We start from the raw sequence: 60,667 nt of genomic DNA, 5'->3' as shown, positions 1-60,667 counted from the left end.
CATTCTCCTCTCTCTTTTTTTACTAGATACAAGAGCACATGCAAGCACGGGCCCAATATATGTTACTTCATTTATCTCATTTTATGTGGCACAGATAGACTTAGGAGAATCAATCAAATTTTTATATAATTTTTAAATATTTTAAATTATTAATTATTATGATGTACAGTATTTTTTACGCAATTTACAAATAATGTTATTTCCGCTATCCCAATTCATGTGGCAAGGATGAATTTTGAGTCAACCATATTTTTAATATATTTTTTAAAAAAAAATTAATTATTAATTATTGTGATTTATAATACTATTTTTTCCATATTGTTTAAATACATAACATACTAAAAAAAAATAACAAAAATAAATTGGAAATAAAGAAAGTACTAACTATGAATAGAGGAAGTTGAAGTAGAAAGGCAAATGGGTCAATTCACTGAATGACCCTAAGTTGCTCACATTCTCTTCTATAACCCCCATATGATTCAATTTATGTGACACATGTGACCTTTCGAGAGTTAACCAAAATATTAGTATTTTTTAAAAAATATTTTAAGTTGTTAATTATTGTGATTTATAATATTACTTTTTTTCATAATTTTTCAATATATAATATATTTTAAAAAAAATAAGACAAATAAATTAAATTAAAAAAATAATAAATATAAATTAAAAAAAATTGAAGCAAAAGATCAAACCGATCAATTGACCAGCTGACCCAAAACTGTTGAATTCTCTTCTATATATAAGAGTAAATAAGAGAAAATCTTGCTTTTTCATCATTTAATAATGCATAACATAGTAAAAAAAATTAAAACGGATAAAACATAAATATAAATAAAGAAAATCCAAATAAAAGGACAAATCGATCAATCAATCGACTGACTCTATACTACTGAATTCTCTTCTATATAATAATAATAATAATAATAATAATAATAATAATAATAATAATAATAATAATAATATATGTGTGAGTAAATAAGAGGAAATCTTACTCTCTTTTTTCATAATTTAGTAATACATAACATAATTTTAAATAAATAAATAAATTGAAACAAATTAAATACTAAATAGAGAAAATTCAAATAGAAAGGCAAATCACTCAATTGAGTGACTGACCCTAAGCGGTTGAATTCCCATCTATATACAAGATATAAGAGTAAAGTAAATCAAAATATATAGACATAAGAGGAAATTTTACTTTTTTCATAATTTAGTAATACATAACCTAATTCAAAAAAATTGAAATGGACAAAACTCGAGATATAAATAAAAATTCAAATAGAAAGGAAAATCGGTCAAATTGACCGGTTGATCCTAAACTGCTGGATTCCTTATTATAAGAGGAAATCTTACTTTTTTTCATAATTTAGTAATACATAACATTAAACAAAATTAATAGAGAAAATTCATATAATACGATAAATCAGTCAATTGACTGACTGATCCTAAGTACTTGGATGTTATATTCCATATTTTTGCTTCTTGGACTATTCGTGAGCTAACGGATATAAATTCAAAGACTTTTAATTTTGAATTTTAAAATGACTTGATTTGTTGTAAATGACTAGTTATATGGATAATTTATGTGAAGTAAAAGATATCTCAAGAAGTACCCTTGATCCAAATCAAAATAGAAGCCATCAAATATTTTTTTTCTTAAAGTCACGTTTCGGGTAAGCTAACTTCGGGAGGCCATAACCCCTTTATAATTTGGTAATTTGGAAAAACCCTAAAAATGAAAGTTGTAGAAAATTAAAATATATTTCCAACCATAGGTCGTGGGTCTGGAGGTGACATCGGAATAAGGAGATATGCATGTTTTAAGACAGAGGAGTCAAGCTGGATAGTAGATTCGGCCCAACCCGATTCTAACTCGGGTCAGGCCCAATAACCACATCCTTAAGGGATTTGTTTAAGTTTCTATCTCCATCCTCAAATAAGAAAACATTCATAAATTTCCAGAGAGACAGAGGAAGTTCTTGAGAGAAAATCCCAATCCGACCAAAATTTGAGTTTCGAAATCCGAAGCTCATGAAGAGAAAATTATTGTACGTCGCGTTGGCTTCAATTTGAGCTAGATATCAGCCAATAAGGAGAAGATTCAATTTGTTTGCTGCACACTTGAGGTAATATTAAAGTCCCTTTTTCATTGTTAACAAGTTTAGTTAGAGTTTTCACGGATTAGAACGGAGAAAATAGCGTTATAAACTAGTTTGATGATTTGTTGAGATTTATGGGTCAAAGGGTTGTTTTAGGTAGCTTAAATTGATGGAATTAGCTTATTAATGATGTATAATAATGGTTGATATTATTTTGATGTTTTTGATGAGTTGTTGTTCTTGAATTTGGAGGAAAAAGGTGTATGAAGATTGTGAGTGTTCAAATCCGTTTTTGAGATTGTGTAGCTGGTAGTAATTCTGGAATATCTCATTGTGTAGATCTTTGATTTTAGATATTAAACATGTTTTGGAAAGCTAATACACGTACCTACAACTCTTATGTTTATGTTGTAGTCTATATCTGCTGTTTTTATGTCGAAAAAAGGGGATGAATCATGAGACAAATTCTGTCCAGATTCTGGATTGAAAAAATCCCTCATGTATAGTTGTTAGTGTTTTGATGATATCTTTTTGTACAAAATGAGTTTTGAATTGATTTCTTTTGGGTTGAAAATTTAAGACATAGCTCTAAAAGTTTCATGAGGTCATTAAGTCCAGTTTTACTGTTTTCAATTTCAAAATGTGGACACAACTTGAGGTACTCGGTTTTCTGAACTTATTGTTTTGGATAACATAATTCGGGTGGCAACATTCTAGGCTTATTGTCAATAATAAATTTTGTTTTATGTCAATATTTTGGATTGTTGATATTACTTGATGATTATATGGCTGATTTGAAAGTGGGAAAAGTGAGAGGTATAGGGGAGGTGCTGTCCAATTTTTTTTAGAAATAACCTAGTAACGGTAGAATACATTTTATTCATGTCCATAGCTTAACCATAGTGCTTAACGTTTTAATTTAGGTTGAGAAAATATTGGGCAACATATTCGTATAAACGCTAAAGGTATGTAAAGCTAATCTTTCTTTCTTTTGGCATGATCTTATGAAATAAATGGACGACGAATGTATAAAATTCCAACGAAGCTCTTATTCTTAGATATACTAGGACGACGAATGTTCTTAATTTTCAGAATTTATATCGTTATGTATTGACTTATATGTATGATTCCAGCCATCCAAGTTGGTATAAGTCGTATTTTAGTATAAATCATACTTATATATAATTCATAGTTGGAATAATTTATAATGTCAATCGGAGGTTACTTGAAATGAATATTGTCTTGATTTTCAAATGATTGTTCATTTGAATTATTCTATTGATTCTCAAATGATGATTTAAATGCATATGGTTACTCACTACTCTACTCGTGCATGCCTTAATGTATCTTTCATCGAGTTTCGGGCCGGGTATGTATTCGTGCACAGTTTTACTGCATAATTCATCGAGTTCCTCACTAGAGGGCCGGATACGGTATATATGTATATGATGCTATGACATGAGGCCATGATGGGCTGAATATGATATGTATGTATACGACAGATTCACCGAGTCCCTAAAGGGCCGGATATGATATATGATATAAGCATGCATGACTTTATTTCATAAGGTACAGGTACAGTGACTTCTTGAGTATCATACTTGTCTCGGGAAATCTCTACTTTAGTTATGATGTTTCTTATTGTATTTTATGCTTATATACTCAGTACATATGTCGTACTGACCCCCTTTCTTCGGGGGGTTGCGTTTTATGCCCGCAGGTATAGATACTCATTTTGGAGAGCCGCCAGCTTAGGATTCTACTCAACGGGTTTGAAGTGCTTCATTGTCTCGGAGCCTGAACTTTTGGTACTAATCCTTATAATGTATATATTTGTGTATTTAGGGGTACGACGGGGCCCTGTCCCGTCATATATGCTATTGTTAATCCTCTTAGAGGTCCGTAGACACATGAGTGGGTTGTGTATAGATGTTGTCCGGTGTACTAGTATGGATTATGTTTTTGGACGTTTACATTCGGAGTGAAAGCCTTGTCGACTTACGTATTATGTTATCGTATTTTTGACAATTAAGACTCCCCACGAGATAGTTGATTTTGGTATATATATAAGTGACAATTTGAGACGATGTGCTGCCCGTATAAATTATATATCATGTTTAATTGTTGATTGACTATAGATAATAAGTGTGTATACGAGTGTCCAATTCGGACACTAGTCATGGCCCACGGGGTTAGATCGTGACATTGGATTCCCTTGCATATATAATAGTAATTTTTAAAATAGGATTCTTTTAAAATATATTTATTATTTGTTAATATTTACCTTAACTTTCTGTTAATTATATTGCATCAAACTCGTAAAAAAAGGAAAAAAATTAAATCAAATAAAACTCTCAATATAAATAGGAAAAATTCAAATAATACGACAAATCAGTCAATTGACTGACTGATCCTAAGTTGTTGGATTTCCTTCCATATACAAGAGTAATTTTTTAAATATGATTCTTTTAAAATATATTTATGACTTGCCAATATTTACCTTAACTTTCTGTTAATTATATTGCATCAATTAAAAAAATTACAAGTTCAGTGAATTTACATAGATATTGCTGTCTGATTTGAATCCTTTTTATAGACTTCTATCATGATCCATTTAAAATTCTAATAAAACCATAGTGTGATGTGATGCGCCAACATTTCAAAAAATTACTAGACTTACAGAGGCTAATTAGTATTTATTTATTTATTTGCTTGCCAAAAAAATTTGAGAAAAAATTCACTTTGGGGTCTTCTTTATGTGTACCATGACCCAATAATTGAGAATATATATATATATATATGATTGATCCATTTTTTCACGAGAGAAAATAAGAGAAAAGGTGGGGATGAGTAGAGAAATATACATTACCTTTTTCTTTTTTTTAATACATTACCTATTTGTAATCGTCCATCAAATTAATTTAATTACAAATCATACAACCATGTTAAAAAAAAGGAACTTTCAAAATAACAAAGAATTTGAAACATAATTAGGCTCTTAACCACAGTTTGACTTATAACGTTTCATAGCTATAGACTATAGCTCCAACTATTATGTCAATTTCCATTTATATATATCACTGCATTATATAAATTGACATTTCCCATTTGTATCTGAATACATTATACAAATTAGACTTTCAAAAAGATTGCATGTACAAATACAAATTTATTTTAGAGATTTATATATGAGACCCTAAATTCGCTTTATATACAAATACAAACCTTAGAGATTTGTATATGAGCCTCCGAATTTGTAAAATAGTAAGTTTCATTAAACTATAGTCGCAATACATAATTATGTGAAACTATAACTATACTAAATAATACAATAATAATGATTGTCAATTCGCGTAAACTTTCCTTAAAAAAATTACTATAATTATTTCTTTACAAAATTTTGTTACCCTAATAATTAAATTTACTACTCCTAATCCTTCTAGGAATTAAAGAATGCTATTAATTAAATTTCCAAATTCTTATTGAATTATGTCAAATCTTCACCTCCTTTTCCTACTGAATTTAGGAATACTCTTTATTTCATGCTTCTATAAATAGACCACCGAATATTTGTCCTCTCATTCCATGCATACAATACAATACAATGGCTTCTTCTTCTTCTTCTTCTCTTCCTTCGGAAATAATATACGAAATACTAACTCGAACATCTTTGAAAACACTGGACACATGCAAGGTCGTTAATAAAGAATGTCATGATATGATTTTCGAATCGAATTTCATGCCACAATTCTGTGGAAGGAGCCAAAATATATCAGGATATTTTGTCCAGACTCTCTTAAATAACAAGCATGTCACGGAATTTGTATCAATGGATGAGTGTTCGGGGAATAGTAAAGCCCCGTTCCATCTTCCTATTGATGATAGTATAGTAATGCCTCGATTCAACGATGATTTTGACATGAAGATTGTGGCCTCCACAAAACAAGGGATACTATGTTGTGTTAGAAGAATCAGAAACAGCTACAGATATTTTATTTGTAAGCCTAGTACTAAGCAATGGAAGAAATTACCAAATCCTAGAGTACGTTATTCTACTGTCAAAGTTGCCTTGATTGTGTTGAGCTCAAATCCTCTGCACTTCAAGATCATAAGGTTGTCTTCACCTCGGACTATGTATCATCATTATAGAAACTTAGGGCAAGACTACTATCGCCGTGAAATTTTTGATTCAAAAGCTTGGAAATGGAAACAAGAAAAAGATTTATTGGTCCCTGAATTATTGCGCTTTGACATGTTTGCTCCAACAGTTAACACTAGTGGTTTGGTTTATTTCAAACTAAGGGATGATCTAGTAATGGCTCTAAACTATAATGGGGAAGAGGCTTTCCCAAGATTCGCGCTTCCAAATGAAGCTTTAGATTATGAAGATTATCGATATAACCAACTTGTGGAGTATAATGGGAAGCTAGGGTTTACCTGTTTGTCACCGCGAGGGATGGGGATTTGGGTTTTCGAGAATGAGAATCATGTTTGGGAGTTGAAACAGGAAGTAGACATTGAAACTATATTGGGGGTGACAAATTTTCCAACTCCTGTTGGGATTTATAATGCAGGCATTGCTTTGATGATGGATTACTATCAAGTTTTCTTTTACAAGCTGCAAGATAAGAGCTTTAACAAGGTGAAACTGGATAAATGTCGTGCTGTTCAAGAAATTTTCCCATTTCGATCAGATTTAGAGCCAGTTGATCTGAGTATGCAACGAATCAACAACATTGTTTCATCAAACAAACACCTCTATCGTCTTTTTTGGATTTTCTTATTTAGCTTTTGTTTTCATTCTTCTTTTTGGTATTTTGTCCTCTCATGAGTGAGATAATTTTAGTTGTTATGTTTTCATCACTATTTTCTTTGTCTTTATACCTGAAATTGCTGCACTTGAACCGAGGGTTTTTTCGAAAACAGCCTCTCTACCTCCACGAGGTAGTGGTAAGATCTGTGTACACTCTACCCTCCTCAGACCCACTTGTAGGATATAACTAGGTATGTTGTTATTGTTGTTGATGAGTGAGATAATTATTGTTTTGATCTGCAGATTCAGTCCAAATGTATATTGTCTTATTTTTGATGATGGTAATATTTTCCAGTTACTAACTTTTTGTTGGATTCCTATTTTATTTGCTATTGCTTTTCTTAGTGCACTTTTTTTTTAAGGTCACATATTTCAACCTTTTTCAACAAAATATTTTACTTTTGGAAGAAAAACAGAACAAGAAGAAGATTAACTCGAACCAAGTGGAATAAGAGTCCAGTAACATCTCCTGCAACTCGTAAGAAATGCTAAAAGGCGTTAATGCATGTCATTCAAAAATAAAAGAAGAGATGTTATGTATGGATAAAATGTCAAATATACATTCTGAGAGGAAGGGTTAACTATAATTTATTAGAATGCAAGCTTAGAAAGAATTTGTTTCAAACAAGTGAACTAGTGTTCTCTGTCTTTCATCTAATATTCTAACCGGATGTTATCCGTTGTACTAAAAGCAAATTGGCTAGAAAATAAATCAGTATCTGATGCATCTCCTTCCATGTAAAAACCTGGTTGTTTAACCTGAGGAAGCGTACCTTCAGTATTTAACATTAGAACCACGGAAGACATACTTGGGCGATCATCTGGACGTTGTTGGACACATAATAGACCAACGCAGATTGATTGTACCACTTCTTGAGGTGTAGAACTAGAATCACCTACGCATTCATCATCAAGTAGTTCTATTGACCTTCTTTGTTGAGTTCCCATGCCTGTAGATTTTACAAGCTTATTAGTATCACTAGCCTTACAAGATACTTGTTAGTTGCTAACACCAATGGATAAATACAATAAAATACGTAAAAATCTTACATGTCCGATTAGACTAAGGTTAAAGTTTGAAGGAGAGAATCTTCTGTTGCATTTTCCACTCACAATATCCAGTACTAAGATACAAAAAGCTAAACACATCTGATTTTACTGAGTATATCCCGTATAATTTCGTATTCTGGTGCGAGGTACCCGCTGCAGAAAGTATACACAAAAAAAAATATAGTTACCAATGCTGGAAAACATACCTTGACTATAAACGGTACATTTATAGATTCTTACTATGTTTCGATACCTCGGTTTGTCATGGCTTCATTCTCATCCTCTTCATAACATCTTGCTATACTGAAGTCTAAAATCTTTGCATTCATATCATTGTCTAGCAAGATGTTATTAGCTTTCAGATCTCTATGAATTATCCGCAGTTGAGAATCTTGATGCAGATATACAAGTCTCCGAGCAATCCATTGATAATTTGAAATCGCTCAGGCCAATCTAATATCCTGCTTTGTCTACCACCTGCCAATTTTTGTTGGTTCATTAAACTAAAGATAAAAAGTAGTATTAAAACATCAAACTATATCAGTCCATTCCCTAATTGAAAGAAAAGACCAATTAGGGCTACCATGTGCATATTATTAAGCTCTAATACACCTGAGCTCTTAGTTCCCTCCTTACATGTTTTTTTCTTACTTGATGGGGGATTCGAAACTGGGAGAAGATAATTCAGTTTACACAATATTGGTATGGGAATTTGTTGCCAAAATAAATGAATCAAGACTTTCATTTGGCAAGTACTCATGGATCAACATTTTTTCTTCTCCTTCAATGCAGCATCCAAGAATCTTCACAAGATTTCTATGCTGAAGTTTGGCAATATATACCACTTTGTTTTTGAACTCATCTTCTCCTTGGGTGAATGTTTTAGACAGACGCTTGACAGCTATTTCTCGTCCTTGTTCAAGTATTCCCTAAACATCAATATCTGCAAGTTAAATATTTTAAATATCTTACAACAATATACCTAATGTAATCCCACAAGTAGGGTCTGAGGGGGGGGGGAGGGGATGTGTACACAGCCTTACCCCTACCTTATAAACAGGACCAAACCCCCCTCTCCAATCTTTCTGTTAACTGAAAAGTTATTGGTAGCCATTTTTATGGTAGATAAGTCAAACAGTGGTATCTCAAATTCTTCAGTGCAACTACCACTTTTGTAATCCATCTTGATACTTCCGTTGTATCTCGATTTTCCTGCTAAAAGGAAATTGAGTGAATTTTGTTTAAGCAGCAAAGACAGTTCTTCACTTCGATTTGAATTGTTGGAGGAGGAAGCACCACTACTAAAGTTTGATATGATAATAAATAATGAAAATAAATTGGACAAGAGAATTTATGTGGAAACCCCAGATAGAGGGAAAAAACCATGGGGTAGAAGGATTTTACTATGATAATATGAGAGTATACTGCTTTCAAATACAAGGAGAAAACAACAATTAACACTTCTCTCTTATAAAAGGAACAACTCACTAAAGAGGACACTCAAGACTACAATATTTATCTTAGTGTATAACTCTCTTTATGTTCTTACTCTTTTGGATTGTTGTATAACTCTCTTTATGTTCTTACTCTTTTGGATTGTACTTTTGTAGGATGATCTAAATGAGGACAAGAGGCCCTCTATTTATAGAAAACTAGAAACGCGTAAAATCCGCGTGTTGCACCTCCCTTTTTGACTACGCGTTTTGTTCCCTTTTTTACTACGCGTTCAAAACACGTTTTGTAGTATTTGACTATCTTGCATGAATTTCACTTCCTCCGATGTTGCTCGGACTCTTCAAAAATGTCGCAAGGCGCATGTCATATCCTTCAAAAGAAGTACATTTTTGAAGGATCTTACACAGGTGCGAAAACATTATTGGAAAGTCCGAGGAACATAGACTTCCTCTATTTTGCTCAATGATCAGGCAAAGAGTGATCTATTCAGCTTACCGTTCTTTTTAAGCGTTAAAGCCTTCTTCCTTCTTCTGTAGCGTATCAGCAATATGCTAAGGATTACCAGAGCTAAACCAACTGATAATGGCAGGATCCAGTATAGTGCTCTTTCTTTTGTTCCATCTGATTTCTCCAGACTATCTGCAAGGTCCATTCCAACAAAATAATCAATAAATTTGAATCTGTTTCTACCTGTCAATCACTTGGAGGAGAGTTATAATGATTCTGCTAGACTTTGAAGTACAGTACATCATTTTTAATTTGTTGACATTTAGTATATGTTCTGCAAACATTTGAGGTACTGCAAGTCATTTTTTCAGTGCTCAATGAGTTTTTCCAACTAAGTTCCTCTTTAATTTCATCTTAGAATTTTAGCTGACTGATGCAACATACACCAGCTTGTTGTAGAGAAACTAAGTAGCAATGAATTAGTTACAAGAAAGTGTTTAGGTCGTAACTACTCATTATGCGTATGGATTTAGCTTTTTTCAACACCTCACTCTAGAAGTAGTAGCCTTTTATTCAACTAAAGTTTTAGTTCCTTGCTATACATACATACCGCAGGCAAGAGTTTGAAACTTTGTTCTAGTACTAGATACTTACAAGTATAGGCACAATTGAAATTTAAGTCTATATGTCTTCTTTATCTCAAGTGCCAGCAACCATAAATTTAGGTTCTTATTTTCAAGTAACAAATCACAAATCGTTGTTAACTGTGTCTCAGGAACAAACATACCTAATTCAGAGGCAGCTATTCTTATATAGATATCTTGTCCCTCTTTTGATAGCTGTCAAATGTCAAGCAGATCCTTGAACCACAATAAGCATCCACTTCCTCCATTGTGTATGTCAATATTTGAATAAGCCATACAAGAGCAATTTTTTGAGTAGATATCCATGCATTCTTCTAGTGTCATAGTCACATTGGACCAGGAATTCCGTGTATCTAGCAATTTGATATGCGAATACTTCAAAAATACATCTCCCTGGAGGCAGTTTAGTTCAGTCTTCCAAACATAGCCACTTGACCAGTCTGCCTTCTGCCAATCTTCATAATGTTTTGCCACAAATTTGTCTAAGCATCCACATACAGGAGAATTTTGGCTGTTGCAGCTACTGTCTATGCCACACAGTTTGTAAACATCACAGTTGTCTGTGGGTAATGAGAGGTAAGGGATCCAATCCTGTACACGGTCACCCAAGTCCAGCGCTGTAATGCACCATTCTGATTTAGTGTCAACCTTGTGATAACTGAAGATGTGAGATTATATCCAAAATATATCCGTCTTACTTGAGAATATCCCAAATGTATAGAAAGGATCATCTCTTGAGCTTATTGCCCCACTAAAACGAACACCATTCCACTGTCCAGAGCAATACACGACATCTGAACTCTTCTTCAGGATGTTCTGTGGATATCCAGAAGGATCACAGTGATATGTAAAATCACCGGGAGCTGGATCCTCCTCGTTCTTCCATGATGACAAGTACACCTCTCGGCCAGTTATAAAGTTGCAACCGAGCTTCATACCTGGTAATAGTGTATCAGTTGGGTGATCAAAGCTCTGCCAGAGGAAATTTCCCGGGTTATCATCACCAGCTTGTTTCACAACAAGATTCCCCTAATCCAGCAACTGTGCAACGTGATTCTGCAGAGATCTAGAGGTATTAGTTGACCACACAACATTGTTAGTGCCATTGAAAAGGACAAGAATTCCTGGCTCAATGCCCTTCATATACTTGACCCACCGGTCAAAGGATCTTCTCTGTTAACAACCCACACCACAGTCCTAACAGATATGTTCTGGTACCACATACCCAAATAGCAATTTTTCGAATTATCTAGACTGAAGAACCCCATTTCGAAGCTTCCACTATGTGAAGCAATTTTATCACCATCTTTGAGAAACTGAGTCGTTGTAATTGTACTATCTGTGGCACCAAAAGTGTGGTTGATCGAATAAAAGTACAACAGCAATAACATGTAAAAATCTTTCCTTCGTAATGCATTCATGCTACGAAATCAAATAAATGTTTCTTCTGTTTGTCACAGGGCTTAGCAACTCTTCCTCATTGAAGCCATTAAAGTGAGGAGAAGAGTAGAGAAAAATGAACAAATAATTGAAACATGCATCTCCATATAGATTCATGAAGTTAATGGCCTGACTATAGGACACAGTGGTATGGAGTTTTATTTAGTTTAATTAATGTTTAGAATTTCGTGGTTGTTTTAAAAAGAAGCTGAACACTTGAACTACGTGAAAAGCAGTCAAAATGGTTGTGTTTTTACATATGAAAGTACTATACTTTGGACACACCTATAGATAAATTAATAACAGCATGTGGATGTCTGATTAGTGTTCACGTGAATACAACATAGAAAGTAGACTCAATATTAATTAAGATATCCATAAGACGTGAACATACATTCTCATACACAGGATTTAGTTTGTAATCATTCAGACATATCATTGTCCATAAATTGATCGGAATCCCCTTCAGCGAAAAACTATCATGTTTATACATAGTTAAAATTATTTTTTATGTCTATACTGGAGATGTTGAGTCCCTTTTGAGTTCTTCGTGTATTTACTTCTTGATATTTTGAAATCTTTAGTGAAAATCCTGACTCTGCCACTGCTTCTAGACATAAATTCGATTTCTAGGCACAAAAATTAAAGATCAAATAATTTGAAGAACAAATTATGCGATTAAATGCAATTCTATTGGTATATTTCCTTTTAGCCATATTTGGATTTGTTTAGCTTCTCATTTCCTAAGGGGTCGTTTGGTTGGGAACAAGTTATCCTGAGATTAATTATTTCGGGATAAGTTATTCTACCATGTATATGGATTGGTATAAATGGTAGGATAAATAATTCAACGACTACTTAATACCTCCAATCAAACATAGAATAAAATAATTTTACATTTTATCCCAAAATTATTATGTTTTATACCTCACAACAAACGACTCGTTAGTGTAATTTATATTATCTGTCCCCAATTATTTGGATTGATTTGGTAGAAGAAAGTTGAAGAACATTATTAATGGATTTTGTTGAGCTTTAAAAATGAGACAAAGTAGATCTACTGAGTTTTGAAATTTTTGGTTGAATCTAGCCATTGAAAATTGTTAAAATTAGTATTAGAAGGTTGAATAACAAATTTGGAGTTGCTTGAACCAATATTGAAGTGAAAAAACTTGTTGGCAAAATTTTTACACGATTATCCAGTCAAATCCTGACAACCCATCAGAATTTGTGACAAGACAATTTCTGTTATTAACTTGAAATTCGAATTTGCACGAGGCATAGAAAAATCCTATTTGTGCAGATCTCCACTTTAACAATTATACCATTTGATGACTCTAGCAAGAGTCATATTCCATGAGCAGTAGTTGAGGTTAGGTATGATTGGAAGCACAAGTTGCCTAATATTATATTTCATTGAAAGGAATACACCATCAGTTTTGTTATAATGTAAAATGACTTTAGTTCTAAATGTAACTTATAAAACTATATAAATTTTAACTATCGATATATAAATTCACATTTAAAGGTAGTCACGTAGATGCTTTTACTTTCAATTTTGAGTGGAGATAGTACAAAAATAATAAAATGTGCGGTCTAAAAAGTTTGGTCGGTCTCACGGAAAGGAAAGGGGGGTGTATACAAGTGTTTAAGAAAAACAAAAATATCTAATTAAAAATCAAATCAACTTAGAAAACAAAAAAATTGGATGTAAAATCATGAAGGCATTACTAAGGGAAAGTTTCTACTTATCCTTGCTCCTGTATTTGTATTCAATCCACCAAAGCTTTGAAGCTACAGATAGCATAACTACAACTCATTTTCTGAAAGATGGTGATGACAATATTATTTCACCTGGTGGAATATTTGAAATGGGGTTCTTCAGTCCAGGTAATTCGGAAAATCGCTATGTGGGTATGTGGTACAAGAACGTATCTGTTAGGACTGTGGTGTGGATTGCCAATAGAGAAGCTCCTTTGAGGAGTGGATCAGGTATCTTGAAAATAATGAAGTCAGGACTTCTTTTCCTTGTAAATGGTACTAACAATGTTGTGTGGTCAACTAATACCTCTAGATCAGTAGAGAATCCCATCGCGCAGTTGCTAGATTCTGGAAATCTTGTTGTCAAAGAAGCTGATGATGATAACCTTGGGAATTTAATATGGCAGAGCTTTGATCACCCAACGGATACACTATTAGCAGGCATGAAGCTTGGTAGGAATTTTGTAACTGGAAGAGAGGTGTACTTGTCATCATGGAAGAATGAGGAGGATCCAGCTCCTGGTGATTATACATACCACTGTGATCCTACTGGTTACCCACAGACTACAGTGAAGAAGGGCTCAGATGTTGTATATAGCTCTGGACCGTGGAATGGTCGCTATTTCAGTGGGACACAAAACTCAAGACAGGGTACTTTCTATACATATGGAGTGTATTCAAGTAAGACAGAGGTGTACTTTGCATATAAGCTCACATCTTCAGTTCTCGTGAGGTTGACAGTAAGTCACAATGGAATCCTACAGATTTGGACTTTGGGTGACAGAAAACAGGGTTGGGTGCCTTTGATCTTAATACCAGCAGATAAATGTGAGATTTATAACTTGTGTGGCGCATATGGTAGCTGCAACAGTCAAGATTCTCCAGTATGTAGATGCTTAGAAAAATTTGTGCCCAATAATAGTCACGTTTGGAAGAGGACAGATTGGTCAGGTGGCTGTGTTAGGAGAACTGAACTAAATTGCCTTCAAAGAGACGTATTTTTGAAGTATTCACATACAAAATTGCCAGACACACGGAATTCCTGGTCCAATGTGACTATGACACTAGAAGAATGCAAGGATATCTGCTCAAAAAATTGCTCTTGTATGGCTTACTCAAATCCTGACATACGCAATGGAGGAAGTGGATGCTTATTGTGGTTCGAGAATCTGCTTGACATTCGGAAGGGAACCAACGGAGGGCAAGATATCTACATAAGAATGGCTGCTTCTGAATCAGGTTGGCTTTTGCTACTTAAAGATTTTTGATAGATTACCTGAAGATAGTATAGGAATCTGAGGTTGCAGACACTGAACAAAGCAGACTGTACTTCTGTGCCTATGTTTGTGAACATCTAGTAGTATCAACTGCCAGCTCTTACCATATATAGCTCGGAACTAACAAATTATAGTAGAACGGAATGCCACTTTAGAGTGAAGTTCGTCTGAATTTATAAGCTGAATCTACAAGCATATGACTGGTTAGATCCCCAGTCACTATTTTGGAACTAATTGGTAAGCACTTAGTTTTCTATAGAACAAGCAGTTGACATGATTTGCCTTACGCAATGAATTCTAGAACCTTTATAACTTAATATCAACAAATTAAAAAAAAAACTCCAAACGCTTGCAGAACCTTTGATAACTTAAAATAAAAAATCATCTCCACAATGGATTGGAGAGATTGAAATTTATTATTTATCTTAGTCTAAATGGGTACTTGCAGATAGTCTGGAGGAATCGGATGGAAAGAAAGAAAAAGTACTTTTCTGGATTTTGCCACTATCAGTTGGTCTGATTTTGGTATTCCTTAGTCTGCTGATCTACCATAAAAGAAGGAAGAAGGCTTTAGAGCTCAAAAAGAAAGGTAAGCTAGATACCCATTTTTTTCTGGACATTTAAGCAAAATAGAGGAATACATTTAAATAATTGTGAAAAGAACAGTTGTCTGATATTCGCAACTTAAACAACACTCACTTCATTTTCTTTTTCTTAGAAGCAAAATTACGTCTTTTTTTTTTGGCAGGAAGGTCAGGATGTGGTGGCAATTGCGCTGAAGAATTTGAAATACCACTGTTTGACTTATCTACCATAGCAAAGGCTACCAATAACTTTTCAATTGACAGACAGATTGGGGAGGGGGGCTTTGGACCTGTTTACAAGGTATACAGACTTAAGACCTTGTCCTTTCGAGTTAAGCTTCATTCTTAGATACAATATAGGAGTTGTATGATCAAAGGTGTAATGACATAAACCTTCGCTTTGTGAAACCAAAAGGAGACCTATACAACAGCTAAGGGAAGAAAGGTGGGGATAGGGGGAATGTCCTTCTGGTGCATGAACTTGTACCATTAGCTTAGCTTTTCCAATAAGTGTTGTACGACAATTAGCTCTAGTTACTCAGTCGAAAGCCTTTAGCAATTTCAAGAATGTGCTGAAGGAGTAACCCATTACCCTTTGGGTGAAATTGCAGATTAAGTGTTGAGGATAGTTTGTTTAAGAAGAGAGAGTTCTTTATAGTCATTTGTTTATTCATCTTTTCCATGGTGACAACTTGTTCCCCCCATTAAAGGGCTAATATTTCTTATAGACTTCATCGTTTTAAAGAAAATTGACATAGGGCTAAACTGAAAAAATAGAATGAACATATAATACTAATTTGGCACATTTGACCTAAACTTGTGAGAAGAGATTTTGATCAAGTTACGTATTGAAAATATTAACATGCAGAGATTGTGATGTTTAGGGCATACTTGAAGGACAGGAGATAGCTGTCAAGCGGCTATCCAGAACTTCCACACAAGGAGAAAATGAGTTCAAAAATGAAGTTATATGCATTGCCAAACTTCAGCACAGGAATCTGGTGAAGATTCTTGGTTGTTGCATTGAAGGGGGAGAAAAAATGTTGATCTATGAGTACTTGCCAAATGGGAGTCTTGATTCATTTATATTTGGTACAATTTCTCAATCCAATATTTGTGCATTTGAATAAAAATTGCATTTCAGTGAATTGATACCGGTTGGATTACACTAATTTTCTTCCAACTTTGAAAGCCCCATAAAGCAGGAAAAATATGTAAGGAGAGAACTAAGACCCAAGCTGTATAAGAGCCTAATAGTAACATACTTGGTAGCCCAAACTTCTCGAATTATTTCATCAAGACAACGGACTGATTTTGTTTTAGGTTTTAATACTACTTTCCACTAAACCTACTTAGTGTGTCAATGACCCAACATTATTTTGGCAGATGACGCACAAAACAAGGTATTAGACTGGCCTAAGCGATTTCACATCATCAATGGTATAGCTCGGGGACTTATGTATCTGCATCAAGATTCTCAATTGAGAATAATCCACAGAGACCTGAAGGCTAACAACATCTTGTTAGACAAGGACATGAATCCAAAGATATCAGACTTCGGCATAGCAAAAATATGTGAAGAGAATGACATTGGAGCCAAGACAAACCGAGTTGTTGGAACATAGTAAGAACTTTCTACTTGGTAGTTAGGAATTTGTACCTAAGAAGAGTCTTGAGATATTAGGCCTGTTTTCCAGCATTAGTAATTCTATTTTTTGTTTACATTTTTGTGCAGTGGGTACCTCTCACCGGAATATGCATTGCACGGGAGATACTCAGTAAAATCAGATGTATTTAGCTTTGGTATCTTAATATTGGAAATTGTGAGTGGGAAAAGCAACAGAAGATTCTCGCATCTAGACCACAACCTTAATCTACTTGGACATGTAATATTTGATTAATTTAATTTTACTTTTCCTTTGGTGTTGTGTTATCTCCTAGTAACAGATATCTGCAAATCTAGTCAGTGCTAATAATCTTGTAATCTACAGGCATGGAAACTCTATAAAGAAGGTAGGTCAGCTGAACTACTTGATGAATACCTATGTGATTCTTGTTCAACACCTGAAGTGGAACGATCAATCTGTGTTGGTCTATTATGTGTCCAACAATGTCCAGAAGACCGTCCAACTATGTCTTCTGTGGTTATGATGTTAAAAAATGAAGGTGTATTGCCACAGGCTAAACGGCCAGGTTTTTACATTGACAGAGATGCACCTAACGGTGAACTCTCGTCTACCCATACTGAGACTCCCATCACAATATTGGTTGCCCGATAAGAAAATATTGGTTCACTTGCTTTAAACAAGCTTGCAGTTGTAAAAATCTTTTCTTTTATTCTTTGTAGAAATATGGAAAAAAATATTTTGTGTATCAGCTATGTCGAACATATGTTAATTTGAAAGCTGGTTGATTGGCTTTTACTTCTCAATTTCATTTAATTTTGTTTTCTTTCATATTTAATAGTTATTACTAAGGCATCGCAATATCAAGCAAAATTTGATGCTGCAATCAGTTTATAGGAAAATGCTCTGTCTGTTAAGAAAAAAGGACTGATACAAAAATATATATGATCAAAATAGTAGAAATAAAATGGAAAAATAATTACACCAAGAATTTTACGTGAAAACTTTTTTAAATAAGGAAAAAACCACTGGTTAAGAGGAATAATTAATATCACTATAGTAAGAAATTTTACATTGAATAGTACCAAGTACAACATTCTTTTATCTCCACCTTACTAAAAATATGTTCACACTCTATTTGTCTTCACAAACTATTTTCTTATATTATATGGAATAACTCGCTTAAATATTTTTTCATCGTGAATTGAAGGACTAAAATGAAGAGTTGAAGAGCTGCTTTTATATTATATGTATTTCACTATTCACCATTTATCAATAAAATGGTGCTACTTTTCCACTGAAAATTTGCATTTTTTATTGACAGCTTGACAACCTCAATTTTACAACAATTGAGCAGTAATTGTTGACAAATGAAAAGATAAAAGCTGATGGAATGGACCCACACTGTGGGATTAGTAAGAGAGTTGTCACATTAATGAAGCTAACAACAATAGTCTCACATCCAAACACAAGATTTATAGAATATGATGAAAATTTGTCAGTCCCTAAAACTATTCTTAGCCATTAGTAATAGCATTTCGACATTGATGGAAGAAAAAATACCTCGAGGTAGCCATCAATGGCCTTGGCCGGTTCTGAGACTCAAATGAACACCGAATTTTGCTTGGACTCTCCTAACTAATGAGGGAAAGGAAATAGAAATTGTCAGAGAATTTCAAAAAAACTGATACAAAAGGTGCAAATCCAAATATAGAATTTTACACCAATCAAGGAAGATGAACACATACGGATAGGAGAAAGGGTTGTTCGGTGTACGAAACTCCCATTATACCCAGAGTTGGGAGAAGGGCCGAAGACATACGGATACGGGCAGGAGAGAGGGTTTTACGAAGGGTCGAATATTGGGCTAGAGGAAAGAGCAGACAAGGGGGAGTGTAGTTGGGTTTTCCCGCCACTGAGGTGCAATTCATGTGAAGAGTTCTCTAATAAGTGTGTTTTTCTTTGATTTTTTTTTTTTTTAATGATTGTGGTGATTGTATCAGTTTTTTTGTATCTGGATTAATTTTATTATTTTATCAGATAGCTGAAACTTTATAATAGCAAGAGGTTTCAAGTAACCCTGCCATCAAAATCGAAATAAATGAAAAGAACCACATAGTAATTTTGTCTTTGCTAGAATTTGAACCCGAGATTCATAATGCCTTTTGAAATATTGGAATCGACATTTGCTCATATTCTGGTCATCGAGTAGTGTATATCATTTCCTTTTGGATTTGGTTAAGCGCAATCACTAATAAATATTTGATAGTAGACTATTATGAGACTAATGGAGAAAAAAATCGTAAAGATTATCATTATGTAAGATGAGAAAAAATAAAGTTTTTGGCAAAATAAGAAAATAACTCTCTCTTTGACACTAAATAATGATCTATGAAAAAAAGTTTTTGAATCGAGTCATGATCGATCGAATTAAATAAAGCATGAAAATAATGAATTTAGTCGAATTGGGTAATAATTCTAAGCGAATGATAGATTAGATGGAGGAAAATGAACACAGCAACAAAATGAAAGTAGAAAATCAATCAATTGAATTACTATGATTTTCTCTGTTAAATGAGCGAAATTAGAGATATTTAATTTAAAAAATTAAATTAAAATGTGTGTTTATTCAATATAGAAATATTGTTTAAATTTGAAGACGTGTCTGTTCTGAATAAAATTGTCCATGGTGACGTTAGTTTCTCTGTTGGAGTAAGACTTTGGGAACAAAATAAAATACAATGTCATTGCCCACGATTCTTTTGATATTTAATATATTAAATAATTGTTTCAATAATTACACGTCCAATTCGGTCTATGAACAAATACGTAAGCATAAATTACATGCGTGATTATATCAATAATAAAAAAAAACCTTTGGTCAATTAAGAAATTGATGGGATAACGACAATAGTAAACGACCCACATGGCTCTAGAGTCCTCCATCCTATTACACTTTTCTTTTTCTTTTTTTGTCTCAACTTATTTTAAAATATTATATGGTGTTTAAAATAATTGGGAACTATCATTAACAGGGAAGACTCCAGCTATATTGTTTATTTTTTATTTTTTTTAATAAAAAACAAACATGAGTTTCTGAAAGATTCTTTTAAGACGTGAGACTAACGTTATCATCAGTGGCGGACTCAGGATTTTAAATAAGGGGGTTTAAAATTTAAATAACTAGATTCACGAACTAGTCGAAGGGGGTTCGACATCTACTTTATATACATAAAAATTTATTTTAACCATATATAAATAGTATAATTTTCCGCCGAAGAGGGTTCGGATGAACCCCTCGGCATAAGATGGTCCGCCCCTGGTTACCATGACAAACAAAACCAGATATACACAAATTTATTGCCCTTGCTAGATCTTCTTACAAGTTGTTTAATATTTTCTCTAGTTAAACTTTTGTTCTATCTATATCTTGACTCACACGTCAAATTTCCTGAGTCAAAAAAGTTCAAATGTACCCCTTAACTTTTGAATATGATTTAAAATTTCAGATCAAGTATTGGAGCTCCTTTTGGGGTCAAGGGACAAAAATGAAGACTTTCTATTAATGATGAGTATGATTTTAGACGAAAAAAGTCTAATGGAAGCAAAAATTGCTCAATTTAGGATAGGAAAGAGGTACAAATAGTAGGAATTTGAACTAGAGGCCTAACATAAAATGTATACAATGTAGACATATATATTACTACAAAAGAATACAAATGGAATCACACTATATATATATTGTTGTAATACAAATTTTTTTATTTTAATACAATTTTGGGAAATGATGAAAAATGGAACTAACTATGACATCCTTCCGATAGATTTCTTAGATGATTACACAAGTAATAGTTATTATTTTAGAAAATCACATTCCAATTTTCTTCACTAAAGAAAGTGACGTTCTGAGATAATAACTATTAGTTGAGTAACCATGTGAGAAATAACCTCGACATTATTCCTATCGAGCATCCAACAATGTGATGGTAACTTCATTTATAGAACTTGGTGTTTGTGTACTCCAAGAAAATTGATCAAGATCACCAACTTTCCTTTCAGTGAAGAAGCCAGGATGTTTAGGAGGTGGCAAAATGCCTTCATTGCTCAGCATCATAATCACAGTTGACATACTTGGCCTGTCCTCTGGATTTTGTTGAACACATAATAAACCTACATGGATTGATCTTAGTACTTCTGATATATTACATGAGTCCACCAATTTTGGATCAACTAGCTCCAATGGTCTTCCTTCTTTATGTAGCATATATGTCTGCATATATGATCCATCCGTTAACAAAAAATTTAAGTTATATACACTGAAAGTGTCAATATTTTATATACTACTCGCTTGTAGTCGTTTTCACCAGGTTACATATTAATGATTATCATGTAGATTTGCATGTAGTTTCTAGCTAAATGATGATAGACAATATCAGCTGGTCATAAACTTGGGAGTTACACTGTACTTACATGTCCAAGAAGGTTGAGGTGATGGTCTGGATGAACAAATTTTCTGTTCTTCTTTCCACTTACAATCTCTAGTACTAATACACCAAAGCTAAAGACATCAGATTTCACTGAGAATATCCCGTCGACTGCATATTCCGGGGACATGTAACCACTGCAACAACGATATCAAAGGACTATATAATTAGAGATGGCAACGGAGTAGGGTGGGTTTAATCTTATATACGGCAAGGCAGAGGAGCTCTTATGCAGGACAGAGAGTGGCAGAACAAGGCAAGTTAAAAACCTTCAGTTTTTGTTTTTGAAATCCCAAGTGACGCGAACAAGTAACAATATAATGCAGGATATGCACGTGTGAATGTAACAACAACATGTAAAATTAAAGGTTAAATCTTACTATGTTCCAACAACACGGCGTGTATTGGCTCCTGTCTCATCTCCTCCGAAGCATCTAGCCATCCCAAAATCTGATATTTTCGGGTTCATTTCAGTATCAAGTAAGACATTGCTGGCTTTCAAGTCTCTGTGGATGATTCTGAGCCTCGAATCTTGATGCAGGTACATCAGTCCACGAGCAATTCCATTGATAATGTTGAAGCGCTTAGGCCAATCAAGTAATGCACTCCTTTCTTCATCTGTCAAATGTTTTCAACTTATTATAATTTCTCCTAAACATCAAACTAAGCTCTCAGTGAAATCACATCAGAAATTCACTTCTTCAACATTGGCATTTTTAAGTTCGAGATGTTTTATTCATTCATAACTATTGATTATATTGAAAGAAATGGCTGCACACTGGATGTGAAAGACTAACCAAATATATATATATCCAGGCTCTTGTTTCTCAAGTATTCGTAGACCAACATCTTCTCTTCTCCTTCAAAGCAGCATCCCAGAAGCTTTACAAGATTTCGATGCTGAAGTTTAGCAATGCAGTTAACTTCATTCTTGAACTCGTGAAGTCCTTGCTTTGATGTTTCTGATAGCCGCTTCACTGCTACTTCTTGTCCCCCTTGTAACACACCCTATAAAAGTAGAACATATTTTCATTTCAACCAAAGAAAAATTAAATGGATTTGAGGTTTCAATGTGCTCTCAAGGATCAAATTTTTCTACCTTGTAAACTTGTCCAAAGCCACCCTCTCCAATTTTGTTCGCAAATGAAAAGTTGTCAGTAGCATTGGTTAATGTAAGTAAATCAAGAAGTGGTAGCTCAAAATCTTCATGGTGACTTTGATTACTGTTATCCTTCTTGTTGTTGTGACCACCTAATCTCCCTGCAATTTGAACAACCAAGTAGACTTTGTTCAAACGACGAGCTTGAAAAGAAACACTGGTGGTATACAAAACTAAAAACCACAAGCTGCTTCTGGCTTTCACTTACCCCTTGTCGTAACCACTGGATCCTCTCTCCTTCTCCGCTTATAAAAAATCATACCAACACCTAAACCTAGAAGAATCAACACAACCAATAGTGGCAAAGCTATTGCGAGTATGACAGCTTTATTTCCCTTTGAACTTGATCCAGCAGAACCTGCAACATTTTCCATCCAGAATTTTTTTAGGTAGTTGTTTCTATTAGATAATTCCAATAAACTTTTAAAATTTTGTGCCAACTATTTTATTGGAGAACAAGATGGTCATATAAGTCTAAATCTCCACAATGTGGATCGGACTTGGACTATCGTTTGCCCCTCAGATTAACGAAGTTAATGATATTGACGTACCAAGGGTCCATTGCTTGAGGATGTTGGCATGAAATATTTAGGACAACCTAAAATATACTATTACTTTTATCGCAACTTGTAAATGCAGTCTTCGTTTGTTAATCAGCCTTACACAATTGAACTATTTGATACATTATTCCTGATAAGCAGAGTTTGTCAAAACTCTAGGAGATTCATACTATAATAAAAAGACATGAATCAGTAAATTGTACATTACCTATTTCTGAAGCAGACATCCTAATGTAGATATCCTGTCCTGATTGGGATAGCTGTCTGATGTCAACCAACTCCCCTTTCCATAACAAGCACCCGCTTCCTCCATTGCGTATATCCAGATTAGTATAACCCATACACGAACAATTTCTCAAGCAAACTGCCCTGCATTCATCTAAACTCATGGTCTCGTTGAACCAAGAAAATCGTGTATCAGGCAGTTTAACACCAGAATACATTATAAATCCATCTCCAGTGCAATTCAATGGGCGTTTCCGGACACAACCACTCGTCCAATCAGCCCTATTCCAATCATCCGGATGTTTAGGCTCGAATTTATCTAAACATTTACACACAGGATCACTCAAAATGTTACAAGTCCCATATGCACCACACAATTTGTAAGTATCACAGTCATCTGCATCTGCAGAATGGTAATTAACCCAACCCTGAGTCTTCGCGATCCAAATCAAACGCATAGTATTCCCATTAGGCTTTACCACTAAAGCTGAGACAACGGATTTGTTCACGAGTTCATATTTGTAATAAATTTCCTTATTGTTCATTGTCAAACCAAACGAGGTAATCGAATTGTTCACCATATTAGGTGCACCACTCCACCTTAGACCATTCCATGGCCCTGCTCTATAAATCAGATTGGTCCCTTTTCTCATAACGTCTTGTGGATAACCCGTTGGATCACAATGATAACTATAATCCCCTGGAGCAGGATCATCACTACTTTTCCAAGAAGTAAGATACCTTTCAAACCCAGTCACCAAATCCTTTCCAAGTTTCATATTCGCAATCAGCGTATCAGTAGGGTAATCAAAACTCTGCCAGAGGAAATTCTCTGGATTCGAATCGTTAGCATTCCTCACTACAAAATTTCCTGTGTCCAGCAATTGGGCAACGGGGTTTTGCACGGATTTCGATGAATTTGAAGACCAAACAGTTGCATTAGTAACATTTTGAAGAACAACAACGCCTGATTCAACAACTTTCAAAACTCCGGATTTATTAGTAAGTGGAACCAACCTATTAGCAACCCAAACAGGAGTAATAACAGAAATGTCCTTGTACCAAATTCCAACATAACGATTTGTTGAAGTATTTCCAGGACTGAAAAAACCCAACTCAAATGTTCCATCAGATGAAACAATAGTTTCACCATCTTTGATAAAATGAGTTGTAGTTATCATATCTCCTTGACCATTAACTTTTTCAAGAAAAAATAAGAAACATAGAAGCAAAAAGGGTAGGAATTTCTCCATGGCTTATCCCTTTTTCATTTCTTGGTTATACAAAACAAGGCCAAAAAAATAAAAATTAAAGGGTGTTGGTGATAACATGTCAATATGACCAAGACTCCATTTTTGTGACTGAATTACTTGGAAGAGAAAGTGGGGTTTTCAAGATTTTGGACGACTTTGAATTTTCACAAAAGTTCTCCACATCTTGAATTACACTTGGCTAATAAATCTAGTGGTGGTTATGCTGGGGATTAGTACATATTCCTCAAAAGAAGGGCACTTGGGTTCTGAATTTTGAGTAACAGGTCTATTTTGTACCCTGTCCAGTTCAATTGATGAGAGTTTTAACAACCAGGACTTATCTACGTTGTTTTGGTTTAAAGGAAAATATTATTATCTTCGTCTCAATTTGTGTTAAATATTCGGAGTACTATTTATAAAAAAAATATTTTAATTTGATTGTTGGATTTGACTTATTATGGAGTTGAATCTTGTTGAAGCTAAAAATATGTTGAGTGCATTGAAATGTCTTTTAATCTTAAATATATCACGTGAAAAATTAAAATTAAAGAATTTTATAAAAAGAAAAGCAATATTCTTTTTAAAACGAATTTAAAAAAATAAGACGAACAAAATAAAACAAAGGAGTATTTTTATGTAATTTTCATATTTGAAAATTTCACTTCAAAAACTTAAAAGATTTTATATTCATTCACGACCAAGTTTATATAAAAAATAATTTTTTTTAAATCCAAACTTAACACATCAATTGAAATCGAAATAGTATGTAATCAATCATATTTGGTGGTTTATGCACCCAAATATATTTGGTGGTTTAATAATAATAGTCACAAAGTTTCTATCTACTTTGTTGCCCTTTCTTTTTGTCAGTTTTGGCCTACCTCTTTAATTCAAAACTTAAATGATTGGCTAGACTTTTCTTTTGTTTATTCGTACTTACATTCTAGTGGTCTTTTAGTCCACAATAGCCGAAAGGGAAAAATTAAATTTGCTTACCTATGCTTACTCATTTGATGTGCTACTCTTTTTGCCTATAATGCTTAGTCTATTGAACCAAAAAAAAATTATATCTAAAAAATAACTTTTAGCTTGTTATTTTTTCCTTAATATCATGCTTTTATAGTAATAGAAATATTAAAATATGTTTATTAACACTACAAATTCTAAATATACTTTTAGTATGTGGCAAGAAAGTTATTTTTTTTGTTTGTCAACTTCATGCACAATCAAACAATGCCGTATAAATAAAACAGAATGAGTATTTTATGTTAGGGTATATACTATTAATCATGGGTTTAAACATAGTATTCTAACAATTTTCAAGATTAAACATCTTAGTGAGAGACAATGGCGGAATCAGAATTTTTAATAAGGGGGTTCAAAATCTGAAAAAGTAGACACACGAACTAGTCGAAGGGGGTTCGACATCTATTATTTATACATAAAAAATATTTTAACCATATATAAATAGTATAATTTTTTGCCGAATGGGGTTCGGATGAAACCCCTAGACACCATGTGACTCCGCCACTGGTGAGAGATTGTTAAGATATATACTATTAACCATGCATTTAGATATTGTTTATTATAACAATTGTGATGGTTAAAACTCTAAGTGGAGATTGTTGGAATTTATATTATTAACCATGAGTTTGAATATAGTATTTATTATAGAATAATTGTTTATTCAATTTTAATAAAAGTTTTAATAGATCATATATTCGTTTATGTGTCCATTTACTTATATAGTAGATGATTTAGTGTACAGAATTTTAGCTTATACACAGAGGATTAAATCATCGGTTCTTATAAGTATAAATTATTTTTGTTCACAATCTAAGATGGAAATTGGATAAGTTATCAGCATGATTGTAGCACAAGATTATATATAATTTATCGTGATTATGGGAGCGATGTAGTTCCAACTTCTTGTGCTAGTGTATTTTGTATGTATTGAACGGGACCGAGTAGAGATAGTTGTTTTAGACTGACTGGCAAAAACATATTCTCTAAACTGTTAAATATACTTATATTCTTAATGTTGATATAACTATTATAATCTGTATATATTAATTATCGTTTTGATTTATTAAAAGGTGAGATTCTGAGACGGGTCAATATGCTTGATAGATTGGATGATAATAATATATATTGGTGAAATAATAAGTTAGTTGATGAAATTCATGTCTCGATACAGAGATTGATGATATGTCTTTTTGAAAAGATTATAAGTTTTCATTGTGTCAAATCTTGCAAGTGGATTTATGAATCTGACACATGAAATAAATTAAACAGTACTCTAAAGGAATTTAATCATTGAATTAAATTCATCAGTAATTTAATTTATTGATTAGTATCTTTAATCTTAATATGAGGAATTACATAAGTGTTTAATGGAGAATTTCGAAATATAAATGGAGGAGTGCAATTATAAATTTCTAGTGGAATGATTTGTAATTTATTATGGTAAGAATAATTTAAATTAATAATTTTGAATTATTTCCATAATAAGGAGCCTCGGTAATTAATTATGTGGTCTCTACCGTGCTCATATTTAACTAGAACTCAGAATCCTATTTTTTTCTCCTTTTTGGACTGGAAAAAGGTCCTTATAAGTTGGGGTTTCTCCTAACCTAGAAAAAGATAGAGGTAGGGTTTTTCTATACAATACTTGCCCACCCAAGTGTTGAGAGAGTTCGGCTGTGAATTTGGGATCACTGTAGAAGACCGTAGACTACACTCTAACTTGTGGATTTGCTTGAAAAGTATTTGTTCACGCTTCAAGAGGTATTTATCGAATTCGCTTGAGTATTTTTAATTTCAACACGTACTATCATGCTAGAACACATAAACTTTCTGAAATTTAATTCGATAAGTATATTTAAGGAAAAATTATCAAGAAAAATACTTTTTAATAAATAATTACTGATTTTAGCGATACTTTTTATTAATTACCATCTATAGCAATACATAACAATATTATGATGTATCTGTCATATATTAAAAGTGAATTATATATGCAATATAATTGTATTATAAGTGTTTTAAAATATATTATACTTGTTTGGTAAGAAATTGACACGATATATTATAAGTGTATTAAAATATGTGATAAATATATTATCCATGAATAAAAATTATATTATATGAGTTTTATAAATTATTCTCGCGAATATTTATTAAAATTGTATTATAAATGTATTATAAGTGTATAGTAAAAAAAATATTATTGCTATAAATGGTAAATATTTTCTTAATATAGTATATTTATGTAAGTTTCCCTATATTTAGCAGTTTAAAGAATATGTTTTTGCCAGTCAGTCTAAAACAACTATCTCTACTCAGTCCCGTTCAATACATATAAAATACACTAGCACAAGAAGTTGAAACTACATCGCTCCCATAATCAAGATAAATTATATATAATCTTGTGCTACAATCATACCGATGACTAGGGGTGTACATGGACCGGGTTGGTTTGGATTTTTTACAAACCAAACCAAACCATTTGTGTCGGGTTATTAAATCTATAAACCAAACCAAACCAATAAAAATCGGGTCTTTCTATATCATTTTTTTCGGTTTTTTTAGTTTTTTTTTGGGTTTTTCGGATTTTTCATAGTATCTAATAAAAAGCATAGAGCAGTGCTTCTTAAAAAGAGTTCTAGTACAAAATATCAACATATAAGATGGAGGCAGAACACTGTTTGAAGTTTTAACTTTATAAGATGGGCTTTTTTTGTATATTATTTAGATAGACTTCTCAAGTCCAAATCTAAATGTAAGAAAGAAAACAAAAATTATGAAAAAATTTTAAAAAATATTTATAAATTACATTTTAATAAATATTTTTATGTATAACATAATTTAAAAGTAGTATATCTATAATCGGGTCGATTTGGGTTCGGTTTGACTTTTTTTAGTTAAAATCAAACCAACCCTATAATGGTCGTTTTTTTTTTTCAAACACCAAACCAAATCAAACCAAACCACTAGTCGAGTTTTTTTTCCGATTTGGTTCAGTTTATCGGTTTGGAGCGGTTTATCGGTTTGCCCTGTACAGCTCTACCGATGACTTGTCCAATTTTCATTTTAGATTGTGAACAAAAATATTTTATACTTATAAAAATCGATGATTTAATCCTCTATGTATAAGCTAAAACTCTATACACTAAATCATCTACTATATAAGTAAATGGACACATAAATGAATATATGATCTATTAAAACTTTTATTAAAATTTAATAAACAATTGTTCTATAATAAATACTATATTCAAACTCATGATTAATAGTATATATTCTATGGTTAATAGTATATATGCCAACATTTTATAGCATAAAAAAATTGAGAATTAAATATTCTCTATAAGTATCATTTTCAAATCCAAACGTCTCATAAACGAAAAATGGTCAAGTGCAGTTTCATTGAATCTTCCATTTTATAAAGTAGTAAATGTTATGGTTCAATTATATGGTTCCCTAAATACAATAACGATTTATTTTTAAAAATAATAATAATAATAATAATGCCACGTCTAAAACTCTTGATGATTTGCTAATGGGTTTCTTTCAACTATATGACGAGTGGCGGAATTTTAGTACATTAATTATAATTCTAAGTTTTATTAGGACAATTGTTTAAAAATTATTGGACTTTCTGAACCACACAATAGTTATCTGTTCTAACAACCCAAATACAAAGATCTATGAATACCCCCTATTCATTGCAAAAGTTTTACTAGGTCAAACACGTGTTTTCTTGGTCTTAAGAACTTTTATATTAATATATCAAGGATGGTCAGTCCAATATTTTTTTATCAAAAAATTATATTATATATATAAAAAATAATATTGCACATATAAATTAAAATAACTTTCAAGATATATAATAAAGTTTTAAATGTTCTTAATAAAATTTGTGACTTCGCTACTGTTAAATGAGAGACACATAAAAGATCTTCTTGCTCCTTTCTTTTTTACTCAAATTGATGGCAACCTGCATAACCAATCTTGAGTTTATGTCTAAGTCATCATCTTTTTTTTATAATCGAAATTCATTGCTCCGATAAGTTTAGACTTAGGTCACTTAGAATTTATTCAAGGGGACACATTTTTTATCAAAAACTTTTCCATTTTTAGGATTCAAGTACGAATTAATTTATGATAAACAAATTTCATCCATTTCACCACATCTTTTAGTGGTAACAAGTAATCATCAACTTTAACACATTAACAAGAACTTAAATACTCTAAAAGTAAAAATAAAATAAAATAGAACTTTATGTTATTTGTAAAATATTATATTTCTATTTTATCTTATATGATGCTCTTATTGTTTAGGTAAGGAGAAAAAAAATCGTGAATAACTTTCAAATATTTTTTTTATTTTAAAATATTACTATATAATTTTTTTAATAGGTAAATCATATTTTATAAGAAACGAAATTCATATTAATATTCATGATATTTTTAGGATAGACGGAGTAATATCTTTTTTACTATGGACTTTGTCAATTGGTCCCTCTTTTTTTTTAAAAAAAAACTATAGAAAGCAAAAAGAAAGTGATCTTTTTTTCTTTTTGTGGTGGGGATGGGGATTGGGAAATTCACGTGGAGAATCAAAAGGATGTTATTGACTTGTGTTGAGATTTCTCAGATTTCCCAGAGTTCCCTTTTTGTTGGGTTTGGTATCTTTGAAAGCAACTTAAAAACAAATAATAATATCATTAATAATAAAAAGATGGGGGTGGAATTTTATTTATTTTAGCTACTCAAAATCCACGACTTTTGTAGGAAGAAAAATGAAATGTGTACCTAAAACGGAAATATAAAATGTGATAGTTGGATTATTCAATAAAGATATTGGAGATTAAACATGGACTAAATGTCAAAGAATTCACATTCTTACAAACTTATATATATACCAGATTCACCGCACGTGCAACCTCGTCTTAAAATTCATATAAATGTAAATAGTAGCCGTACTATATTTGTGAATAATACTCTATTACGTCCGATTAATTGATTGATTTACTAATTTCTTTTGGTAGTTGGGAAGTAATTGAAGAACGTCGTTTTCAAAGTTTCATATTACATGAAATATAGGTTACCTTTAAGTAGCATCAAAACAGTTCTATCATATTTTTTAATAACTAAGTCTACATGATAGTAGTGTGATATTTGAAAATTGAATTGTAATGGTCATCTCGTCTCTTATTCAACCAAACCTATGAATTCAACCAATGAAAGTTTATTTATTTTTTCAAAGACACTAACAGCCATAACAGATCAATTAACGATAATTAGGTGTGACCATATTAAATTAATTGTACAAATTTCATCATCAAATATGAAAAAGTAAAACAATTTATGTAGATCTAAGAAAACAGAGAGTTATCGAGGAAAATAGTTACTTGTGAGAGTTTATACGCAGCTTGTTTGTTTTGGAGTTACCATGTTAGGTATCTCTTTCCATTTCTCTAGAAAGGGATAAATCATACGGGAATAAGTATAAATGTTCATGTGAGAATGCACTTAATTATTCATGCATATGTTAGTTGATTTCTGATAAAGTAGGAGTTTGACTTAACTAGTTAGTTAGAAGGTTGTTATTTGTTTGTTGTAACTAATGATTAGTTATAATTAATTAGTGGTTAGTCAATTAGTAAAATATCTAGTGTATAGCTGTTAAAATAGGGACATGTATATATAATGAAGAATGGGAACATTCTAGACCCATCTTCATAACTGCAATATATATTTTCAATTTTCTCCCAATGGCAGAATACCCCCATAGCTGATTTCTCTTCTTCTTCTGTCTTGGTTTATTGCTAGTAGACACTGTTTCTATCAATTTCCACAACGTTGATTGAGTTCATAATGTGTTGCGTTGTGAGGGATTACAATCTTAGCGATTGTGAAATAGAAATGTATTCATTGTTGATTGTTGGATTCAAACTTGAAAGGACTGATGAAATACAGTTTAGTTAAATACGATGTTTAATTATATAGCTCAAACATTACATTGTTTTTGATTGGTTATTTATCTTTATAAATAAGTTAAGATATTAAACGGTGATAATCTTAAATGGTTGAATCATTATAATGGCGTTGGACTGACATTATTTTATGAGAGAATAGATAGCACTAACTCATAAGGCGGTACCAGCAAAAGTGATATAGTTTTGAATTAGAAAAACAATCAAATATTATGAATTCACACTTAATTATGTAATAAGATACATATATTGGTTTGGCAATAGGAGGAAGTCATTGTGTAGCTCCATTATCAAGAAAGTAATTTATTTTGCCTCGATTTTTTTATTTTTTGGAGATGATCTTCAGTGGCTTGGTTGCCCCTCTTCCTTCGTAGCCTCACTGCCTTTACTTCTTCTTTCACTATAATTGGTGGTTACTCCTTCGTGGGTTTGCATTATTCATATCAATACTGACAAGAAAGTTGAATTGCTTGTCTTTATTCAACACCATCTTGCGGTAGTTCTTACAATTTTCCTTCTTTAAAAAATGTCAACAATGGGATATGTTAGAACAGCTTGTATAAAGTGCAAAGAGAAAATATATTGAACATCTTTTGGTGATTGGTTTGTCCCTAAAGCAAAAATGTAATGAGGAATAGCTCAAAATAATCAAAAACATATACTCCAAGTCGTCCTTTTCAGAAAATCAACAACATATATATATAATCTTCTTTCCATAAAATTTGAATTACATCTATGATGTATGTATTAGTAGTATGATTTACGATAGGCAAATTCAATAAAGGCATGAAGACCCATTAATTTGAAGCTGCAAACGACATCATAAATTTTTGACAAAATCCAAATCAAACTCTCATCGATCATTATGTGTTGTAGGTTATCAATTCATTTTTGGCGTCGTTTTTGTGTCATTCTTAATTTCATTCTCTCATCGCTATTTTTATTTTTGTGAGTGTATATATATATATGTTTCATCTAAATTCGAACTAAATAGCGACATTCATGATTCTGTGAAACTCGTACCAGTTGGGTGAAGTGTTGTATTAATCAATAATATATATTTGCCTTCGAATCAATGGACATAGAGCAGTGAATTGAGAGGCGGTAGCACGTGAAAAAACTAACAGAGACAGAGGATGATTTTGAGCCTTTTTTTAAAATGTAATGATCACTCAATTAACAGACACCTCAAACATTAGGAATAAGTTGTAAAATGCGTCTAGAAGGATAGCATAAATATTTGGCATATTATTATCCGTGTGAAAATGTGCAACATAGTGTATCTGAAGCTCTCATGGTTTATGTATGAGTTAATATCATGGAAGATACAGTTTACACAAGTGAACCATCTCCCACTTTTACATCCAAATGCTCCATTTAGCCTCAGGAAAAGCCTTTCTTATTCTGATGCAAAGTAAACTTTCATAGTATTAATGTGTATAAGTAAAAGTCATGGATCCGTATTTAGGCGTTTAGTAATGCAGGCAACATTCAAGTGGCCACAGATTAGTACAGATTACTGTTACTGGAAGCATAAGGAGAGTGTAAACTTACGAGTTTGAATGGTGGCGTTAAATATTGTGGTTCTCCGGGAGAGGAATAAAAGTTGGCCTAGGAAAACAGTGCAAGAAGATAAGTAAAGCACAAAGTGCAGATGAAGTTTTGAAACGAAACAAGAAAGCTAGTTAATAAAAGAACAATAAGCAGCGCATACCTATCCGATTTGTGGAGAAGTTTGTCTTTTAATGTGAGATAGCGATCCACAATTGGGTGATATAAATAGGAAAAATTCAAAAGGTGCATCGGTTAGCTGTTAGTGAAAGAAGACAACTGTTAAGTTTGGGGCAGTTTAGCGTCGTATCGCAGGGGAGGAGTTCCTGCAGTGGGCTGTGTTTAGTTTGGGGTTTTACATGTGATGTAAGGATTATTTTTAAGTGAGGGGTATTTTTATAATTTAACTTTAAATTTTTGAAGTTTATGCTTTTAAGATAGTATAGATAAGTTCCCGTATATACTGTTGAAGCAATAGAATCAAACACTCTAGAAATTAGTTTTGTTAGGAAAATTAAGGTTTGTAATATTGACAATGTAGGCCAAACACTGGCCATAACTATATATGTACCACGGCCATCTCGAAACAATCTAATTTTGCCTTAACTAAGTTAATACTCTATAATATATCTTACTTACAAAAACAAAAAAAAAAAACTTTGCTTTTGTAGTTAGCTTAAATTTATTGGCGGAGCCAAATATTTTGGGGGATTCAAACTATAAGGATATAAACATACGAAGGGAAAAAAATAATTTTAACCTAAGATACATAGTTTAGTCTAACTTTTCGCCCTGGAGCTTAAATCTATAGAGCATAAGGGTCCTTCCATTAGTGATATCACAGGATGATACTACATAATTGCATTGCTATTCAGAGAAATACGTAATTGCTTTTGATGGTACAAAATAAGAGTTTGCCTAGAGAAACACGAAGGCATTGATTTTTTTTATTTTTTTTTTCACTTAGGGTGTGCTTGGTTCGAAAGAGAATGTTATCTCATGAACATTTATATATTATCTAGTAAAATGCTATGGAAGCAAGATGGGATGCGCAAGGGGTGGGGGTGGTAGTTGGGTGATTAGGTGATTGGGAGGATACAATAAATTTGGAATCCAACTTGTTTTCCCTACTTTCATTAGGAAAATTATTTTTCTTATTTTTAAGAAACTCGTTTTCCTAGACTGATACTCCAAATATAGAAAAATTGAAAATCCTCGGTACCAAACACAAGCTTAGTCATACTATAATAAATGATATATATAATTTTTCTTATATCTCTCAATAATTATCATCCGTTTGAGTATAGAAGAAAGATAATTTCATTAAATATTCCTTTAATTATTGTTATAAATTATTTTTTTTAATATCATAACATTAAATGACATTTAAAATGTACCGACGGTCGTATTAAAAGTTTAGGTAGCTTTTTTCTTTTTTTGTTGGCCAAAGGCCAAGTGGTAAGAGTGTAGCACACATGTGAGCCATTTACTAGGTGTTAGCTTGTTAGTCAATTTTGACAAACTTCAAACTGAACCTGTTATTGCTACTTACTTTGAAACTGAAGTTGATCTTAGCTAGAGCCTAACTCCATATATCAAAGATTGAAGTTTAAAAAATCGACGTTCAAATTCTCACATATGAGTCTGAAGTTGGGTTCCATCAAAGCGTAACTTCAAACCCTTATGTCTGAAGTCCAAATTCAATGTTTGAAATTATGCTTTCACAGACTAAGTTCAGACCCACATATTTGAATCTTGAAAAGGTTGTTTGTGCACTTGCCCCATGGAATACATCAATTATGTCTTTACATGTCTGGATAGGTGATGGACCTTAGTCGGCCCAAGTGATTAACAATTTAAAAACCATGACTTATGCTACTTTGGACTTTTCACTAAATGGAGTGATTTGATCATATGCTAATTTGGACTTTTCAACTATATGGAGTCATTTGATCTTCCAAGTGGGCTTCATGAATCAGAATCCTAGGCCATGTCTCTCTCATGCAGTCCAGCCCAAATTTAATTAATAATTTTCGTTAAGGTTGTGTTTGATACGAAGGGGAATTTTTTTTAATTTTCTTTATTTAATTGATCAATTTTTTTAAAAAAATATTTTTTTTAGGAAAATAAGTTCTTTAAAATAAGAAAAAAGACTTCTCTAAAACTAAATGAAGCAATGGATAGCACGCTAAGCGAAAATCAATCAATGTTTGAACTAGTTGTTGGGTGTTTGCCCTGACTTTTCTAGTATAATTAGGTTTTCCTTTTCCTAAAAGGAAAATACAATGTCTCCATATTTGGCTAGTTCTTTTTCTTATAGGAAAATGTTTATGACTCTATAAATAGAGGTTTATTCCTTCTAACTTGGTAGCGTTCACAATGTAGTCCTAAGAGGCTTTGAGAGTTTTGTGTGGGGGGAGAAACTGTGAGACACAAGTGATACATTATCACTTGTGTGAACCTCTTTTTATTTCGAGTGAATTATGTGAGGTTATTTCTCTCGATATTTTGTATTCTTATATTTATAATGGATTGTTCGTCTCCTCTTGTGGATGTAGGTCGGTTGATCGAACCACGTTAAATGTTTGTGTCTCTTTTTTGTATATTTCTCGTTTGTCTTCTTACTCATGGTCTTTCGAGGTTTGCGTTGCTAGCTTCCGCATGACACCTAATTATTTTCGATCTCAACGCTAGTAAGGAAATCAAATTTCACAAATGGTATCTTACATTGATTGTCTTCTCCTCATCCTTCAACACTCTCTAGTCCGATACCCGCTCCACCTCCACCCCCCAAAAGGCCCCCTCCACACCACCCCTTACACCCCTACCCCATTAACCACCGACTTTCATAATAATTGCCTAGATTATAAATAAATGCTTTTGTGATAATACTTAATACTTACATATCATAATTAAAAAACCCTAAGAAAATCACTTATTTTCCAGGAAAATATGATTTCCTCAACCAAAAACGCCCTAAATGGCTAAATGTTTGCACTAAACTTTTCAATTGTCTATCTAAGATGACATGCTTTATTAAGAGGCCACAAATCTTCAGCCATTGAGCAACTCTTTGTCCCTTTGGTTTTCACTAGCTAGTCAGTTTTTCAATTTTAAAAAATTAACGGTCCAACTTGCACACTATTTTGAATAACGAGTATTCTCTTAACCAACATGGATTATTATGGGATGGTTGGAATTCCTCCGCCTATAATAAATTAATGATTTTGGGTTTGCACCCTTAAGAATGAAAAAAATCCTATTGAAAGTATCGCCTATAAATTGAGCCCTGCAATATACGAATTCAGATTTAGTCAGACTCTAAGCAAACTGATATCAGGTGGGAATCACTAAACGAATATACTTTGGGTTAAAACTATAAATCGAGAATATTAATGATAATTAAGTTGCGCATAAGTAGCCAATGTAGGTTGATAATTTAATATTATGCGCAAAGTTTAGGTTAGTGGCATCTTACTAGCTTAATTAGGTGCTTAATTCCTCATTAAACTAATGATCCTTTGCTTATGTCCTTGCTTACACGATAGAAACACCATATATCGCTATTAATTTACTACACTTTCTACATAGATATATATATAATTATATTTTGACTTTACTCTAATAATGTAGTGGAGCACTCTTTTATTCTTTAACAAAAAATTTGAACTTCAACAAGAATTTATGCTCTTAATTTGGTTGGAAATTAAATTAGAGAAGATTTTTGTACTGTTTTCCTTCCAAATTAAAATTTACACAAATGTTCTTTTTCAGGTTACCATTTAGATTATTTTTCTTTTAAAGTTGTGCAAATATAATTTTGGAGACTGATAAAATATTATACTGACGTCTAACGTCAATAAAATTTTTAGATCATTCTTTAACATTTTCTCATCGTCGAGATGAGGGTAGATCGGAAACAACTTTCTCTATCTCTAAGGTATGGTAAAGATTTGTGTACGTCTACCCTCTCCAGACCTTCTTTACAGAATTTCACTAAGTATGTATGTTGTTGTTGTCGTCTAGTGTTTTCTCTTAAGATTTTCAATTTGCTTACTTAGATTCTTTAGACCATGGTCTAAAACATAAAGATCTATAAGTTGCAGAAGAAATAAAAAGATGATCGTCTATTGGTCGCAAAAAAGGGACTACCAACGAAATTTTATGATCATATATAGTAGGGCTTTTATTCAAGAAATTCCTAAGCGCTTTGTATTTCCTGTATCAATTACATAACATGATAAATTTTAGCATAGATTTTGATATATTTATTTGATTATGTTCTTTTATTCTGTGTGGACTTGTGGTACGAAATTGGATGGAATTTATGCCATGAACCTTTAGAGCCATGCTTTTTTTGGGAGGAACAAGAGAGCAAGCATCTACATGACAATTTACAATAGTATTTATCTAAGATTAAAAAAAAATCCAACTTTGTATACTGGAAAATAAAAGTAAAACAGAGAATTTGGATAATACATAAGAATATGAAAATTGTCACTTCACAAAAGCACAATGATTATGATGATTACATAGATGCTATCTTTTTGTGTTTATTAAGCTTCTAAGTAAAGCTAAAAATGTTTGCCTAAACAATTTTCCATATAGATAATTCCAAAGTACATCATGACAATGCTAAAAGTAGCCTATATCATTATGCTAAAATTATAGTACATTATCAAGTCTAAGTTACTATGATAATCACCAAGTAAAACCTATTTAACATAAAGGTTATTTTCCAATATCTTCTTTATTTTTTTCAGTCTCACTAAATATAAATATTATATATAGATATTGTTCTTCGCGATCAAATATACATATCTACTTCTCCCTCTATCGCCATTTATATTGAAATTTTTATCTAGGCATGTAGTTTAATAAGAAAGTTAGATCTTGCGTTTGCTTCCTCATGACTCTTCTTCCTACTCTTTTTCTATTTTCATTCTTTAAATAAGAGTTAAAGGAGAAGGGAATGAGGAATTGAGCTTTTTTATTTTTTTTGTTTAATCATCTGGTCTTCGAAAATTCACAAGCTCACCAGCTTCAGATTTATGTCGTGCATATATATGCATGACTCATTTAAGGTGAAAAACCTTTGACAAGAATTTTTTTCATTGCCAAAAATCAATTTCAAAATTTATGATCAAAGGTGGAAGAATTTTATATATCCCGACACGACATCGCTAAGTTGTGGTTGTTCTGACTTCTCTTTTCCCACTAATTGAAGCAGTTATCGCAACCGTTTAAAGCAAAACACAATATACTCAGTATAATTTCACATGTGATCAAGAAAATAGAAAAAAAAATATATATACATGGCTCCTTCACCTACATCCCTCCATTACTCATTCATCAATATAGTAAATTAAAATAGAAAACAAAAAAGTGTAAACTCACTAAAAAGTTCCACTAACTTATTCCAGACACATATAAACAAATGAAAAGTTATATTTCCAATCAAATAATCTATCTTTCATACTGGAACTTCAATTATTCCTTCATTTCTTTTGTTTTAAATTAAAGTAAACTAGTGCCAGCTATATGCACAAATAATAGATACAAACAGCTAGTGATGCTAAAAGCTCCTTTTATCCCGCATTTCAACTAAATTCAGCTACAAACAAAATTCCTTTTTGTAAACTAACTAGCATTATGAGGCAAAAAATAATAATAATCTTTTTTTATACCCCTAAATACTCACGTACAATGGTCCAAAAATATTGGCCAAAGTTGCATCATTTTGCTTGAGCTGGTCCATCCTTTAAAGTCTCATTTCTTTTTACTTCTCTTTTATCATTCTTTTTCTTTCTTTTTCCATCATCATCAGCCTGCTATGGACCTGGAATAATACTAGCTAGTACTGTAATTAGTTATATGGCCCCTCCAAAAAGAGTAGTCTTTTTTGTCCTCTTTTTTTCACTTCATCCCCCACTTTTCTAGGGGTCGATATATAAAAGAAAGTTTTAAGTTACATACATCATCAGTATATATAAAAAATCGTTTACACTATCAGGTCATTTAAAGAATATCTATAGGTAAACTTTTTACAATGTGAAATTTATAATCTTCAAAAAGAAACAAGACAATTACCTGATATAACATGTAAAAATGACTTGATGGTATTAAAAAAATATATTGTACTGATGGTGTATATAACTTAAATCCATCTAGGGCAAGGCGACTAGCTATAGTGGAAGAATTCATGTAGCATATGTGTTGTTGGCTTGTTGTCAATATGGCCTTTTTATTTTTCCCACTCGGTTGAAGTTCTGACTAAATTCAGATCGCACAATGCAGGGCACATTCATGTAGGCCTCCTGATTTATCTGAATGTTCCTCCAAAGGTAGGAGTCCAAAAATCAACTGTCGTTTCATGAGTTACAGGAAAGGTGCTAGAAACTGGGACCAAACATAATCCTCGACTTCTAAGATCTTGTTTTCCTCCTTCTGGATTTACATTGGATTTATCACCACTCTACACAATATGGAAAAACATTTAATATTATTAAATCATTTTTACCTGTTATAGCAGATAATTTATTTTATTTTCAAGATTACAAATCCTACTTTAATATTAGACAATTACCTTTAGATATCTTATGAATAATTTAATAGTGTAAAAATTTCTTTACATAATTTATGTATATACAAGTTAAACTCATAATTTTAAGAATCCATAACACTATTACTTCTAATAATAAATCTCGATTTTAAATAGCTATACCTGTTGATGTTGCATGGAAGCTCCACTTTTCATGTATGGGGTGCTTAATACCTGCTATGTGACACGGGAAAAAAATAATTAATGACATAGAATTGAAGTCGTTCACTATGTATAACATGCAATATTTTCTTTTATCCTCCATTTATATTGGATTCTTCCTAGTGGTTTCAAGGTTCTTATTCAAAAGAGAGAGCTTAGAGCAATAGTAAAATTATATTTATGTGATTTATAGTTCACGAATCGTGGAAACAATTGCTAACTTGTATTAAAATAAATTATTTACATCACACCCTCGAGATCACACCCCTTGAAGCAATAAGACAAATAAAGGCTCTTATAAATAAATTAACAAACTTACATTAACTTGGTCATGGAGGAACTTTATGTACTCGATTGCTTCCGAGAGCACAGAAGCTGTATCAGTCTGGGGAAATAAAAAACAAACAGAAATTTAATATATAGAGTCATATAAAGAATATTTAGGTAAGCAAACTGATCAAATTAGCTTATAATTTATTCAGAAAATAATTTGTGTTTGATAAATATTAGGAGTGTTTATAAGCCAAAATCAAGCAAAAGTCTTAAATGATCCCCAACTTATATTTTTTTAGACTAACTTATAAGCAGTACTTTTAGTTGGATGAGATTTTTAAAAAAAAAATAAAATTCATCATATCTTTTTTATTCTCAAAATACTCTTAACAAAATAGAATTCTTAACTCATCTCAATTCCATTTTCATTGTTCGTTCTTCTCCTTAAATCCTTGTACAAATACTTTTTAATTTACAATTTATCTAAATAACTTTAACGACATATTGGTCATTTTAATGGTAAACTTGTTTATTAATACTTTTTACCAAATATATTAATTATTTATTATCAATTTCAACAATTCTATCTAAATATATGACTACTTATTTATAAAATCAATTTTAACACTAATATTTATCAGTTACTTTCCATCTAAATCCAAAAGAGCTCATAGTACCCTTTCTTTTAAAGTGATAAAAAAAATATTGAGACGCAATTTTGTAATTATACCTTTCCAAAAGGTGAGACTAATTGTTGAAGTGCAGTGATTCTGTCTCCCATTTTCTCTTTCCTCACCTAAAATAAAATAAAAAAATCAAGAACAAAGAAACATATTGTCATAATTATAATTCTTATCACATAAACAAATAAATTAAATGTCCCATTTTGTCCTTAATTAATTAATTACTTCATTCGTGAGAACTTAATGCAAATACCTTAAAAGCTGGCAATGGAGATGGTGCTTCATTCCTTGGTCTCTTGTTTGACGTTTCACTGCTATTTTTCTTTGTTATTGTGCTTATATTCCTAACTTCACCTGTATGCTGTTGTACGTAATGCACCAATGTTAGTACATAATTTTTTTGTATGTATTTAGTAAATGAGAAAATCAAAATCCACGCCTATAGCAAACAAATTGAGTTTTAGTTATTATTCTTTCCGTCGCAAATCAAGTGACACGGTGTTTTTCTAATATGCCCCTAAGAAAATGTTACAATCTTTTTATATTATTTTTCCGTAATAAGATGATTTACAAGAGTCTAAGGCTTGTTCTTTTACCACAGATTTTTAAAAAATTCATTTCTTTCTTAAATTCCTTGCTTAGTACTGAAACAACAACACATAAATTAAAATTCAAGGAAGTACACTTTCTATGTTCCATTGTATATGACATTTTTTATTTTTTAATCTCTTAAAAAAGAATGAACAATTCAATATATATATAAAAGAACTCTTAATTTTAAAATTTCAGTTTTACTTTATTTGCATGCTTTGGCAGTTAATTACAAAAATATCATGGCATGTCATATTTAAAACAACAAAGTTTTAAGAGACTTTTGATAAATGCCTAGAATCATTCATGTTCAGTTAAATATAATCACATAAAATGATACTAAGAGAGAGTATAAGCTGATTCAATTACCTTTGGTTTCTCATCAACTCTTGGGTTGGTGGGTAGCTGTGGATGCAAAGACGGGACGAAACCTGATCGTCTCTCGTCCGCGGCAGCTGCTGACGTGGCATTCCAAAAAGGCGTGCCACCAGAGAAATGCGACAGCTGGCTGTCAGACAGCGGTGGTGGTTGTGATAGCTGCCACTGCTGTACTTTTGGAGTATTCGATGTTCGGAGAAATTGAGGAAATTTAGACCAAGAAGAAGATGGAGAAGAAGTAGGAATATTGACATCACAATCTGTTGGATTATTATAGGGAGGATTATAATATAAAGTTCTACTAGCACTTGTAAAATTATTGGATTCTTGTTGCTGACTATTAAGGTCAGAAATTAATAACCCTTGTAACATATTTGATGGACTTCCATAAGGTACTGCTGAATTTTCAAGATTATTATGACCACTAAATAATTGCTTATTATAATCATTCACTGAAGAATCATCAGAATTCCCATGATATATTTTTTGTGTACTCCAATTATTATGATCTTGTTCATGACACGTTCCTTCTTGTTGATAATTTGCATTTGAACTCAACCCTTCTTGAATTAACGAACGAAAACCACTCCCGGATTTTTCACCCCGACTGCAGAAAAAAAATAGTATTTATAATCAAAGAGAATTCAACATATATTATATATACTTTTAAAAAAACGTATATATATATAATTTATTTTGTTAGACAAAGAGAGAATGGAACATCAATTTAATCTTGGTTGGACATGCATCACAGATTTATATGCAGAAAATAAACAAAAATTTTCAATAAATATAAAGTTCTAAACAGAATTTTAAGATTAGAATATGAGTTTTTTCACTACTAAAATCTTAGACTTAGACTTATCAAATTTAAATCATGAATTATGTGTCTGACAAAATATATAGCCAAGTCCTAATAGCCCTATATCAAATAATAATTCCACATAAATTCTACATCTTCTATTCAATCCAGTTTTGACGTCTGCTTTATGATAATAAAATCAACCAGCAAACAACAGTAACGCTTCAAAAATAATACTTCTACTTACAAGAAAGGTTGGTTCCAATCAAATCCTTGAGAAGACAAGCCTAAGCCCATCATTTGTAAATTAGGATCATCAACAGATAAAACACTTTGCCCCGCGCCTCCACCTCCACCTCCACCTCCACCGCCAACAGAAGATTCGGAGATGTAACGCTTATGGGAATCAGCGCCCGAAAAAACCATAGAACTATTATCGGATCTTACTTTAATGTCCTCATGAATTTCTGTCGGCCAATTAACAAAGTTGCTCGCCATGCTGCTTAGAGCAGTAGTACTCGATGCTGAAGGCGTAGATGATGAAATTCCGCTATCAATAAACTTATTCCGCGATGATGATGTTGTTGTTGATGAAGTCGAGGTTGATGATTCCCACCAATTTCCTCTCCCTAGCTGAAATTCTTCTGCCATCGCGATTTTCAGGATAAATATTGAAAAATTAAAAGGAAAAAAAAGAAGAGAGATTTTTTTTATTTTTTTTTTATATGTTCCAACTTGACCAAAAAGATTACAAGCACCACTAGAAAAATGGATGTAGAGTAGAGATAGATTCTTATTCTGGAAATTGCTTTGTTGTTTGGCTCTTCTTTTTTTATTATTATTATTATTGGAAAAGAAAACAGAAAATTGAAATGACTTCGTTTCGCTGCATATGACTATTTATAGTACCCCTAGTTTAATGAAATTCAAAAATGACCACAATATATTGGTTGACTTTTTTGTGACAGATTAGACAAAACAAAGGGTTACGCCCCTTTTTAGAAATCAAATTTAATTTCCTGCTTAGAAAAACATAATTAATTTACTCTAGTTTGTTCGGTTAAAGATAGCGGCGTAAAATCAGTGGATTGAACTGAATTTTGATGGATTATAATGAGATGAGTTAATAAATAAATGGATTATGTTGAAATGAGTTGTGTTAAAAATTATTAAAATGTGTGGTATAGTCAAAAATTTTAATAAGAAGTTTCAAAATTGTAAAAAATTATTTTAACCATATATAAATAGTATAAGAACCCTCTAACTCTAAGGTGGCTCCGCCCTGAACTCAACCCACTCAATTTTTATAAAATTTTAATTTCTTTTATATTTTCTTAATAGAACTTTTTTTCTTTACAAGTATAACACTATATAATATATCAAATAATAATGATACTAAAAATATTTTAACAAGAGTTTTAGTGGATCATCAATTATTTGAGCTACGTATGTTTTAGGGGTGAAATTGGTTTGGTAGAAATGGGATCGATGAGTTCCTTTTACCAACTTAAATTTGGTCTTATTAGACGAATTATATTTTTATGAGCTAATTTTATTGAAGTTTGTAGAACAAATTATTTATGTTTTTAATTTAATAGTATTATCTTTTATAGTCAGCAGCACTAATGTTTTTATTTCTTCCACTTTAACTTTTGACTTTAAATTATTTTTAATTTGAGGGTTATGTATTTGCTTCAAAAAAGTTAACCATGCCAAATAAGCTTTCTCATACTCTGTCGAGTCAATATACCATCGATAGTAATAGACAAAAGCTTACACGTCACACACCACTATAATCTTTGGGCGATGTTTATATTTTATAAAATTTTATAATTACACGAAGATTATGAACGCACGTTTAAATTGAGGATCTATTGAAAATAACGTCTTCATTCTCATGAGATTATAATAAAATTATGTGTATATTATTCTTTTTAGATTTTATTTGTGAATTATATTATATATGTTATTGTTGTAACATGAAACTGGTGAACTGCAACTAAACTAGAACTTTATCATTATATATATTCTCTAGTTAAGCCACAACAGAATTTAATTTAATTTTTTTTAAAAAAAACGAGATTATAAACATAGACCGTGCGTGGATGTGGACTAAATTCTTTTTTTAAGCAAAACAAAAGGGGGATAAATTAATAAATCTACCATGGTTATAGAAAAGGACACAATTTTTTTTTTCATTTTTAGGTTAGTAGTGGAAGTCAATGTCTTCAAATATCTTTTGCCACAAATTTTAGTTCAAATATCTAAATTATGTTCTCTGAATGTTAAAGGTGGTTGCAATGAATTTGGCATCAAATATATCCTCCTAAGACCGGCCCTTTTGTCATTTCTTAAGGAACTTGAATTTGAGCTTTGGTAGCAATCATCCATGTAGGCTATTAAAGTTAAATAATCAATTTAAATTTATAATACAATTATCGTTTTGAAACATATATATTAAAAAATGTAAATGAAAGTGAGCTTACATAAAGTAAGGGAATTATAAAGGACATCTAGGCTCTTAATTATATATCCTCAATGGAGAATGTTACTCTATATTTAGCTTTTGAAAGCTTGGTAGGTGAATCATGGACATCACCTACTTTTTTTAGAGTTTTATGTTTCTTCCGATATCTGATGTTTACAGCTTTGAGATTTCGACTAATATGAATTTGTGTTGTGAAAGAAAACGCTTCCTACAAGAATTTTTTCTATTAGCAGAATTCGTATTTGAAACTTTTAAGTAAGAGATGAGAGATCCTATTAATTTCATCATAACATTTAATTTGATGGTTACGACTTAGGGCTCGGTACTATGGGAAAAATATTTTTTGATTTTTTCATATTTGGTCAGTTAAACTTTTTTTAAAATATTTTCTCAAGCTAAACAAATTACTGACAAAATGAATAAAATGATTTTCCTAATTGAATCAGAAAAAACAAATTTTATAAAAGACATCTCCCATAGTATTTATCTAAAATATTTTTAGAATAATATATATTACTTACATAAGAAACCAAATTATTTTCTTGAAAGATATTTTCGATGAATAATATTTTTCTTCATACCTAACACATCCTTAGAGTTTAGTATTTCTCCAATATGTGTGTATTATTGAGTGTGCTCATCATCGATACAATCATAATGATATTCATCAACTTCATCACTAAACTTCTTTTTTTGGTATAATGATATTCATCAACTTCATCAAAACTAAACATGTTAGAGATTCATTTGTTTATATATCTTTCCAATTGCCATCATCATAAATATCATAATACTGTATTCTCAACACAGGAAAATTGTTTAAACGTAAATATAAATGGAGTGTCCAAGAAGATTTATCATATATGGACTACTAGCTAGGTATAATCATGTCCTTTTATGTGGTTCAAATAAAATAATAACACGATGCTGACACATCAACTTACTACATTTTATTCTATGAGTAGCCTTGTCCCAAATTTATCTTTGAAAGTACTATTAGTACATTAGAACCCAAGAGAAGAACACTCCGTTTTCAAGATAAATTCAAAATTTAAAATTTATATGTTCTAATCTCATATCGATCTCAAGTTAATATATAATGACAATTAGGTTTACGTGAACTTTTAATATTATTTTTTTATGTATGTACCAAGTTTAGACAAAGCTATTGCGACCACATGAATCCCAGGGGCGAATCTAGTCTTAAGCCTACAAGTTTAATTATATGAATCCAATAATTTTTTCTTAAACCATGTATTTATTTTTAAAAAAAATTATCATATATTTATTATTATCATTTGATTGTGATACCTAATAATTAATGTAAATTAACTTAAGGTCTTAGAAAGAACTCATCTAACTTAAAGTTCTGAATTCACTTTTATTAGACTAATTATATGTTATGTGATGAATAATTGTTCTTTCTTATTTTGATTATTAATGTTATATATAACTTAAATTGATTAATAAATCTTTTGGCTTCAAACGTATTATAATAGATGATTGCCACATAAGTGAGAATGTGGTGTACGACACTTTTTGGATAATTAGACCAACTTAAATTCAGTATAATCCGATATGTTATAAACTATCCCAATCTTATTGTCTGTTTTGCTTACGGGGCTCATGTACCTAATAGGCATAATCATACAACGGAAAAAAAAAAGAATATATTGGTGCGGCCACATAATTAGAATTTAGAACTAAAATACGTACGAATCAACAATAACAATAGTATATTCTGTGCAATTCTATAGGTAAGATTTGAAGAGTTCTACCTTGAAAAAATAAAAAACCTTTATCAAAAAGACATTGGATTTAAAATAAAATACTATTTCAATAATTTAAAATAAGAAATAATCTCTTTTCATTTTTTAAAGTTACGATTGAAAATAATATATTCACAAGATAATAATAAAATTTATATATATTTTATTTTTTTCGACTCGACTTGTCTAGATATGTTGCTGTAAAATTAAGTTGCATGAGGGAGTAGTGTGGCGGCAGGTGGTGGAGGAAGACCGGTTACCGGTTCTCTCAGTCAGAAATCGGCGGCGTCAAATCACGAGTAATTGCTATTTTACTCATTTTGACTTCTTTTTGTTTTGTCTAATTAAAAGTCAACGATGGGTCCACGCGGCTGGCACGCGTGCGGATACAGTGGGTCCCCGCTGGAGTCCTAAGAGTCAGAGCCTGACAGCGACGCAAAACATTCTTCTTGTAATCATTTCATTCCTCACTTAATCTTATTTTTGGATTTCACAAAATACTTTAGAAAAAAAAAAAGATTTCACCAAATGACTACTAAATAAATTAATGAAACACCTTCGTACTTCATGACGCAACATATTCTTACCTGAATTGCAATTGGGTTGTTGAATTGATTTTAATATATCAAAATTAGATGAGTTGATAAAGAACAAGTCAATGACTTGCTCAAAAGTTACTGGATTGAAATAAATTTGCTAAAATTAGCTTTAAATAGATGTAAATCTGTTCAATTCTTATTAAATCTTGAATTTTATGTTTGTTTTTTCATAATTTATATGAGTATCTAATAAAACTTCTTTTTTAATTATATACATATAACATATCAAATTAAAAAATATTATAATTATTTGTACAAAGTTTATCATTGGTCAATCTTGATTGCTTATTATCTCAATTTTAAAATGGACTGATTAAACGATCAAAATAAATTAACTTAATAAAATAAGTGAAGTAAGTCATTAACCCTCTCAAAATTGAACTGATTGGACGAATCATAATTTTATGGACGATTTTGTTTCTTCCTTATACGCATCACACGTGTTTATAAATACAATAACCTTCACTATATATGTAGCTACGTTACTAGGGAAGTGTCACCCACATAATTGTAAGATGTTTACTATTGTAATAATTATTATAGTTCATAAAATAATACTACCAAAGTTTACCTAAAAACACAATAATCGCATTTTATTTAAAGCATGGGTGGAATCATAATCACTTTGAAGCATACTAGGTTCTTTAATTTCCTTCTGGATAAATTATAAAGGACACCCGCTATGCACAGGATCTTAATTAAAATACTGAAATCATGAGCATAGATATACTATGTTACAACAATAATTTGATAAAATTTTTAACGTTATTTGTTTATGTAGTGTGAATTTAAGATTTAGCGTCATGGAGTACTAATCATAGACATTTATAGCAAATCAATGAAGGTAATGATTCTTAGTTTTTTGTCTTATTTTATTAGTATTCTGGTGAAGAGGCAACTATCAACTAGGTGGACAGAATAATAGAATGTCTCATGAAATAGATATAATTCTTGTTCTTTGGATGGACAAGTCATATATAATCCTGAAAAGAGTCTTAATTAAATAAGAGTTTAAGTACTACACATTATTAGTGTAAATAATTTTTCCATCATCGGATCATATTTATTTGAGATAGTAAATAATATTCCCTCCATTCCATATTAATTGAATTTATGAGGCAATGCACACTTATTAAAAAAAACATTCAAGGACATAATTTGAATTATACCTTCCACTATTGCCCTTTGAAAAATTATAAATATAACTTTTCAAGTAGTGTGATTTATCTCTTAGAAAATATAAAACTTCAATAAATGAAAGGGCAAATATAGAAAAAGTTTCAAACATTTATCTTGGACTTTGAACAATTCAATTATTTTGAACAATGAAAAATCACTCAAAAATTCACTTAATATGGAATGGAGGGAGTATTAATTATTACTTTCAAGATTCCAAACTTTATAATTTAAGAAGATTTACATGTAGATTTGTTTTTGGATAACGTGATGGTGTAATGTATGTTCTACAAAATGGTGTTTGGAGTGTCGGCCAGTTAAGAATATTAGGGTTGTCGTGGTCTTCAAAAATCTTCTTCCGACCTCTGAGGTGGTCCGTCAAGTCCTTTCATATTCAGAAAATGAAGATAGCAAAGATGAGGATGTTCAAATGGATAACTGAACATACTTGGAGAGATATGATTAAAAATGAATTATATGAAACAAGATGGGAGTGGTCTGATGAAGGAAAATGAAGGAAGCTAAATTGAGATGGCTCGGACATGTAAAGAGGATGTGTGAGGATGCACCAGTGAAAATGTGTGAGTGGTTGGTTGGAGCAAGAGTTAGAAGTAGGCCGAAGAAGAATTGGGGGAGGTAACTAGATAGAATAGACATATTTAGCTGACTTAGGACATGACATTAAAAAGGAATGTATGGAGATTGAAGATTAGGATAGAAGATTAGTGGATTGTCGAATGTTATCATACTTTTAGTAGTATGATTTAGGTATCACGTAGTTTCTTTTTCTCCAGTGTGCATTAATATAATATATGTTGTTATACTAGTTTTGTACATTATTATTTTGTTTTATCTGTTTTTCTTACTTTTTCGTGTCGGTTACATTTCTTTTGAGGCTAGGGTCTATATCGAAAATAACCTCTCTACTCCACATAGGTAGAGGTTATATTTGTGTACATCCTTCCTCCCAATACCCCATTTGTAGAATTACATTGGATAAGTTTTTGTAAACTCAATGTAAAAAATTTAAAGTCATTTAATAATTAGCTAATTTATAAAATAAAAAACTCAACTTCAATGTATATAATTTTTTTATTGTTAATACATGATTAACTTATTTTCTATCTCCGCAACAAACATTATATAAATTATACTAAAATTAATACATATCCCGCTAATACCACACAACCCTTAAAGGTGTAGGAGCTAGTTAAAGTAGAATTCCACATTTTAAATTCTAAGATCCTTAACAGTATATTAGGAAGGAAAATGCGGTGGAATAAATCATGATGATAAAGGATTTACCAATACAATCATTATTATTTTTTGGATATCATGACTAAAATTTCTTTATATTTCGGCTGTCGGAAGTTATGTAGAATTCCCCGTATTTACTAATCATACCATCATTATTTTTGGAGCTACCAAAGTACTTAGGTATCTATATAAAAAAAAATGGATATACATATGATTGTGTATGCAATGCATATATATTTTTTATTTTTTTCTAAAAATGAGTTATTTCAACCAAAAGAAATAAATTTTCATAATACACGTGGTTCAATCTCTCTATCTTTATAAGGTAGAAGTGAAATTACGTATCCATCACTTTTTTCAGATTTGACTTATACAATTTAACTGAATATATTATTATTGTTATTTATATATATATATATATATATGCTATGTAATGTGTGCCTATACTTCTTTACATTTTAACTTTTCGAAGTAAAAATTCTAATTTTGTCACTACATTCACGATTGGCTCATTTTCTCCAAAAAGAAAAAGACTTTATAGCTAGGAGATAAATTTTGTGCTAAAATAACAGGTGAAGAACAAACTTTAGACATGTAACAAATTAATCCTAACATATTACTTTTGGATATCTCGAATCAAATCCTCCTACACAAAAGTTCGTTATATAGCATTTTCTCCCCTATATATGGTTATATATAGCATTTTTCATGAAGGCAAATAAATGAAATATTTGATAACAGAGAGTTGTTTGGATGATAAATATTCGATTCTTCAATTCTAAAATTATGAATTCAAGTCACCGAGGGAATAAAAAGGAGGGAGCTCTACGAAAGGATAAAAAATAAAATAAAAAAATAATTAAAACAATTTACTTGCTGTTACCTCTCTACATAGTAAAATAAAATTTAAAAAAATGTATATTTTTTAAAAGAGAATGATGATGTAGTGGTGACGAAAATATGAGGTGTAAAAGAAGACAAAACAAGTGGAAATAAAGGCCAGTGAGATATGTATATACTAGTAGGTCTACAACGACATGAAGTGATGGTCTCTCTTCAATCTCCATCCTCTTATAAAAAAATTAAACAATGGGGTCGGAGAAGGGGAAATAGAAGAGGGAATTACAAGTTGGAGAATTAAATCTTTATTAATAGAATAAAAATTTAGATAATTAATCGAATCTATTAAAATTACTATAAAATATAAATTTAAACACTCATCAATAATAAAATAAAAATTTAGATAGTCAATTAACTAATCTGCTAAGATTTCGCTTCAACCTCCATCCTTATGTTTATATCTAAAAAAAAAATATCAAAGGGTATTTGTCAGGTGTGAACAAGTGACACTGTGAGAGTGACCTTTTTAATTCTTTTAAAACAAGAAGAAGAAAGAAGAAAGAAATCTTTTAGAACATGGGGGGTCCAAGTGGAAGTAGTCACATCCTCTACCAAAGGAAAGCAATTTGAAGTCTTTCTCTATTATTTAATTGATAGGAGCTTTAGAGCAATGATAAAAATTCATAAACGTATTTTTGTATAAATTATAAATTATGAATTCGAATAGTATAATTGATTATTAATATTTATATTTATTAACATAGATTTGTTACATTATTACACTTCTTAGGGAATGGCTCTTTCCTGCTATGTTAATATGGTATGTTTCATTCATCGAATTGTTCTTTAATTTCTCTCTATTTTTCAATAAGGTATTAAAAAAATTAGATCCCTATGTTGGTAAGAGGAAAAAAAAATACACATCGAGTTAGCGAATTCGAATTTTTTAGTGTAATTTTGTTATGTATAAATATAATTTTTTTGGTATTCATACACATACATAATTCGAATTAATCAGAATAATAAATTCAACCAGATTTACGAAACTCGTTCTAAATCTTATAATGAATTAATCAGAGTCATAACAATACTTTCATTGATTTCTATACGAGAAATGTTATAAGTTGCCTTTTGTAATTGTCCGAAAATCACTTCCATATTTTAACTTTACGGATGTCTCTTTATGTGATACGTATAGTATTATTATCTACCACAAGTGAAAAGTAACACGTGCAAATTCAAATATACGTACCCCCACCCATAAATCTATACTACTAATATATATATATATATATATATATATATATATATATATATATATATATATATATATATATATATTTCATATTCAAATAATATGAAACCTTTAATTTTACGTGATTTTAGTATATAGAATTTCACTTACCTACCATGCGTGCTTTAGACGAATGTTTTTTCCTATTCAATTGAACTTTTACTTCTTCTTGGTTTGTTTTTCTTCCCGTGAATAAATGCATAAATTGGTATATATTGGAATTAGAGGCGTGTTCAGAATTTTCAAAAAAATGAATACACATTATATTTACAAAGGTAGTGCATAGATTTACGTGAACCCTTATCTCTCCACATGGATCCGCCCCTAGTAGGAATCAACAAACTAAATAATTACATAAATAAGAGAACAAGTAACTTAGATAAAATTCAGACATGACCTTAGTGGGAATTAACACATGATTTCTTGGTAGTAATAAGTTATCCTCACTCAATTTATATATCAAATCAATAATAACATGACAATTACCGAACTTTAAAAGTTCGATTTGGTATAAATAATCTAACTTTGGTGAGATATATATATTTTGATCTATTTGATAATTCAATTTCAGTGATTTATATATGCTCCCCCTACATGACATTAGTGGGTGTTAACACTGATTTTCATGATTGTAAGAAAATTCTAGACACTCGGAGTGTATTCCAAATCAATAATAACATGACACGTGTATTTTACATGGTTTTTTATCACAATTAGTTAATGTGCATTTTCATCTCCTTAATTACTTAACTTTAGTAAAATATATTGATAGGGTATCAAAAATACTAATGGGGTAAGTTTTTACCTTTTTCGGTAGGTAGGCCTCAATAAATAGAAATAAAATAGTAAATTTGTAACGTAGATACATTCAAGAGCAGTGTAACGGAGATAAAAACTTACCAGCATCGAATATTCATATCAAGTCAAAGAATGTAAGACATATGTCATGTATGATTGTATATACATTAGTTAGGTGAAGTTAAAACTTTATAAATGGTGAAGCTTTATCCTATAGTTTAACACCTATAGTCTGCAATTAATTGTACAATTTATATAAAATGCTAAGTAAATCAAATATCAAAACTAAAGAAGTAGTGTAGTCCCTATCAATTAAATCTTTGTATATTTGAAATATTATTGACAACATCAACTTTCTTTTAGAGCAATGGCCTCAAATGCACCCCCAGAAGATATTTATTTAGAGAAGAATTTTTGTTTTTGATATTGACATTATTTGACTCACAATTTCAATGCCTTGTACGACTGTCTCTCCATTTAATTAATTTTTAATAGTTTGACTTTTAATATATTAAATGACTTATTTGAATATGGCAAGTTAAAAGGAAGTCCACCATTTTTTCAACCATTAATAAGTATGTCGAATGTGAACAAAGAAAAAATAATTTTGACTACTGAGAGGTGTCCAATCACCATATTTCTTCATCTTTAATCAGAAATTTTAGATTTGAGCTTTAAAAATAAAAATAAAATATTATGTTAAAAACATCGTCCTTAAAAGTGGTTCTTACAAAGTACGAATTCAGATTTAATCAGATTTCGAAAAACATTTTCGAATATATATATATACACACCCCCTCAGGTGGGTTGACATTTGTAATTGACTATATATATTAGTGTTTTATCCTGGTCCTACTTTTATCACATATTCTGTCAAAAATATCTCACATGTCAAGATTGACTTGAAACTTTTATCTTTTAACCGCCATGCTTAGTGTGTGCGGAAGTAAAATAGAAAAATGGGTAATATAAATGTTATTCTTTCTATTCTATTCTATATGATATTATTTTTTTATTGATCCATTCAAAAAAAGAACGATTACTCCTTTTTAAGTATGTGTTCTAGTGGAAATTTGGAGGGGAAAAAACAGTTTCTAAAATTGAAGTTGAAAAATGAAATTTAATAGTTAAAATTGTGTTTAGATATGTATTTCACCTTTTTAAAAATTAATTAAAATTTCGTGATTAGGGAAGAAGTTTCAATTGAAGCCAAAATTAAGGTGACACATTGAGAAGTCAAAACATGATCAAGAATGGTTCACTGATTTTCAAGTTTTCTTGAATTCTTAAAATAATTAAACAAATTGTTTAAATCAAATACGGAACTTTTTTTTGGTAGGTTTTTTCCTTTTTTTTGGGGGGGGGAGGGGGGGGGGGGGTCTTCGAAAACATAAAGGAAAAATGACATGACTTAGCTAACTCAATCCTCTTATTAACTCTTATAGTGGTAACTTTTTTTTTCTTCATAATATAGGATAATTTGGGGTTATAGCAAATACATGTGTGTATAATATAGTTACACATACTATGCGTATGGATGTAATATATTTTTACTATTATTATGCGCGAAAATATATTATATTCCACTATAAAAATATTATATACACATGGATAGATACAATTATTATGCACGCTAATACAGTATAATTCACTATTATCATGCGCACTAATTTTTGCTATATCTCAGTTTTAAAATATAGCCACGTTTCATAATTTGAGAGGGGAAACAATGCTATTTACTAAATTTTCCCAAACATAAAAAAAACAAGGTGTAGTTGAGAGGCTTACCTCATTGTTGCATCATCGTAACACATATATTCCCGTTCCAAAAGTATATTTAAAAAATACGTAAAGTTGTGGGTCTTGTGAGTTATTATTAACAAATTAACTGGGATTTTCTCTTTGATATTACAGTATATGCACAATGCTAACTTTCTATAAATCATGATGAAAGTTTATCACAACTTTCTACATTTGTCATGATGGATTTTAAGGCCATTATATACTAGACATTTTGTTCAAATTAGTCCCAAAATTCCTCTATCAACTAGAGAAACCCTATGACTGTAAATGATACAATTGATTTGAAACAAGTAAAAGTCAACCACTAACAAATGCCTGGCTGCCGGCGTAACCTTATAGGGAAAGGTAGTTTTCGATAAACCCTCAAATCAAGAAAAATCATTTAAAGGAGTTAGAAAAAAAAACTTATGGGAAATGACAAATAGTAACAAAATAAGCAGATAGTGACAGGAAAGTAACTACAATAAATTAATATGATAGGCGAAGTACAAGTAACACAAAATAATAGCAGAAATCGAAGGATAAAAAACTATTGGAACAATATTAAAAGCCGAATTTTTGCATATAGCCACTCAAAAATACCTTAATTATGCTCCATAGCTATAATTTGCTAATTACAATTCGTATTATAGTTATAGCAGCGTTTGTATAATTCACGCAACATTTGTATACGTTTGTATAATCCACTATACAATTCGCAGATTTTGTATAATGATTGTATATTTGACTATACATTTTGCAGTGTTTGTATATTTCGCTATACAATTCAATTCGCGCACGGCGTTTGTATAAATCGCGCGAATTATACAAAACTCAAACTGTAATTACAACTAGATATTTACCGCGAGCCATAACTAATTCAAACTATAACTATATTAACTAATTAACTAATATATATTTACTTATCCGCATAATTTTCCCATATTAAAATTAGCCCCCATCCAAGACATAAAGCTAGGCGTTTAAATTCAGTAATCCTCATCAATTGGGCCTTTCAGAGCAGTTACACCCTTAGTGAGCCCATCTACTTTAAAGCTACGGTACTATTGGATTCCAGTTTTCAGCTCCGCATTCCTAGCGATTTTGGGCCAATATGGCCCAAAATGACAAATTAGGAACTATCATTTAAATCATAGTTGCAATGAGTAAAATATAGTACCACTTCAGAACAACTATACACATGCGAACGAAATGTCATAAGTTTTATACGACTGAAGTTCAGACACATATAATTAAAGTTAAATCATTTTTGTCTGAACTTTATGTACATATGACATAAGTTCAACCATTTTTTTCTGACAACCGGCATAATGCTTGAACTTCAACCATAGGAAACATGAGATGCCGCACGACTTGTTTCAAAGTCATAGAAGTGCAAAAAAAAAAAATATTAAAAAAAACTAGATACAAATTAAATAACAGTGTCCAAATGGAATACCCCGTGAAATTTTTAAATGTACTAACAATGTTATGATTTGAGGATCAAAGAGGGTTGGGCTTGAACAATCCTATCAAAAACTCTTCCAGCCTGGCCTTTTTGCTTTAACATAATATGGACTCAAAATTCCTCTTACAATTTACAAAACAAAATGGGCTTGGAGTTTCATGTTTTGTGGATAACAATGTTGGCAACCTATCTATGTGCAACATATTACTTGAAACATAGCATTACTTGGGTCTTGTAATGTTCTGCCCTAAAATTAGTAGAGCTTTTCGTGAGCCCAAAGCAATTGAAAAGTTTCTGGAGCATCTTCGGGGATCAGGTATTATTCCTCCGATTTATAAAAAATAGGGAAATTTTCAGAAATGACAAACATATTAAGCTTAATAATTTTCTATGAGTATAGTTTCCCTAATTATTCTCCATAGCTATATTTATTTTTCCTATGGTCATTAACATTTGTATATCTCGCTGCATTATACAAATTAGGCTTTCAAAAATATTGTATAAATTTGCTTCCAGAATTGTATATTCGCTTCAAAATTTGTATATTCACTTTCACATTTGTATATTTTCTTTCAGATTTGTATATTCGCTTCCAACTTTGTTTTAGAGATTTGTATATTCGCTTAAAACTTTATTTTGGAGATTTGTATATTTACTTCAAAATTTGTATATGATCCCCCAAATTTGTATAATAACAAATTTTATCAAACTATAGCCAATTCGTGTAATTAATTGAAATTATACATTTATCGCATAATTATAATAGTAATATTTGCCGATCCGCATAATTTTCCCTATAAAATATGAGCAATTCCAAATCCTTATTAAGCCAGTATTTTCATACCTGATTCATAAGCAGATAGTTTCTGGTCCTCCGCCAATTTGACACGAAAAAAATTCTAATTATTCTTCATCAACAAAATTTCATTTTGGAAATTATATATGCCATGTTTTCTCCTTATGAATATATCTTATTCTTTTTTTTGGTACGCAATACAAATATGTTTTTCTCCCTGTATGAAAACATGGAATAGTGCTATTTTTACTCTATTAGGTTTCTCTTCGATGGAGTATAAATTTCGTTAAGAGTATTCAACATTTAGTGTGTGTATATATATATATTTTTTAAAAAAAAAAATTGATGTGTTATACAAAATATGCATCTCAAGTTTATTGTCACTTGTAAATTAAAGTAAGATGGATTTATCAGATCATCTATCCAACAATATTTTAAAGTGAAATTATGTAGGTAAAAGAAAAGGCATATTGAGGATTTCTGTTTAATGATTTGTTGATTTGTCCAATATATGGAAGTGACAAAAATGTAGAAGGTCTTGAACATTCTATTGTGGTGGAACTTGGTCTAGACCATTAATAGATTTATGTAATGTCTTAGAGCCTGTTTGGATTAAAACCAACTTAAAGTCCCTTTTTAGTTTTTGAACTTATTTGTCTAATGCTGACTTTAAGCTATAAAATTCTTAAAGTCAGTCAAAAATGAAAAGTTAGGATTCCTAACTTTTTTTTTCCAAAGTGCTTAAAGTCATTTTCTTTGACTATGGAAATTACTTTTATATCTATTATATTTTAACTAAATTCTCAAACTACCTTTTTTTTATTCTTTTAACCCTAAAATTCACATCATAAGCACTTTTATCCAAACACTCAACTGCTTATTTATAAAAATAACTTTCAGCACTTCAAAATTCTAAAAGCATTTCATACATAAAAGTTACTTTTTTTAAGCTCATCCAAACGGGCTCTTAGCATCAAAATATCAAGTATGGTTGGAAAGCACTTTGAGTTTTTTGAGGGAATGGACTGTGGGGACTTTTCAATGTGTCATTTCAAGAAACATCATACTATTGGTACTACTATTACTATTGTTACTATTTCTGTGTCTCGAATTATATGACTTTTTTTTTAAAGTCCCTAAAAATGATAAAAAAAAATTATTAAGTAACAATTTGATTCTAAACAGCCTATTTTACTTTTAAATAAATGATTTATATCTCAAAAATTTCCAAAGGCTCATTTAGGCCACACAAAATATAAAAATCTTTCCTCTTCTCTTCAACTTTGTATCTAATCAACCACCTTCACATAAATTTGGACAAACAAACTTATATTCTATTCTAGGGCAGATGCACAATTGCGGCTATGGTTCGGTTGAATGTAGTTGGTTTGGTTCAAATATGTATTTATCTTAAGAAGTTCATTTAAAATGTATAAAATTTAATTTAGAACTTAATAATTCATATTTATCATTTCTTTTCTTAATTACTTTTCTAGCCGAGCGTGAAAGATCATCTTTTAATTCATCAGAAGCATAAGAACAATTAGCAAAAAAAAAACTAGAAACTGTGAAACTATAAATTTTAAATTTTGAATCTGCATCCACTACTTATATGACTTCTTTCATTTTGTATTCGCTTTACCAATTATTTGATTTGTGTGATGTTTTACTTGAGTTGATGGTGTATCAAAAATAACCTCTCTGCTTTTTCTCAATTTAGGATCAAACCTGCATTTGGACATGCGATATGATCAAGAATCAGTATCGCATGTACAAACGCCACATCACTTGTGAAATTACACAAAATATCTTTATTGTTATTTTTTCTGTATCCACTACTAATAATGTATTGTAGCTGCCAGTTCATTGCCCCTCAAACAAATTTTATTTGGTCAATCATGTGAATGTTCCAATGGGCCATTTAAAATTTGTTGGACTGAATTCGTGTAACCATTTTTCTCCAATCCTCATTCCTTTTTAAAGGGATAAATATATTTTCTCACGTGAAAAACCATAAGATATTATGGGATCTCATTTGGGCTCATCTACAGCTGTTTGGATTGACAACAGCTGGGCCATATTGGGCCCATACATTTTCAACCATGACAAAATTAGAGGTCTTTATTACACAATTGTAGTAGTGCGTGTCTACGAAAAAAATCCAAGAGGAAAAAAGAACAAATTATTGTGCAAAAAGTATTGTTATGTTTGGAAAAGATAGAATGGGTTCTGACAAGGCAAAAACCCTTAAATGTCTAGATTCTCATAACCCATACATTTCCATCACATAAGATGTTGTGACAAAATCTTTTCAGCTTTTTTGAGTGTTTGGCTGGTCAACTTAAGTTATTTTGTGCTTAAAATAAGCTTAAAAAAATAATTGAATATGTTTGACTTAGCTTATCTAAAACAACTTATAAGTCCAACTTTTTTTTTTTTGGCTTATAAGTTGTTTTAAGTAAGTTCAGTCAAAGATGCATATAATTACTACTAAATTGTGAGAGCATAACAAGAGTTTTGAAACAACAGCAAAATTATGATCTAATAGGTCACGAACATGAGTGTCAAAATAACTATTAATGCTTACATTAGGGTTGCGTGTGACTCAAACTATGCATGAACGCAAAATCTTTTATACACCTGACTATCTTTTATGAGTTGCGAGAGTACACAAAATTCTATTATCCATTAGATCAAATGCTGATTTAAGTGAAGATATTTTTATTTTGTTGTTGTAATGATAAAAGTTGTAAGTATCTCTCTATTTTCAATTAAAGGTCTCTTAGATTCAGGTTCCGGCCCTGAAATAGAGAGTGTCTTACCCTCAAAATAACACTTTTCGAAGCATATATATTAGTCGAGTCACAAAACAAATATTGAGACGGGAAATACAAATTTTTTAATAAGGAGACATATAGCAATTCCTTACTCTTTATTTTTTCAATTGCACTTGTAAATTTGGTAGTGGAGACAATACTTAACTCCCTATGTTTATCCACCAAGATTCAGCTAAATTAGGAAATGAAGACAAGGTGTAGAATTGTTTTCCAATAACATATAAATATATGTTGTGTATGCAATAACTATATTATACTAATTATTTTGAAATAAAAGAAGAGGGACAAATTGTGGTTATACATATCCCTCCATACATTGAGAACCACTATCCAGACAATTCAACTATACCCAAATTAACAATTGGTCCACCACTTTTTTTCCTTTTCAACTGTTTGTAATGGAGTATCTGTTAAATTTATCTCATTAATCAACACAGAAAAATAAAACATGAGTTCATAATACTATTCTAGCTGTCTATTTCTTGCCTAATAAGTAATTGAGTTTAAGTTATATAGTATAATTTTTTGTAAGCTATCAAATTACTTAAAAGAATATCTACAAATACACTCTTAAAATATAAAATTATATGATTTTAAGAATAAGACATTTATCTTCTATAATAAGTAAAGATAACATCGGTGTAG

At 31.2% G+C, this 60,667-nt stretch overlaps 4 protein-coding genes, 2 long non-coding RNA genes and 1 pseudogene across 8 annotated transcripts; 2 read left to right on the top strand and 5 right to left on the bottom strand.

Annotated features, from left to right (window-relative positions):
- The first annotated feature begins 5,703 nt into the window (after positions 1–5,703).
- LOC129891806 (F-box protein At5g49610-like) lies at positions 5,704–6,930 on the top strand. The gene has a single exon (XM_055967288.1). It carries the CDS (start codon positions 5,704–5,706, stop codon positions 6,928–6,930), a length of 1,227 nt encoding a protein of 408 aa, XP_055823263.1.
- A 554-nt stretch (positions 6,931–7,484) lies between these two features.
- LOC129892250 (uncharacterized) lies at positions 7,485–9,902 on the bottom strand. The gene is made up of 4 exons (XR_008767285.1): positions 9,012–9,902; positions 8,203–8,891; positions 7,963–8,115; positions 7,485–7,862 (listed from the first exon to the last, which is right to left on the bottom strand). It is a non-coding gene; the product is annotated as an uncharacterized LOC129892250 (long non-coding RNA).
- Positions 9,903–10,514: 612 nt separating this feature from the next.
- LOC129891804 (G-type lectin S-receptor-like serine/threonine-protein kinase At4g27290) lies at positions 10,515–12,864 on the bottom strand (annotated as a pseudogene).
- A 653-nt stretch (positions 12,865–13,517) lies between these two features.
- LOC129892248 (G-type lectin S-receptor-like serine/threonine-protein kinase At4g27290) lies at positions 13,518–18,011 on the top strand. The gene is made up of 7 exons (XM_055967810.1): positions 13,518–14,948; positions 15,435–15,575; positions 15,735–15,871; positions 16,455–16,662; positions 16,957–17,194; positions 17,306–17,456; positions 17,562–18,011. The coding sequence occupies exons 1-7, from the start codon at positions 13,667–13,669 to the stop codon at positions 17,847–17,849; spliced, it is 2,445 nt and encodes an 814-aa protein (XP_055823785.1). The 5' UTR covers positions 13,518–13,666; the 3' UTR covers positions 17,850–18,011.
- A 2,780-nt stretch (positions 18,012–20,791) lies between these two features.
- Positions 20,792–25,210, bottom strand: LOC129892246 (G-type lectin S-receptor-like serine/threonine-protein kinase At4g27290). Of its 2 annotated transcripts, none has more exons than XM_055967808.1 (7): positions 23,607–25,209; positions 23,047–23,196; positions 22,779–22,939; positions 22,477–22,687; positions 22,060–22,297; positions 21,666–21,816; positions 20,792–21,465 (listed from the first exon to the last, which is right to left on the bottom strand). In XM_055967808.1, the coding sequence occupies exons 1-7, from the start codon at positions 24,874–24,876 to the stop codon at positions 21,157–21,159; spliced, it is 2,490 nt and encodes an 829-aa protein (XP_055823783.1). In that variant the 5' UTR covers positions 24,877–25,209; the 3' UTR covers positions 20,792–21,156. The 2 variants fall into 2 exon arrangements, with proteins under 2 accessions (XP_055823783.1, XP_055823784.1); XM_055967809.1 differs by having other exon boundaries at positions 21,167–21,365; positions 23,607–25,210.
- A 6,878-nt stretch (positions 25,211–32,088) lies between these two features.
- LOC129892650 (uncharacterized) lies at positions 32,089–33,749 on the bottom strand. The gene is made up of 3 exons (XR_008767362.1): positions 33,592–33,749; positions 33,432–33,488; positions 32,089–32,394 (listed from the first exon to the last, which is right to left on the bottom strand). It is a non-coding gene; the product is annotated as an uncharacterized LOC129892650 (long non-coding RNA).
- Positions 33,750–38,858: 5,109 nt separating this feature from the next.
- On the bottom strand, positions 38,859–43,756 carry LOC129892035 (transcription factor bHLH123-like). 2 transcript variants are annotated; one of them, XM_055967559.1, is made up of 7 exons: positions 43,166–43,756; positions 42,108–42,723; positions 41,401–41,508; positions 41,195–41,260; positions 40,511–40,576; positions 40,153–40,206; positions 38,859–39,903 (listed from the first exon to the last, which is right to left on the bottom strand). In XM_055967559.1, the coding sequence occupies exons 1-7, from the start codon at positions 43,567–43,569 to the stop codon at positions 39,751–39,753; spliced, it is 1,467 nt and encodes a 488-aa protein (XP_055823534.1). In that variant the 5' UTR covers positions 43,570–43,756; the 3' UTR covers positions 38,859–39,750. The 2 variants fall into 2 exon arrangements, with proteins under 2 accessions (XP_055823534.1, XP_055823535.1); XM_055967560.1 differs by having other exon boundaries at positions 40,153–40,203.
- Positions 43,757–60,667: the final 16,911 nt, after the last annotated feature.

The sequence above is a fragment of the Solanum dulcamara genome, chromosome 6 (genome assembly GCF_947179165.1).
Source record: "Solanum dulcamara chromosome 6, daSolDulc1.2, whole genome shotgun sequence".
NCBI classification, from domain to species: Eukaryota; Viridiplantae; Streptophyta; class Magnoliopsida; order Solanales; family Solanaceae; genus Solanum; species Solanum dulcamara.
This window is presented reverse-complemented; position numbering and strand designations above follow the sequence as displayed.

Bases quoted from the DNA above. Each gene is read 5' to 3' on its own strand.
- LOC129891806 (XM_055967288.1), top strand. From the start codon at position 5,704: ATGGCTTCTTCTTCTTCTTCTTCTCTTCCTTCGGAAATAATATACGAA.
- LOC129892035 (XM_055967559.1), bottom strand. From the start codon at position 43,569: ATGGCAGAAGAATTTCAGCTAGGGAGAGGAAATTGGTGGGAATCATCA. The intron at 40,577-41,194 runs GTATAATTACAA...TTATTTCCCCAG, and splicing joins TAGTCTCACCTTTTGGAAAG to ACTGATACAGCTTCTGTGCT. The intron at 39,904-40,152 runs GTATAGCTATTT...CATATTGTGTAG, and splicing joins CTTCCATGCAACATCAACAG to AGTGGTGATAAATCCAATGT.
- LOC129892246 (XM_055967808.1), bottom strand. From the start codon at position 24,876: ATGGAGAAATTCCTACCCTTTTTGCTTCTATGTTTCTTATTTTTTCTT. The intron at 22,940-23,046 runs GTAAGTGAAAGC...TTCAAATTGCAG, and splicing joins TCCAGTGGTTACGACAAGGG to GGAGATTAGGTGGTCACAAC. The intron at 22,298-22,476 runs GTTAGTCTTTCA...AACATTTGACAG, and splicing joins CCTGGATATATATATATTTG to ATGAAGAAAGGAGTGCATTA.
- LOC129892248 (XM_055967810.1), top strand. From the start codon at position 13,667: ATGAAGGCATTACTAAGGGAAAGTTTCTACTTATCCTTGCTCCTGTAT. The intron at 14,949-15,434 runs GTTGGCTTTTGC...GGGTACTTGCAG, and splicing joins AATGGCTGCTTCTGAATCAG to ATAGTCTGGAGGAATCGGAT. The intron at 17,195-17,305 runs GTAAGAACTTTC...ATTTTTGTGCAG, and splicing joins AACCGAGTTGTTGGAACATA to TGGGTACCTCTCACCGGAAT.